At 38.6% G+C, this 72,089-nt stretch overlaps 1 protein-coding gene across 1 annotated transcript; it reads right to left on the reverse strand.

Moving 5' to 3' along the window:
- Positions 1-357: 357 nt before the first annotated feature.
- On the reverse strand, positions 358-21,822 carry DIPK2A (divergent protein kinase domain 2A). The gene is made up of 3 exons (XM_068974364.1): positions 21,166-21,822; positions 5,942-6,245; positions 358-3,177 (listed from the first exon to the last, which is right to left on the reverse strand). The coding sequence occupies exons 1-3, from the start codon at positions 21,820-21,822 to the stop codon at positions 2,846-2,848; spliced, it is 1,293 nt and encodes a 430-aa protein (XP_068830465.1). The 3' UTR covers positions 358-2,845.
- Positions 21,823-72,089: the final 50,267 nt, after the last annotated feature.

The following is a 72,089-nucleotide window of genomic DNA, read 5'->3' on the forward strand; positions in this document are numbered from 1 at the left end:
TTATTGTTCCTCGTATCATTCTCTTGTACACATTTGAAAAATCCCATAATGAAGCTTTTAATTTCATTTTACTAGTAAAACTGTAAAAAGTCACCAACTATTATAGAAAAACAGAAGACAAACATATCCTAAGTCTAGCTCACACCCAGCCAGACAGCTTCTCAAAATTGTATCAAAGTACATGAAAGAGAAAAAAAAAAAAAAACTTATCTATATTATCTCACTTTACATCCAAGAAAAAGTTGTATATCTGAAGTTAAGAGATAGTCTGAAAAGTGTGGTTCTTAAAGTATTCTTTATTAAGATTATTAAAAGTTGTAGAAACAACTTTATATTATAAAGGCACAGGGAGACAGTTCTGATAAAATATTCAAATTAAACAGCAACTTACAGTACAAAAGACAATTTTAATGCACATACAAACCCCAAATGTCTGATTCAAAAATATTTTACTGTGTCTATTAATGGGCAATGATTAAAAATATAAATTGCTACTGTATAATAAATATCTGATAGTGAACATCTCGATAGCAAAGTGAACAAAATATTTATTGCTTTTCACATATATATTTTTCCCTGTAATTTAAAATTCCTAATTCTTTTATTATCTTCTCAACTTTTCCAAAGATAAAAGAAATTCCACATAATCTCAAGGGGGAAATGGTAGTTATCAAAAGCTACCTCAAGAAGCAATCACTGCTGGCAGTGTTTTCTCACTTCCTGTTCTGCAATCACAGTCACCCTTCCAAAAAGTAAGATAGATGTTTGCTAAACAGTAAGACAACTGCTCTAATGACTGGCATTCTAAGGTTTATAATGAATACTTATACAAATATAAAAGGTGCTCCATTTTGAAATGTGTATTTTATTCGAAGTTTTGGGCAAGAAGCAAATGTCTGACAAGTAATTTTACCTACTCTCCTCAAAAGTTTTCCAAAGCTGTAAAAAGTCAGCTTAGTAAAATTTCCAACACTTCAATATCTCTTTGAGGGCTAGTTGGCATATAAAATTAACATAATGCAATGTATTTTATAAGGAAGAGATCTTACCCTTCTTCCAGTTTTTAAACTGGGATTAACTTTATTGATTTCCTCCTGCTCTTTCTTTAGCAACTGTTACAGATAGTACAGATAGAACATCCATCACAACAATAAAAGAACATGAAAGCAACATCCTAATGAATGCTACTTCAACTTAAGAAATATCCACATTAAAGTCTTTGATAATCATTGTAAAGTTACTTAACCATATGTCATGTTCAGACAGTGTGTAGCAGCTAGTAATGTACCTGGCACAGAGTTGATGCTCAATAAATAGTTGCTGAATGAATGAAAAAGAAAAACTTGGCTTTGGTTGTGCATACTTTAATCAGGTTCTGATTAGAATAAGATCAGTCTAGAACTAAATACTGCACGCTACATCAAACTTTGCTGTAAACAAAAGTTACGATTTCAAACAGAAAAATATCGCCTACCTTAGCTTTAGCCACTTTATATGTACATATATTTTAACTTTAAAAAACAGCTGAGAGAAATTTCACACATTTGTTAATTTTTATCCACATACTTAAATTTGATGTTGTTGATGGTTAACAGTTGGGTAATGGAGACCAAGTTGGACAGACTGGCTAAACCTGTCTGCTTTATTTATAGTTAGAATTACTAGTCCATCAATAAATTTAAAAAGTTATGATGCCAGATTAAACTCAAACAGTGACTACCACGCTGATTTTTGCGAAACTACCACACTGAAGTTACAGAAATGTAACTGAAGTTACATATATTGGAAGTTACATATATTTGGAAGTAGTAGCACAATTTTTCAACATATGAATTTAATAATGACAGACTCAAAGTACTGGAAGTAGGATAGTAAGAATAAGTAGGTGACCAATTTTAAAATCTAAGACTAGGTCTAATATTTCTTTGGCATATGCATTACTATCCTGGACAAGTTAGCATTTAAAAAATACTGTTTTATTAATTTTTTCCTCTCAAATTAACATCAAGGTATAGATTGCTAGTATACTCTTAAAGCATTTTAAGGGACAAAGATGACATTTTGCAACATATGCCAAAGTTCATATTTAGTGTACAGTTATAATTTATTGGCATAGAGGGATGTAGCTGTTAAATAACCTTAAGTGATCTCATGCAATGGTGAAACCACAGAAAGTGGGAAGAAATATAAGTATTTACACAACAAAATATTCAGTTTTCTGAAAACTGAATTCTGTTTTTTCGGAAAAACACAGTAAACCTGGGAATCCTAACAGTAAATATGTACCGCATAGCACTGAATGAAAACTAGCCCAACTGTAAATGAACACCTATAGTAACCTGAATGTGTAAAATTTAATAAAAAACATAAAAATGGAAGAGGAAAAAAAAAAAATCCCTACACATCAGAAGGAAAAAGTAGCCTATAAAACAGGCCAATCTAACTTGATATTCAAAGTAAATTAAAGAGATTCACAAAATCATGACAGTAATGCAAACTAAGTCAAGTACCAAGTACCCTTTGATACACAAGCCAATGTAACTATCAGACTCATTTCCAATAGCTTAACAATACTCATTAATCCAGTCAGGCATTCAGGGGCTGAAGCGGTCAACGAGAGCTCAAGCCTCCAAAGTTTAAGAACAAACTTATCTGCAGAAGCATCGTGTGATTTTTGAAATCATGTCTTATTTTGGCGGATGTTACCGTAAGCTCTGTCAGTGCAAGTCTATCAGGCATTTGGAAATAGGACTTCCAAATTTCATTTTTCCAGATAGTTTTTGGAAGTTTTCGTTTTAGCCAGTGCTATGTAAAGGAAGAAAAGCAAAGACAAGTTCACCGTAGACTACCTCACGTTGTTACTTAATTGTGCTAGATATTCACGCAGTTCTTTCGCAGCCTGGAATCTGCCGTAGCGCTTCTTTGGGTTGGCGCACTCATCCAGCAAGGCCTCGAGGCGGCCATCTTTGGCAATTTCGCTTGGTGGATCATGGAGGAGTCCTCCAGAAGTGCCACGCCACGTGGCGTGTCTGGATAAGAGGTTCTGACAAACAGCATAATAATTGTGGTCCACAGTGGCACGAGCACAAAGAATTTCTTTTGAAAATGATAAGCAAGCCTCCTTATCACAGTCATCAAATTTGCTTTCATACCATACATCCCAATTTTCAGGCTTATCTGTGAAAAGGGAAAGGAGAAAGAAAAATACATTTTAGAAGGCTTTTCATTGTTTCCCAAAATGTAACATTTGACTAATGCACACAGTAATAATGTTGGTTCTTAAAACTATATTACATTAAACATTTAACTATATTAATTTCTACACAGACATTTATAAGGAGCCCACCAAGGCAGGGGAGAAGGATCAGACAAAGTCCCTCCATACTAAAGGCCAAAGAGTTCAGCTTAGAGTGAAACTCTCCATGATACAGAGAAAGTGCCATGTGCAAGTCTGACACAGTGCTACATGACTACAGAGGCACCTGTGCCCGAGACTGCAGAAAGCTGCACAGGGAACAACTGATTTAGGTTTTGAAAGATAAACAAGTCTGAAAAGAGGGAAAACAGCACGCTAGGCCCAAGGTACAGTGTGTACAAAGGCATGGATCTAAGGGGTTGGCACAGCTGGCCCAGGAAATAAGCTCACTGTCGCCAGAGCACGGGACAGGTGACTGGGGAGGAGGCACAGACAATGCAGAGAAGTAGGCTGCGTCTCCTGTGGTCATGACCGTGATCTGCCTAATAGAAACTAACTCTGGGCTGAAGCCTGCAGGAGCTAGGACGATGACAACTAAAGAACGTCCAGGAAAAAGTCAGATTGTAGAAACACTTGACACAAAAATTAACAGTAAAGTCTAAGGTTCTAATTGGAAGACAAAGTAGACACTATTAAGATAATACTAATATTTTATACATACAGAATAATATACAGTAGCTGTGAAGTGTTCAGTAGAAGGATTCATTCAAGAAACTAAAAGGCCACTGTAGCTGAAGCATTAATGACACTGGAGTTATGTTAAAAATGAAGCAGAACAGGGCCAGTCACATAGATTATTCTCTGGGAAAGTGCACGAATTTTACTTGACAAACCACTGGAAGTCATTACGAGCATTAAGGAAGGGAGTGCTAAGATCAGATTTATGTTTTGAAAAAGGAACTACCTGAGTAGAAGGAAACCAAAGGAAGAAATAATTTCAGAAAGCTGTTACTAATCAGTCACTTCACAAATTTGCCAGTTGGGTGACTGCAAAGAGTAACGTGATCTTCTAAGTTGGGTTTAATGGGCTGAGAAATGAGTGGATGCTGAGGAAGTAGAGAAAGGCAGTAAACAACTTTTAAAAATAGAGGGAAAGCGGGAAAGAATCTTATGCATACTTGTTTATGGGAAAGTAAGAAAACCTAGATTTTAAGAAGGAGGGTGGGAAATTGAAGAAACTAACTGATGCAACAATTTCTCAATGAAGGATCTATTTTGTCTGAAAAAAAATGTGTATTGCTTTTACTAGTTTAGATGATAAAGGGAAGGACATTAAGGGAGTTGCTACAACAAAACCACAATTTCCCTGTAAAGGTCATTTACTAGAAAGAGTTAAGAAAAGAGGGTAAATAAAGAAATACAGCCTTTTGCAAAGTGTCTATTTAGCCAGCTCTACCATGAGACATTTGAAAAGAATTAGCCAGAGCTAAAAAAGCACTGGAGCAATGTTCATTGTATGAAATGCAAAAATACAGAAACTATATTGTATTCATTCAAGGTCAGGAATTAGTTGGTACAAAATTGTATTCCAGGAATGTCCATGTTAAAAAAAATTTTTCTTCTTTTTTAAGTTAAATTTTAAAAAAATTTACAAAAAAATTATTTTTACAATACTGGAATAATAATGTTGTAGAGTTTAGGCAAGTTGCACAACTCTGTGAACATACATATTAAAAAAAACTGAACACTTGAAAGAAACCACAATTTAAGCTGCTTTAACTTCCACAAATATATAAAGGGGTTAAGTGGGGAAAGATGTACTCCAGAGCAGGGCATCCACTCCCTGTGAAAGGATTGGCATGACAAATAAGAAAGAATCAGAAAGTAGTTTTGTGAGTATGGAATTGGAACAAGGCATTGAGAAAAATCAAGTATTTAACAAGATAAGCTGAGATAATGTAAAAAGTGTCAACCTAATACACTGCTGTTACAGTCACTGCATTCCACAGGTGCCACAAACTTTTGGTCTCTTCATCAACAGACCCACATGACAGGAGGGGATTAAACATACAAGGCTTTTACCATGGAACAACAACCCTTCAGTTTCTTTTACTAAGTACCTTAGTTATAGAACCACAGGCTTTGTCCTTGAAACTAAAATTCCTATGACACTTAATTTTCAAAACACTTTAGACATTCTGCCCACCTATTCAGTGAAGAGCTCATAAATAAATGCAAGCAAAGTTTAATGTCAAACCAAAGTTAGAGATCTGCAGTGCTAGGAATCATCTACATGGTTACAAAGGAAAAAAAGAATCACTGGAGGGACCTCACAGAAAAATGAAACACAGAATATCACTGTAAGAGAATCCACAGAAAAACAGACTACAAAAGCAGTATAGTCTCTCTGGTAGCCTTTAACTAAATAAAAACTTAATACTGCATTAGAATCCTAAACCACAGCACACAGCAGACAGTATGGAAAAGACGTGTACACACACACACACCCCACACACAGTATATCTGGGTCCATTTGAACCTGAAGTATATTTTACTATATATGGACAAACTGTGACTAAGAGTACAACTCTAATAAATCAGTATTTGTTTACCGGTCAAATAAAACAAAGAAAAGATGCAAGGTTGCTTTCTAAGGAGGAAGTTTTAAAAATCTGCATCATATAAATGTAAACATTGACACAGGGGAAAAAAAAAAAAAAACAACCCTACAAGTTATATACTTACTTTGTCTGATTAACCTTTTGTCAGCAACCAAAACATTTTCAGCGTCCACAATGATTACCTTCCCATCTCTAGGACCAACTGCAAAATTGTCAAAGCTGACATCCAGGAGGTAGAGTGCAAATTCAAAGTCATTGTTTGTGAGCTGCTCTGCTATTTCCATTAATTGCCAAGCGAGGTCAACTCGTTTCTCCCATGGTGCATTAAAGTAACTCCACAGTTCTTCTCCAACATAATTAACAGCCACCATTCTTCCACAAGCTCCAAGATATTTTGCAAATGGCCAACCTTCATCAGATGGAAAACTCTACGAAAGAATTATCTTTATTACAAGACATTCTGATGAGCATATCCTAGGTCTGTCCCCAGATCCTCGAAGTAGAGATTCCTGCTAGGCATGAGCTTGGATTTGGTTATATTCAATAGTTCAAAAGAGATAAACAGTTTTTTAATGTAGGTATAATTAATTTAAGATGTGATGTTAATTTCTGTTATACAGCAAAGCAATTCAGTTATATGTATATATACATTCTTTTAAAAGAATATTCTTTTCCATTATGGTTTATCTCAGGATATTGAATACAGTTCCCTGTGCTACACAGTCGGATCTTGTTATTTATCCAATTCTACACGTAACAGTTTGCATCTGCTAAGTCCAAGTTCACCCCTCCCTCACCCTTCCCCTTCCCTTTGGCAAACACAAGTCTGTTCTCTAGGTCTGTGAGTAACTTTACTTCTTTTTTTAACTCATACCATTACTATGGACTTGAAACTTTTTAATAGATTACCTCACATTATAAAGCTAAAATAAGTCTTGCTTATCGAAATCTCAGAATCAAATTGATCAACAAAACACAAGACACCTTCTTTATTACCAGATCTAAAAGCAGAGATGTTTTCCTTTATCTTTTTGACTCATGTATGTACAATCAACCAAAGCTTTCTTTTGAATGAACAGGACTGCACACCTATTAGCCAGCAAGTGTTACCAGGCATCAGGCACTCTGTTATGCTGGCAGTAAGAGTGAACTACACTGTCTCTAAAATAAAAATTTTAGAAGACAAATACCAAACAAATAACTATGAGTATAATTAAGTATTAGTTACTAAAAAATGGTTCTGGTTCTAAGAGTCTTTAATAGGGACCTCATCTAGTCCAGAAGCAGGCAGGAGAGGAATGCAGAGAAAGATTCTTGGGAAATGTCTTCCAATCTGTACCCACAGGTTGGTAAAGAGCAGTCTGATAACCTACAACGCAACCTCCACTCCAAGAACCTCTGATGCCAAGTTAGCTTTGCTTCCCTTTCCGATGTCACTACATTGTCTATTCACCTTAAATCCAACTTCAAAATTACTTATTCTCCTGATCTGGCCAAGATTTTCCAATGGAATTTTTAACTACTAGGAAGATTAACATCCTAAAACAAGTCTTCCAGGATTATGAACAAGTTATTTTCAACCTAAGTAAACTGGCAGGCTTATTCTAAAGTACTCTGCAGTACTGTAACACCCAGCTACAGGTTGAAAAAAGAGCAAAAGCGTGGGAAGTAATGCTTTAAACAACTGTTGGAAGATCACGTGACCAGAGGTGTTTCTAAAGAGCTATTTTTCAGAATAGTGAAGTGAAAGTCACTCAGTCATGTCCAATTCTTTGTCACTCCCATGGACTGTACAAGTCCATGGAATCCTCCTGGCCAGAACACTGGAGTGGGTAGCTGTTTCCTTCTCCATGGGATCTGCCCAATCCAGGGATGAAACCCAGGTCTCCTGCACTGCAGGCAGATTCTTTACCAGCTGAGCCACTAGGTAAGCCCTTTCAGTATAGTCCCTTTCCTTAAATTAGAGGCAGATGATATGTACACAGATTGCAGGGGAAACAAAGCAAAACACTACAGAATATAAACACAGCCTACTTCTATTGCTAAAAACTGAACAATCTGCATAAGAGCCAGAGATGAGGCTCTTCTGGGAACTCAAGAAAGTAGGTGGGTGATATTAATTTTACTCTGAGCTTTTATAAAATTGACAAAACTCAGTAACACTCTTACTTTAAAACTTTTATCAACTTTGAAACAAAAGATTTATAGTCATACTTCATCCATAATTGCCTATTTTCATATTTTCATTTGTGCTTCCTTTTAACTCTATCAAATGTACAATAACTGTATTTGTTCTTTGTATATACACCTTTTCTGTTTAAATTTCAATATCTGCAGTTTTGTGATATAATACTAATTATGTAAATTAAAAATTTAGATATGCTAGTATGAATCTTTAAATATAGTAAATGAATTAATTCAATTTTGTTCACAGACAGTATCTACTGATGTTTTAGTAATTAGAGGAAAGTACATTTTTAATCTTATCTGAGATTTTAAAACTTCTTGTGGGCACTGGGGAAAGTGACAGATTGCTCATTTCCAATGTGACATGCAAAAACTGCTAACCACACGTTATTTTCAGCTTTTCCTCCCAACTTAAAATACCTCCATAATCTTGAAAATTTATAGGCAAAATGATTACAAAAGATTTAACTATTTCTCAGAAGTATTCATGTATAAAATCTGATATATAAAACAAAAACACTGAAAATAACTAAGTATGTGAGATTATACAGTTTTGCAGTGCAAAAAATAAAGAACTCCTCCACATACACTATTGGCATATTATTCACATGCCATATTGTCAAACAGATACAAACATATCTTTGTGAAACTAAAATGGTCTTTGACAACAGGAGAAAGGGGAACCCTGCCAACATCTGCACATGTACAAATGCCTCCTTGTTTTTGGAGCCTTTCCAAGTGAACGACAGTCAAATATATACCTCATTACTCAAGTCCCTCATGGAAGAGAATAAAATATATGAACAAATGTCATATTGAGCAACTTTATATTCATATAGCAATTTCTGACAATGTTAGCTGAAATCATGTTATGCCTCATTTTAAGAAGAGCGCAATTCCTTCATATAATTTGCTACCAAATCTTTTAGAAGAACTTTAACAAATGAATTCACATCACTTGCTCATATGAAAATAATTTTTCATTGAATAATCAAAAGTCATACTTCATTAATAAGAACAGAATTCTACTCAGCGTTCTATTGAAAATGCTCCAAGGAAGCCAAAATATTTATAATTTGTATTTAAAACAATTCTGGCTTAGAACCAAATGTACCATGATCAAGCAGAGTTTGAGAAACAAAAATTTTAAGATGTTACCACTTGGATTTATTAAGTATACCAAGCAATAAGAAACAAAACATCTTACTTCCTGATTACCAAACTCCCACAGTGCATAAAACACAGTAGCTAGGATAAGAAGCATACTGTTGAGGTTCACATTTTTTTTTTTCTTTAAACAAAATCTTAAAAAATCTGCCCATTGTGCTGGGCAGATTTTCAAACTACCTAACAACAGGCACACAATTTCAAGTAACTTGAAATAAAATGTGTGTTTCATTTTTTACTTCTATTTTTACTTTACTTTTTATTGATGTATAGGTGATTTACAATATTATGTTAGTTTCTATTGTACAGCACAGTGATTGAGTTTTTATTCTTTTCCCTTATAGGTTATTCCAAACTATTGAGTATAGTTTCCTATGCTAGAGTAGATTCTTGTTAGTTATCTATTTTAGATATAGTAGTGAGTATATGTTAATCCCAACCTCCTAATTTATCCCTCACCCACTTCTCTTTTGGTAATCATAAATGTTTTCAAAAGTGTACAAGTCTCTGTTTTTGAACTAAGTTCATTTGTATCCTTGTTTTTTTTAAGATTCCACATATAAACAGCAATATCAATATGATATTTGGCTTTGTCTTGCTTAGTTCACTTAGTATGATAACCTCTGGGTCCACCCATGTCCCTGCAAATGCCATTACTTCACTCTTTTTATGGGTGAGTAATATCACATTGTTATATATTCCACATCTTCTTGATCCATTCATCTGTAGGTGGATATTTAGGTTGCTTCCATGTCTTGGTTATTCTAAATAGTGCTGCAAGGAACCACAGGATACACGCATATTTTGGAATTATGGTGTTCTCTGGATACATGCCTCGGAGCAGGACTGCAGAACCATGTGGTAACTCTTCCCTGGCAGCTTCCCGTATGGGCTTCCCTGGTGGCTCAGTCAGCAGAGAATCTGCCTGCAATGCAGGAGACCCGGGCTTGGTCTGTGGGTCAGGAAGATCCCTTGGAAAAAGGAATGGCAACCCATTCCAGTGTTCTTGCCTGGAGGATTCCACAGACAGAAGAGCCTGGTGGGCTAGAGTCCATGGGGTCTCAAAGAATCAGACATGACTGAGCGACTAACACTTTTACTTTCTTTCATGGCAACTCTATTTTAGGTTTTTAAGGAACCTCCATACTGCCCTCCATAAGGGCTGCACCAATTTATATTCCCACCAACAGGAGGGTTCCCTATTCTTCTCACACTCTCCAGCATTTATTATTTGTGGACTATTTGATGACAGGCATTCTGACCAGTCATCAGATTTTTGATTTTTCTAGTGATGGTGTTGAGCATCTTTTCATGTGCCTTTTGGCGATCTGTATGTCTTCTTAGGAGAAATGTCTGCTTAGATCTTCTATTTTTTGATGGGGTTGTTTGTTGAGCTGTCTGAGAAAATGTGTGTATTTTACAGGCTTATTTACTAGTGAAAAAATGCATTTAAATTCTTTTTATCTGAAAGAGAGTCTTTAAACTTGGAATGGTTTAACTTCTAACTGGATTGGAGGCACTCCAATTAATTGTTCAGGGTTTTTCATCAAGTTTGAATATGTCATACAGTATGCAAAGTTACAACTAAGTATTAGTTTAGGATTACACAAAGACACAAAATGGTTAAAAAACATATGTATTACTCTATTACTGCTTTTTTTTTTTACATTAAGTGGGTGACCACTCAAAGAAAAAGTCCGAGTATTACCACCAGTGTAATAATTTAAAATGGAAATTTAAGTTTCAAGTCAAAAATGCTTAACTCTAAGATTTAAAGCAACATTAAATGCTTTCACTGTTAACTGACATAGTATTTTGAATATGAAACCTATGATATATCATCATGTCTAGGTATCTTTTAGCTTAAAATCAAGGTTTCAGAAACTACTAGGATCATCTTCATTTTATGAGAAAATAAAATATATACAATCAGTAAGTAAAGAGACAATTCAGATATTTCATATTCTTTAAGATACATAATCTTTTATAAACTTTCTATATTTAAAGGGTAAAACAGTATGTAAGCAGAAAGTGGACTTGAAATCACTAGTGTAGCTTCTAAGTTTCACCTTTACCTCTGCATCTCACTAGCTGTGTGATGGTGGCAAAGTCAAAATTTTTTAGTGCTTTAGTCTCTTCTCTGTAAAACTGGAATAATACCTGCCCCAGATTCATCAGGGCCGTCAAAGGGAAAAAAATATGAAATGCTAAACTGTAAAAAGGCTTGGTGCTATGAGAGACGTCTAGTGCATCTACAAGCAGTAAATACACAGAAGATTTAAACCTTGGTAATATGTATACACATAAACACAGCACTGTAATTCGGTTTTCATTTGTAATAGCTAAGTACCACAAAGTAAATTCTAAACGCTGACATATCTATCACATCTATTGATCAAAACCAAAAGTCACAATGCTTTGTGGACCCTTCATGTGACCAAATGGGATGTGCAATCTAAAAATTCTAGAGTTGGAGGGTACTCAAGTTTTAAATACAGCTCAACTTTATCAGCATATACCTTAAGTGAGTTGCCTCAAGTCACAAAGGTAGTGGGGCTTCCCTAGTGGCTCAGTGCTAAAGAATCATCCTGCCAATGCAGGAGCCACAGAACACATGGGGAGCCACGAGTTTGATCCCTGGGTCGGGAAGAACCCCCGGAGGAGGAAATGGTAACCCACTCCAGGATTCTTGCTGGGATAATCCCATGGACAGAGAAGCCTGGCAGACTACAGTCTGTGAGGTCACAAAGAGTTGGACATGACTGAGCATGCGTACATACACACACGCAAGTATTAAGAGGTGAAGTCAGGCTAATATAATCCCTCAATCCCAACAGCCCTGTTTCAGAAGCTTTCAAATTTTGGAAAGGTGACAGTACGTATGTTTCACACTCATATTACGCAATGCTTCAAGGACTTTGGGATAGCACCTCACAAGAAAACATTTCACTGCAAAAATACCATAAGCTTATTCATCCCAAATTGGATAAAGCAAATGAATTACCTCATGTGTTTTCACATTTGTTTTTTAACTTGACAAGGCCTATTTTTCTTCACTTTTTAAATTTGGAATTGCAGATAAGGTCAACTCACATTTCACTGACTACTACAAGAAGCTGGAGTAAAAGGCAATGAGAGTTACTGTGGAATGAAAATCTTGAATTTAAAAAATTCTATATCAAGCCTAACTCCATCAGAAATGTTAAGAGTTGCAAACAAAACATAATCCTGTTCTTAGCAAGGCTTTTTAGCCTGAGTTGGGAAGATGATTATAAACACATATAAATGATAAATTCTAGAATTTGTTACAAATCACAGAAAAGTACAGAAAATGTTGAGAAAGAAAAACAGGGACCTATTTTAAATTGTGTAGTAAAAGACAGCCTCTCTAAGGAAGTGCTACTTAGGGAGAGCTCTAAATGCTGAGCATAATATTACACAGATTGGGGATGAGGCAGGAAGAATGTTGCAGGAATATGTTAGAGCCAGAAACTGTCTTTTCAGAACTGAAAGGAAAAAAAAAAAAAAGGGCCAAAGAAGCTGCAGTGAAATGAGGAGGGAATGGCTTGAAGTAATGGGGTCTGCAGAGGGAGGTAGAGATCAGATCACGATCATGTTGGGAATTACAGAATAAAACACAAACTCCCCAACACAGTCTACATGCCATGAAAATACCAAACGTGTCAAATCTTGAACATTCAGAAACATATTACTTACTGGAGTTAATCAATATGCTGTGCTATATAACTTTTAATCAACAGCCACGGTCCTACCATATTAATTAGATCATTTTATTCTATTATATAAGAATACAGTCCTGAAAAAAGGAGGCATGGGATGTGTAAGTAAAACTGACAGAAAAACCTAAAGTCAACTCTAAAATGTTCATGTTCTATTATCTTTTACTCTCTTTACATGACCAAAAGTGGGGTTTGCATACTAAGTTTAAAAGACCATAATTCCTTTAATACAAAAAATATAAAATATTTTATAGCCATTTATTATCTCATAACATGCCATTAAAAAGAACATAACTTTGCAGTTTGCCTAAAAAGGAAATGTGTTACACGACTGCAAGACTGATTTTTTTTTAAAGGAGAAAATTCCTAGTAAAAAGATAATGACTTAAAAAAAAACTCATAAATAATCAAACATATAGTCTAAAAATCTAGTTACAGGTTTTCTAAAGAACTGGCATGTCTACTCATACACACAATTTAAACTTGAGATCATTTCTAGAGAGAAAATTACCAAAAGCATACAAAATGCTTAGAGGTTCAATCTGAGCTTCAAAATTATTTTTAAAAGCCAAAATTTGAACAAAATCCCATTGTAGTAACGCATGTTATAACAGCTGTTCATAGAGATTAGTCAAATGTTCTGGTGACAGACTAATGTGTTCACAGTTTTGTGAACTGTCTAGAGGGGGAATACAGTAAAATTACTGAAATGATTTAATGGTTAGCTAATTTTTGCTAAAATTTCTTTAAGACCTCAGCTTCTTAATTTATACTGCCAAATAGTAACCAAAATCCATTGCAAAGACTGTAGAATCTTAATAATCTCAAGATTTTCAAGTCACAGGATATGTTCCATTTGTGCACTAAGTAGTTTTCTGAATGCCAGTTCCACCCACCTAGAATTCCAACAATATTAAGCAATGTCTTGAAAATAGCAAGGTTGTGTTATTTCACTGAATATCGTGTCCAACAGCTAGCTGTATCTAAAATAGGAAACTAATGTCAAAACACATCAATAACAAAAAAACCTACCAAGTTTAATAGAAACAACTCATCTTTTAGAATAAATATCTTAAGAAATATTCTTCCATGCCACCAAAAAAAAGAAAGAAACCAAAACTGCTTGGCCACAAATTTTAAATATGTATTTACTAGTCTCAACTGAACTCATGAGAACTAGCAACTGTGATCCATGTTTTTAAATTGAAAGATATACCTGGAAACGCTATACTCAAATATTTATTTCTAATAAACTATCAAATAATGGGGGGGGGGGGGAGGTATAAGCAGCTTCTTTTAGACCCAATAACCTAAGAATGCTACTTTCTTTAGTCAAGATCTGACTTCTTTAAATAATCTGTCAATAGAATAGTACTAACTTCCTCTCTTCCCTTTAAAAAACAAACTGAATTAACACAGCCCTTCAGAAGTATAACACAGTTATCTGCTAGGAGCATAGTATCTCTCCACATTAAATACCTGGTGCCTGGTTTTGAATGTGTATTCCTTTGTCTTAAATTTAATATGACCAAAACAAAACTCTTGGTTCTCCCTCCCCCAAAGCCATTCCTTCTCTGGGCTTCCTCAGCAGTAGTTGCTTAGAGCAAAAACCCTGGTGATATCCTTTATGTTTCTTTCTCTCATACAGTAACCCATTCCCATCATCAAGTCCTATTGGGTATTTCTCCAAACATACCATGTCTAACTGCTTTTCATAACCTCCACTGCAACCACCTTAATACATACCAAGCTTTCGCCCACAAACCAGGGCAAAAGCCTTTGATTCCTTAAACCATTCTCCACAAAGCACGCACTGCTAAAAACACATTTATTGTTTCCCACTGCTCTGAAAACGAAATTCTAAACTCAAGAAGCCTGTTTACAAGGTCACCCACAACATGGACCTTGCCTACTTCTGTGATCCTGAGTTCTACCAGGCTTTTCTACCCCCATGCTTGATCTTGCTTTGGAACCTCCGAATTTGCCCTCAGAATTGTGTACCACTGGCTTTTTCTCATCATTCACATCTCAGCTAAAATGTCACTCTTAACTTCTGACCACTGAATTTAAAATTGTATCTCTAATCCAATTCTCCATTATAGGAATCTGCTTTGTTCTTTTCATAGTATGTAAAATCTAAGATAACCTTGCTCTTTGTTCTTTTCATAGTATGTAAAATCTAAGATTACCTTGCTCTTTATTTGTTTGCTGCCTATATCTAATGCCCCAGAAAGCAAAGAATCCACAATTGTGCCCTGGCCTGTCATCTTTACTACACCCCAAGGGTACAGAGGTCAGTTCCCAGTACTACTTAGTGCCACACAACTCCTGTCAGATCTCCCTCCAATGATACATCTTTTAAGATTCCATCTCAGAGTCTAAGAACGCCAAGAAAAACCTTGACTTAACCTCTATTTTTAAAACTATTATTTACTAATTACTAAATAGAATTATTAACTTTATGACTTACTGAGAAAAATTAAACTATTTGGTTTATATTACTGAATCCTTATGAAAACTATGTTTATACAACAGTCATCATCATATGGGTCAAATCCTTAATGCCCTTTTAATTACTATTCCAAAAAAACCACAGCCTGAAGCAGCATCTACATAGGTATTTATAATGTATGTATGTATATATATGTAAAGACAATGACATTTAAACATTTGCCATAGGAAGAGTAAAATTTATATATTTCTAAGACAGATGTCATGGTGTACTAAGGAACTTCACTCTAAAAGTGAAATAAGCTGATTTGCAAAGTAATAATATACTGTAAAAACTTTACAATTAACGATATTTTACATATATTATCTGAATAATTCTCTCCTTTAAAACAATTCATTGATAAGTATTAACATTCCCATTTTACCCATTTAAAAACTCAGGGTCTGAACCATCAAGTGACTTGCTCATTGCCACCCTACAACTTTGTGGTGGTCTAGAACGCTATTTCAATACTGCCATCACCACACCTCCTGGTCCCCGTGGGCATAACTCCATTTATCCTCAGAACTCAATTCCTCTGTGAAATCCTCCCTGGTATCTACACCTATGAAGGTACACTTAGATGTCCCTCCCTAAGTGAGTCATCTGACAGGGTGCATAGTATCTTTACTGGTAGGGCTAATTATGCTATACTGATTTTAATTAGTCATTTATATACCTGGCAGCTACACACAGCTAAGCTACTTGCTGCCTAGAAAGGCCTATTCAATCCAAATGCCTTCTAATAGACTATTTACCAAACAAGCAAACAAACAAAATTCAGTTCTTCTACTGATTACATAATTTAAAATCTTTCAAAGTCTATGATCAGGATGAATAACTATCCTAATTTTATGCCAAGAATTTACTGTTTTAAGACAGTTTACAATCATTTACTAAAGTTCAGTATGTATAGGGCTTATATTCTAAGGACATATTAGTTTTAGTGTGAAAAGTAAAGAAAGAAAACATGCCAGCATTCTGTGAAGAATAAGCAGCAATAACAGCAATATAGGAAGGAGCCAGAGACCAGAGGCCAGAAAATCAGAATAAAAACATGTCTGATGATTCCCTGAAAAATTGACTCCCTATTAACGTATAAGAGGAATATGTGCTGACCCATGCAATGGAAATACGAGGGAAAATAGTTCAAATATTAGATGAAAAAAATATTTCTGTACTTTCAGAATGATGGCCAAAAGATATGAATATAAACAGAAAATAGGCCAGGGTATCAAATGATTTTGCTCCATTAATCTGGAAGTAGATTAATGGAGGAATTTCCTATGGATGATCATCTGTTTCTACAACCTTTCTAAAATAAAAGTCTCCTTTTTGAGACCTGGGTTACACACAGATGTTATTTTTTTGTTTGCTCTGTCATTAAGCTCAATCAACTGTCAATAAAACCTCTTAAAAAGAAGAAAAACAGAACGGAAAAAAAATCTCTAGATATAAGCTTATTCATTTATTAGATTAAAAAGTAACCTATTCAGTACTACCTAGTCAGGAACATCTCTGAAGCCTAAATCTGAGAGTGTGGCTACCACAGCAGCAATCATCGGTAGAGAAGTAGGTGGCCCCTTAAACTCCGGTTTGAAAAGAAACTCCTGAGACAAAGTCTGGAACATCCTTTCTAGGTGCCACTGCCCCACAAGAACCTTAGCTACCCTTAGCTCCAGACTATCACCCTTTAAAGGTAGTCTCGAATTTTGATTTGTTTTAACCTGATTTCATCTGTGTAAAAATTGGGGCTAGGAAGACAAGCTTAAAACAGGACTAGCTAATCTGGCCTCTGACCCACATAGGCTAGCAGGAATCAAGTAACAAACCTCTGACTCCCTTCTAGAAGAGCTTAAACCCACCAGTTAAACTCAAGTTCAGAAGCAGAGTGACAACTTCAGGTTGAAGGGTAAGAGTCACAGGGTGTTGAGGCTGAAAAGGAAAGGACCTAATCCAATAGTCTCATTTTATAGATAAGTAAAGGGAGTCCCACACAAAGTTTACCAACAGTCCAAAGTAAAAAAATCAGCTAAATGGTCATAATCTGTTTATGTCAAAAAGGGCATCTTAGTACATCCTAAAGATATATTCTTCACCTACAAAAATTATTTTTAAAGGCAGACACAACATTCACTCGAAGTTTAATTGTAAAAATTCACCCTGTAATGTAGGAATGGACTAAATTAGTGAAGTAAAGGTATGGTTGATATTCAAAAACATAACTATTTTTAAGGTGATCCAGATTTCAGACAAGCTTCAAAACTTAACCAAATGCATTAGATAATAAAGTTACTTTTACTTATTTAATATCTAAACACTTTCTAATTATTGAGTGCTTACTATGCATCAAGCACTATATAAAATGCTTTCCATGTACTATGTCATTTACAAGAACTGAAGGTTTAAAATCTATAGCTTAAACAATGATAGTTACATACTTTAAAAATTAAAGAAATCCTATTAAAAACATGATTTAGAAAACTTAAGACAAAATTAGGCAAATAAGACAAATTCCCACATCCTTGCCCTTAAACAAAAAAGAGCTTTCTTATTTCTATAAATAAGACCATCTTCACTATCTCTGAGTTATAAAGTCAGAGAGAACATTTTGAGCTTCAGGAAATCCAGACAGCATTTTTCTCCCTCACATACTCACAATGTTTATAAATTCAAGAATAGGTTAAGCACAAATACTGGTAAAAATTTTATCAGTAACAGAAAACATTTTGCTATCTTGCGAAATACTTCAACCTCTCATTTTTAACTATTCCAAGAATGCTGCTATACATTGTATTACAAAGTCCCTCTCTGCATTTTTCCCCGTAAGATTATGGCAAACTTGTTATGAAATACACCTCTAGGTAAAGTAAAACTGTGAAGAGGAAAAGAAGGTATCAGAGTAGAAGATAAAGGTTTTAGCATTATCCTGTTGATGCTTATAATTTTTCCTTAGAGCTAGATAAGCTGCTGTAAGCTAGTAAAACTATCCAACAATGGGAAAGGAGTCATACTTCTGTATCAGTCCACACTGGGAAATTTATACTACAAATCTGTACAGCCTTACACAGATAAATTAGGTCCATATCATACCTTGCAGACATTTAATACCATTCATGTCTCCTTTCAAGGCATAATAGAAACTTAGGTTTTTTACTGTTTCTTAAAATCTGAAGAGGCGAATTGAATGGGCTAAATTCACACATACTTTTCAGTTCTTTAATACCTTATCAAGAGATTTTTAAATGTTTATTTTTGAAAGCATGTTTACTACATGGAAACTATTGTTAAGAACAGCTTGATGAATTCAGTTTAAAATACTTTTTCTCCCAAGTAGTTAATTTTGGGGCAATATAAAAAAAAATCTAGTTTTTCACCAACTGTCCAGAAACTCAATTAGTAGCTCCCTCTCCTGGAAACAGAGAAAGGAAAAAAAAAGGAGTTCCCCGTTAAGGTGTAAAGCACAAACTTGTACTTTTAAAAATATTTTTTAAAAACACATGAACCCAAAAATATATATAAATAAGAGTTAAAAAAATAAACATTCCTATGATTGACTGGTACTAAAGGCCTCAAATCTGTATTTCACACAGCATATAACTAGCTATAAAACTAAATTAACATTTCAATTTACAAGCAGCCGTCAATAATCCCGATATATGCATTTCCTCATATGCTAAAAACAAACTCTTATCCTATAATCCACCTAGCCACATGGTCAAGTGATTGTGTCAGTAAGCTTAAATTACAAAAATATAACTGATCTTTTTTTTTTTTCAAGTTGTCTATCACTAAAGGTGAAAAGAGAAGAAAAAGTTTAAGGGAAGAGTAATCAGAAAACATATTTGACAATCTCAACTGTAAAGTAAATAGAAAATGGCAAGACAACTTCAAGCTTCAAAAACATGTGTTTCCTAAATAAAGCATTTATCTCAGTACAAACCAAATGTCAATATTTCTCATATTAAAATGACATACATTTATAGAACTGCATATACAACATTCTTAAAGTGTTCTAACATTAGCAGAAGCATCTGATAAAAACCTTTGAATATGAAGCTATTATTATAGGTGCAGAAAATGTGTATTATTAAGGTAGATCTTTACTAAATTTTTGGATCCCAGAGAATTTGACAGACTACTCAGCCAACTATATTGCTAGAGCTGTCTCCAGAGACCAAACTTGCTAACATAAACATCTATTTCTCAGAGAGAAAAGGCAGCTTAAATGGAATAAGTTTTAAATCAAAATGTACGCATTAAATATGGGCTTAGACTTTAGAGGCTGACTAATTTTGTAACTACCAAATAATTTCTTCAAGAGAAGTTTAACCAGTTTTATATCCTATTCACTGATAAGAGAGCACCATTTAATATACAATCTGTACTTTAAATGACCCATTACATACATCCTATGACTCCTTAAAATTTACTACAGTTTTGTTTGAGGCAAATACTTATTTTGTGTTAAAATTATTTGGCTACACTAATCAAACGATGCTGGCTTCTTTTGGCTAAGTTGGGCAGCTAAAAACTTGAGAAAAATAAGCCATATAAATGAATACTGGACATTTCTATACATGCACTTTAGATTAAAAAAAAAAATGCAACCCTGTACAAACCTCCTAGCCATTGGTGACATTCTTAGCAGCGCAGAGAGGGCGTGAAATATATTAAAATTACTTGGGATTAGTTTTGTCATGTTCCCCCTGCCCCCACCCTTTGTATCTGAAATACAGCACAACTGGTATGGGGAAGGAGCAAGGTTAACTTTCCCTGCGGTTATCAGGAGAGATCACACCCCCACAGTTGTAACCACTGTCCAAGGACACCGCACTAAAGGCGAATGGGAATGTGTATAAACTCAATAACTTTCCCCAAGGTAAACACAGTTTTGAGGGATTCTGTTTTCTTTTTTGGCTGTCACCGCCAGTAAAAAGATCACAGCCTATCTCTAAGTCACGAGAGAGCCAATACGTCAACTAGGAGAGAGGTGACTCTTCTTTCCCCGTTTCTTGCCCTGGCCTAACACTTCATCTCCTCCCTGCGGCCAAATTACCAAACGAGCAGAGAAGGTCACCGACCGGATCAGCATGAAAATGTCCGTCCTGACACCCTCGCTGTCTCAACTCCAACGTGCCTTATTTTTTTTCTTTCTAATCCCAACCAAAGCACAAGACTCAAGGATGAACCCCACCCCGACCACGGTCCCCATTTTCCAACCTCATCCTCCCAGTCTGGCTGCCCTGATGATGTGCCAGGTGAATGAGCTAAGGAATAAAACAAAGACAGACTTCGGGGCCGAAGTTAGGGCAGCCGGCGCGGGGTACTAAAGAGGAGAGCAAGAAACACTTGAGAACTAAGAAAAAGGTCCAATGGCTCGTGAGCAGACTGCGCCGCGGAAGCGCAAGCCCGGGCGGATCAAAGCAGAAAGGCAGGGAGGGAGAAGAGCCCCAGGAAACTGGCCAAATAGACATTTTGGGAGCGAACGAGACTCGCTCCCTCTGGCGTTGAGGGATCCGCAGTCGGATAGGAGATGCGCCCGAGTCCAGTTGACCGGAGCCGACTCACCCTTAGGCGGGTCGCCCTTCGCGACCCCGCACTGCGCCCGGGGTCCCCCTGCGCCGCCGTCTTCCCACGCCCGCCGCCGCGCCGCGCCGGGTCCAGACAGGGCGACCGGCGCGGGCGGGGCCGCTTCTCCCGATTCCCGTTCCCCGTGCGGCCCTCCCGGCAGGACACTCCCAACCGGAACCCCGCGCCTACCTGTAGCACCAGCGGTTCGGGGTTGAAGGCCAGGGTCAGCAGCAGCTGCATGCGCTCCGAGTCCTTGAGGTTGCGGAGCAGGAAGCTGCCCGAGTCCTTGGTCTCGGCATAGCGGCGCACCAGGCGGTCGAGCAGGCGCTGCGAGGGGCAGTGCACCAGGTCGGACCAGCCCTCCACCGCCTCCGGCGTGAGCAGCCGCACGTCGCCGTTGAGGCGCGCGAACTCGGTGCGGGGCATGGCCTGGAGCAGGTCGCAGCGGGGCCGGCCGGTGGCCCGCTTGCAGATGCTCTGGTCGAGCTGCGCCAGCTCGCGCTGCGAGCCGAGGCGCTTGAGCACCACTCGGCGGCGGCCGCCCTCGCGGGGCTCGCCGTACTGCGCGAAGTAGACGTTCTTCACGTTGAGGAAGTCCAGCAGGCGCAGGCGGCCCCACGCCTCGAACACCACCTGCCCGTTGAGGAAGCGCCGGCACCAGCTAGTTCCGAAACACGCCGGGCACTTATTGAGCTGCAGGAAGCGCCGGTCGGCCAGCTCGTTCCGCTGCCAGGAGGCGAGCAGCGACGGCGAGTGCAGCACCATCAGCACCAACAGGCTGCCCAGCGCCGCCAGCTTCAGCGAGCGGGACAGGCGGCCCAGCTTCGGGGGCACCAGGCGCCACATCCCGCCCGCCGCCCGTCCGCCAGCACCCGGAGGGCGAGGGCACCCCCGGGGCGCCCCCGCCGCGCCGAAACCCGGAGAGCGACCGGCAGGGGCCCCCGAGCGAAAGAAGGAGCAAGGCGCGCGGGCTGGGGCGGGAAGCGGAGTAGGTGTGTAAGAGAGACGGAGAGCGGGAAGCAGCCGGCCCGAGCAGGCTGCGACTTCTTCCAGTCAGTAGTCTCCACAACTCTCGAGCTCCCTCCTCCGAGCTCCCCGCCCTCCGACTCCGGCGGCGCCTCCTCCAAGCCAGTCAAGTTATACAGCAACGGGAGGAGGGAGGGAGCGCGAGGACTCGACGGCCGCGCGCCCGCTTCCGCCGTGCGCGCACGCGCACTACTCGCTGGGGGCGCGAGAGCTGCTGCGGAGGTGGCCGCCTGCGGGACGAGCGGCGTCTCTGAGAAAAGGAGGGACTCACGGAAGGGGAAGAGAAGCTGGAATGACTCACACCGAAAAGTAGCAACAGTGTAGGAAGGTGGGAAGGATGAGGTGCCCGCGCGTCCCTGACGCCTCACGCCCCGGTTCGTGCGCGCTGACTCCAGAGGGAGAGCGAGGGGGCAGGGGGCCGGGGCTGGCGGGGCGGAGCTAGCGCGCCGCCGAGAGAGCGTCGGCGTGGACTCCCGGGGGCAGCTGTGTGGTGGGGGGAGGGTTGCTCCACGGGGCGGAGCTCGAGCTTTTGGAGGCGGGGTAAACTCGCGAGCTCCTGTAGTAAAATTATTTAATACTTTTAGTAACAGTTACTCTTTTAAGATTGTTGCCTTTTTCCTGGGACCTGTTTTTCGCCGTTGTGGAAACAGTCACCTAAGGGGGAAAAAATAAAGGAGGCGCAGAAGCCTATTGCAAGCCCCTGCCCTCCGCACGGCGCGCCCGGGGTGGAGGCCGAGTAGGCGGGGCGGCGGGCTCTCCGGGCCTTATATGGGTGGGGGCGCGCGCCCGGGGGCGGGGCGAGGCGAGGCCGCGGCGGGAGCTCGTCTTCCCCCGGTCCCGCGCGCCGCTCACTCCGGGGGCGGGCCTGCGAGGAAAACGTGGGAGAAGGCGTGAGTTGTGGCGGGACTGTTTAGGGGCTTCACCTTCGGCATCTGTCGCGTCTGTGAAAGCATCTTAAATTAAAGCTGAGTGGTAACCAGAAAAGAGAAGTCTGCGAGGCAGCGTCATAAAAAATGGCAAAGTAGGATGAAGAGAGAACAGACGCGGCCTGGCGTCTCCGGGAAATCTGCCCTAGCCACTGCGTAGGAGCTGGGACTAGCAGCTAATTTGCTCCCGCCAGCTTCCCCAGCCGGTTTCCTTCCACTAAAGGCGTTTTCTTCAACTCCGGGGAGTCTGTCCCAGGGCCTCCCTTGAGGGGCGGGCGGGCCCTTACTTCCCCCCTCGGACTCAGGCCTGCCCCAAGAGCCGCGACGCGTTGCTGTGACAGTAGCCATGGGGACCCGAGCCGCCTGGTGCTCCACACCTGCGCCTTGGCTCAGCTTCACGCCACGACTGCAAAAATAACTCGGAAATCTGTAGCTCCAGCGCCTTATTTTGGTAGAAGTTTAAGGGAACCCAGACTCTACAGTAGCTGAAATATGCAGTTATACTGCCTTTCAATTATAGCGCTAAAGTAATTAAAATGAGAAGTTTTTCTGATGGACAAGTGATTCCTTTTGCGGTGTTAGAACACCTGGGTTTTAACCGAGTTAATGATAGGGTTTGAACAATGTTTAGGAGACCCATTCATTGGCATATAGAAATCAACTCTGCTGCTGCTGCTGCTGCTGCTGCTGCTAAGTCCCTTCAGTCGTGTCCGACTCTGTGCGACCCCATAGACGGCAGCCCACCAGGCTCCCCTGTCCCTGGGATTCTCCAGGCTTAAAGAGAAAAGTCTACTGCTTTCTTTGTGTTCTCAACACTGTTTACTTATAAAAGGAAGAGCTATATTCCAGAAGTACTGTTGTAGTCAGTGTTTTGACCTTTCTGATATAAGAATTCAAACTTTGGGGGAAAAAACCATACTTGTACAATTAATAAATATATTCAGCGTAGAAGTGACTATTAAATGATGTTACACTGATTCCAAACAAATTGGGCGGTTTTAGTTCTTCCAGTTTGTGCAAAGTGACTGCTGAGGAAGTTTGATAACGCTAAGGATTTTTTGAAGCCTTTGGCAGTAACTTAACTTACTTTCAGAGCATCCTATAACTTCATGAAATGTAGAATTATGAACAATATATCCAATGAGGATATCATTGAGAGTTTGATGTGATTGGTCTGGAGATGTCAGCTTTGCTGCTGTCTTTGCTGATTTGTAAACTGGGCAAGTTATTACTAAACTGCTAAATTCTTATCCCTAACATACTTTCTTCCTGTCATTAGATAATGTTCAATTAATACTAGAGGATATATGTGGAATTGCTTTAAAACAATAAAAGCACTACATACATTTTATATTTTTATTTAGAGTGAATGATTCCATTGGAATTATTGCCAATGATTAAACTGAGAGAACTGAGGTATAATGCAAGACTATTCCTGGAGGAGGGAGTGGAAACCCACATGACTATTCTTGCCAGGAGAATCCCATGGACAGAGGAGCCTGGTGCAGTACAGTCCACAGGGTCACAAAAGTCAGACATGACTGAAGCAACTGAGCAGGCACCCAAGAGGATTCAGCTCAGCTCACTCGCTCAGTCGTGTCCGACTCTTTGCGACCCCATGAATTGCAGCACGCCAGGCCTCCCTGTCCATCACCAACTCCCGGAGTTCACTCAAACTCATGTCCATCGAGTCAGTGATGCCATCCAGCCATCTCATCCTCTGTCGTCCCCTTCTCCTCCTGCCCCCAATCCCTCCCAGCATCAGAGTCTTTTCCAGTGAGTCAATTCTTCTCATGAGGTGGCCAAAATATAGGAGTTTCAGATTCAGCATCACTCCTTCCAATGAACACCCAGGACTGATTTTCTGTAGAATGGACTGATTGGATCTCCTTGCAGTCCAAGGGACGCTCAAGAGTCTTCTCCAACACCACAGTTCAAAAGCATCAATTCATCGGCGCTCAGCTTTCTTCACAGTCCAACTCTCAACATCCATATATGACCACAGGAAAAACCATAGCCTTGACTAGACGGACCTTTGTTGGCAAAGTAATGTCTCTGCTTTTCAATATGCTATCTAGGTTGGTCATAACTTTCCTTCCAAGGAGTAAGCGTCTTTTAATTTCATGGCTGCAATCACCATCTGCAGTGATTTTGGAGCCCAAAAAAATAAAGTCTGACAGTTTCCACTGTTTCCCCATCTATTTGCCATGAAGTGATGGGACCAGATGCCATGATCTTCGTTTTCTGAATGTTGACCTTTAAGCCAACTTTTTCACTCTCCTCTTTCACTTGCATCAAGAGGCTTTTTAGTTCCTCTTCACTTTCTGCCATAAGGGTGGTGTCATCTGCATATTTGAGGTTATTGATATTTCTCCCGGCAATCTTGATTCCAGCTTGTGCTTCTTCCAGTCCAACGTTTCTCATGATGTACTCTGCATATAAGTTAAATAAGCAGGGTGACAATATACAGCCTTGACACACTCCTTTTCCTATTTGGAACCAGTCTGTTGTTCCATGTCCAGTTCTAACTGTTGCTTCCTGACCTGCATATAGGTTTCTCAAGAGGCAGGTCAGGTGGTCTGGTATTCCCATCTCTTTCAGAATTTTCCATAGTTTATTGTGATCTACACAGTCAAAGGCTTTGGCATAGTCAATAAAGCAGAAATAGATGTTTTTCTGGAACTCTCTTGCTTTTTCGATGATGCAGTGGATGTTGGCAATTTGATCTCTGTTTCCTCTGCCTTTTCTAAAACCAGTTTGAACATCTGGAAGTTCATGGTTCACGTACTGCTGAAGCCTGGCTTGGTGAATTTTGAGCATTACTTTACTAGCATGTGAGATGGTTACAATTGTGTGGTAATTTGAGCATTCTTTGGCATTGCGTTTCTTTCGGATTGGAATTGACTTTTTCCATTTCTTTGGCCACTGCTGAGTTTTCCAAATTTGCTGGTATATTGAGTGCAGCACTTTCACAGCCTCATCTTTCAGGATTGGAAGTAGCTCAACTGGAATTCCATCACCTCCACTAGCTTTGTTCTTAGCGATGCTTTCTAAGGCCCACTTGACTTCACATTCCAGGATGTCTGGCTCTAGGTGAGTGATCACACCATCGTGATTATCTGGGTTGTACAGTTGTACAGTTCTTCTGTGTATTCTTGTAGAAGGCAATGGCACCCCACTCCAGTGTTCTTGCCTGAAGAATCCCAGGGATGAGGGAGCCTGGTGAGCTGCCGTCTGTGGGCTTGCACAGAGTCAGATACAACTGAAGCAACTTAGCAGCAGCAGTGTATTCTTGCCACCTCTTCTTAATATCTTCTGCTTCTGTTAGGTCCATACTATTTCTGTCCTTTATTAAGCCCATCTTTGCATGAAATGTTCCCTTGGTATCTCTGATTTTCTTAAAGAGCTCTCTAGTCTTTCCCATTCTGTTGTTTTTCTGTTTCTTTGCATTGATCGCTGAAGAAGGCTTTCTTATCTCTCCTTGCTATTCTTTGAACTCTGCATTCAGATGCTTATATCTTTCCTTTTCTCTTTTGCTTTTCGCTTCTCTTCTTTTCACAGCTATTTGTAAGGCCTCCCCAGTCAGCTATTTTGCTTTTTTGCATTTCTTTTCCATGCAGTTGGTCTTGCTCCCTGTCTCCTGTACAATGTAAGGAACCTCCATCCATAGTTCATAAAGGGATAAAGGAAGTACTGTTTTTATGTATAGAAAAGATCTTTGGAGTTCTTAGACCATTCTCAGCTTCCATGTCTTTGGAAATTGTATAGGCATCATTTGTAAAGTGGAAGTAAAAAATTGTTACTAGGCTGTATATGTTGAATTTTGAAAAACACTTGCTTTGTATTAAATATTTTACATTTATTTAAAAACCCTGATACTCTTTTCAGTTACATTTTCTAGCCTTTACAAAGAAAGGAAGTCTTCTAGAACTTAATACATTTCTCAAGGGGGAAGAAAAAAGGCTCTTTTAATAGAGCTATATGAGATACACTCAGAGTGTTTTGAAGTGCCATGTTAGGGTTTGGGAAAAAAATCAGTAAATGAATGTTAATTTGATGGCCAGGGAAGCCTGGCATGCTGCAGCCTATGGGTTCACAAAGACTTAGACACAACTGAGCGACTGAACTGAATGTACATTACCTACTTATCCTGTAAACTACTGAATGTTTTAGGCTAATGGATTGTGAGCTAACATCCAAAGTTCTTCCCCATAAGTTTAAGTAATTAAAAAGTAATGTAATTTCCAATACATTATAAATGTAATTTTACAGTAATTCACTCTTTTAAATGTATGCAATGGGTGTAAACATCATAGTATTTTGATAGCCATGTTCAGTTCAGTCGCTCAGTCTTGTCCAATTCTTTAAGATCCCATGGACAGCAGCACACCAGGCTTCCCTGTCCATCGCCAACTCCCAGAGCTTACTCAAACTTATGTCCATGGAGTTGGTAATGCCATCCAAACATCTCATCCTCTGTCATCCACTTCTCCTGCCTTCAGTCTTTCCGAGCATCAGGGTGCTTTCAAATGAGTCAGTTCTTTGCATCAGGTGGCCAAATTGTGGAGTTTCAGCTTCAGCATCATTCCTTCCAATGAATATTCAGGACTGATTTTCTTTAGAATGAACTGATTGGATCTCCTTGCAGTCCAAGGGACTCTCAAGAGTCTTCTCCAACACCACAGTTCAAAAGCATCATTTCTTCAGCACTCAGCTTTCTGTATAGTCCAACTCTCACAACCATACACAACTACTGGAAAAATCGTAGCTTTGACTAGACGGACCTTTGTTGGCAAAGTAATGTCTCTCCTTTTTAATATACTGTCTAGGTGGGTCATGGCTTTTTTTTCAAGGAGAAAGCATCTTTTAATTTCATGGCTGCAGTCACCATCTGCAGTAATTTTGGAGCCCAAAAAAATAAAAGCTCTCACTGTTTCTAGTGTTTCCCCATCTATTTGGCATGAGGCAATGAGACCAGATACCATGATCTTTGTTTCTTGAATGTTGAGTTTTAAGCAAACTTTTTCACTCTCCTCTTTCATTTTCATCAAGAGCCTCTTTAGTTATTGATATTTTTCCCAGAAATCTTGATTCTAGCTTGTGCTTCATCCAGCCTGGAATCTCGTAATATGTAATTTGCATAAAATTAAATAAGCATAGTAACAATATACAGCTTGGACGTACTCTTTTCCCAATTTGGAACCAGTCTGTTGTCCCATGTCCAGTTCTAACTGTTGCTTCTTGACCTGAATACAGATTTCTCAGGAGGCAGGTAAGGTGGTCTGGTATTCCCAACTCTTAAAGAATTTCCCACAATTTGTTGTAATCTACACACTCAATATGCCAGCAAATTTGGAAAACTCAGCAGTGGCCACAGGACTAGAAAAGGTCAGTTTTCATTCCAATCCCAAAGAAAGGCAATGCCAAAGAATGCTCAACCTACCGCACAATTGCGCTCATCTCACATGCTAGTAAAGTAATGCTCAAAATTCACCAAGCCAGGCTTCAACAATATGTGAACCGTGAACTTCCAGATGTTCAAGCTGGTTTTAGAAAAGACAGAGGAAACAGAGATAAAATTGCCAACATCCACTGCATCATCGAAAAAGCAAGAGAGTTCCAGAAAAACATCTATTTCTGCTTTATTGACTATGCCAAAGCCTTTGACTGTGTAGATCACAATAAACTATGGAAAATTCTGAAAGAGATGGGAATACCAGACCACCTGACCTGCCTCTTTAGAAACCTATATGCAGGTCAGGAAGCAACAGTTAGAACTGGACATGGAACAACAGACTGGTTCCAAATAGGAAAAGGAGTGTGTCAAGGCTGTATATTGTCACCCTGCTTATTTAACTTATATGCAGAGTACATCATGAGAGACGTTGGACTGGAAGAAGCACAGGCTGGAATCAAGATTGCCGGGAGAAATATCAGTAACCTCAAATATGCAGATGATACCACCCTTATGGCAGAAAGTGAAGAGGAACTAAAAAGCCTCTTGATGAAAGTGAAAGAGGAGAGTGAAAAAGTTGGCTTAAAGCTCAACATTCAGAAAACGAAGATCATGGCATCTGGTCCCATCACTTCATGGGAAATAGATGAGGAAACAGTGTCAGACTTTATTTTTTGGGGCTCCAAAATCACTGCAGATGGTGACTGCAGCCATGAAATTAAAAGACGCTTACTCCTTGGAAGGAAAGTTATGACCAACCTAGATAGCATATTGAAAAGCAGAGACATTACTTTGCCAACAAAGGTCCATCTAGTCAAGGCTATGGTTTTTCCTGTGGTCATATATGGATGTGAGAGTTGGACTGTGAAGAAGGCTGAGCACCGAAGAATTGATGCTTTTGAACTGTGGTGTTGGAGAAGACTCTTGAGAGTCCCTTGGACTGCAAGGAGATCCAACCAGTCCATTCTAAAAGAGATCAGCCCTGGGTGTTCTTTGCAAGCAATGATGCTAAAGCTGAAACTCCAGTACTTTGGCCACTTCATGAGAAGAGTTGACTCATTGGCAAAGACTCTGATGCTGGGAGGGATTGGGGGCAGGAGGAAAAGGGGACAACATAGGATGAGATGGCTGGGTGGCATCACCGACTCGATGGACGTGAGTTGAGTGAACTCCGGGAATTGGTGATGGACAGGGAGGCCTGTCATGCGGCAATTCATGGGGTCGCAAAGAGTCAGACATGACTGAGCGACTGAACTGAACTGAACGGAACACAAAGACTTTGGCATAATCAATAAAACAGAAGTAGATTTTTTTTTTTCTGGAACTCTCTTGCTTTTTTGATTATGTGGATGTTGGCAATTTGACCTCTGGTTCCTCTGCCTTTTCTAAAACCAGCTTGAACATCTGGAAGTTCACAGTTCATGTACTATTGAAGCCTGACTTGGAGAATTTTGAGCGTTACGTTGCTAGCGTGTGAGATGAGTGCAATTGTGCAGTAGTTTGAACCTTCTTTGGCATTGCCCTTTTTTGGGATTATAATGAAAACTCACCTTTTCCTTTCCTGTGGCCACTGCTGCGTTGTACAAATTTGCTGACATATTGAGTGCAGCACTTTCACAGCATCATCTTTTAGGATTGAAATAGCTCAACTGGATTTCCATCACCTCCACTAGCTTCATTCGTAGTGATGCTTCCTAAGGCCCACTTGACTTTGTGTTCCAGGACATCTGGGTCTAAGTGAGTGATCATACCATTGCAGCTATCTGGGTCATGAAGCTCTTTTTTGTACAGTTCTTCTGTGTATTCTTGCCCCCTCTTAATATCTTCTGCTTCTGTTAGGTCCATTCTATTTCTGTCCTTTATGGTGCCCATCTTTGCGTGAAATGTTCCCTTGGTATCTCTCATTTTCTTGAAGAGATCTCTAGTGTTTTGATTCTATTGTTTTCTGTTGTTTAAAAGAAGCTTAAGGCAAAGGAGAAAAGGAAAGATACACCCATTTGAATGTGGAGTTCTACAGAATAGCAGGGAGAGATAAGAAAGCCTTCCTCAGTGATCAATGTAAAGAAATAGAGGAAAACAATAGACTGGAATACCCATCATATATATTTTTTTAAAGTGAACTTGCTCTTAGAAAATTTTGTTTTACATTATGTCATTATTATATCCCCTATAGCCGTTGTTGTAATTGTTTAGTCACTAAGTTGTGGCTGCCTCTACGACCTCATGGACTGCAGTACGCTGGGTTTCCTCTGTCTTCCACTATCTCCTGGAAGTGAAAGTTTCTCTGTCATGTCTGACTCTTAGCAACCCCAGAGTTCTCCAAGCCAGAATACTGGAGTGGATAGCCTTCCTTTCTCCAGGGGATCGTCCCAACCCAAGGATCGAATCCAGGTCTCCCACATTGCAGGCAGATTCTTTACCAGCTGAGCCACAAGGGAAGCTCACTGTCTCGCAGTTTGCTCAAATTTATGTCCATTGAGTACCTAACAATCCAGGTTCATATGCAATATTGTTCTTTACAGCATCGGACTTTGATTTCAGCATCAGACACATCCCCAACTGAGCATCGTTTCTGCTTTGGCCCAACCTCTTCATTCTTTCTGAAACTGTTAGTAATTGCCCTCTACTGTTCCCCAATAGCATATTGTACACCTTCTGACCTGGGGACTCATCTTTCAGTTTCAATTTTTGTGTCATAACCAAGGAGTAGGGACTGGTATCTAGTGGGAAGAGGCCAGGAATATTGCAAAACATCCTACACTGTACAAGGCAGTTCCCAGCAACAAAGAATTAACCAGCCCAAAATGTCAATAGTGATGTGTTATTGAGAAATTCTGACCTACAAAATTCCACTATTAGGTAGTAAGGTTTTATGTATGAAAATTTTATTGTTTAGCATTCTTTTCTGCAGCATGAAAAGTGTGTGTATTTACACTTACTGCATATCTTGTGATTATAATGTTATGAACATTGTCAATTCAAAGAAAGTTTGTATCATTACAGCTGTTACTAGTATACATCTGCTCAAAGTATAAATGTCACAATTTTGAGTATTATAAAAATAATACTTTATTGAAATACATTTCTTAAGAGTGAATTTTTTATTATTTAGGTAAAGTTTTCATGGATGAGTATTATTTATTGCTGTAATCTGACAGAGTTCAACATAATTCTTTTTCTCTTTTTCAGCTTAAGAGATGTAAAGGCCAAAATGTCTTGTTTATTTGAGAGGAGTTAAAAAATGTTACACAGTAATGTCCTTTAATAATTTTTATTCCTTCAATGTTATATGCCAAAAATCATTACTTACAGTGGTTTATCAGAACATTTTTTTTATTTTTATTTTTACTTTATTTTACTTTACAATACTGTATTGGTTTTGCCATACATTGACATGAATCCACCACGGGTGTACATGCGTTCCCAAACATGAACCCCCCTCCCACCTCCCTCCCCATAACATCTCTCTGGGTCATCCCCGTGCACCAGCCCCAAGCATGTTGTTGGACATATCAATTAGGTTTTCCAGTTTAGAAGCAATTATAACCTTGATTTAGAAAATGATTCTTTACTGAGTTACTAATTTTCTCATTATTGACTGTTTAGTTCCCTGATTGTTATGGCCTGAAACAATGTATCATAATAAATTCAGGATGAGTAAGAGGCATTCCTTTTGGAAAGGCCAAAGAGACAATTAATAGTGTCTGATAAGTGATTGTTTATTAGTAGTTGTTGTATAGGTGGATGGATGAACAATTGAAGTAATTAACACTTTAGGATTAAATACTGTTGTAATAGTCCAAAGCTGGAAATGACAGCTGATAGCAAAGAAGCTATCAGCTTGTGGCTGATAGCTGTTCCCTTGTGGCTCAGACAAGTCTGCCTGCAATGAGGGAGACCCAGGTTAAAGTTGATGAGAATATTCTGAATATATTCCAAAGACAGATCTAAAAGAATTTACTCAAGGTTTGGATGAAAGTAGGAGCAGCATCAGCTATCAATGCGTAGTTTTTGTCCTAAACTACTAGAAGAGTTAGCATTTTACTGAGGTGAAGAAGGTTGAGAGGAAAAGAATGAGAAAGATACTGCATTGGCCAAAAAGTTTGTTTGGGTTTTTCTCTAACATCTTGTGGAAAAACCTGAATGTCTTCCAGTTAAATACAAAAAGAAAAACCTGAGCAAGCTTTTTGGCCAACTCAATACAAGTAAAATTTTCCATGTCCATTTACTTCAGTGCCACGTTTGTGTTTCTAAGCTTAATTTAGCTATTGAAACATGCAGTTATCTATCAATGTATGAATAATTATTACTTTTAGTCTAATTGAAAGACCTGTGTCATCATAAAATGATGGGGTCTTTCCCCTGTTTTCAATTCTGACACCTAAAATTGAAATGGACATTATAAATGTCCATTATAACTTGACAATGTTAACTATAACTCTTCCACTAACTAATGTTAATTATCTGATTTGTGTATATTGTTAAAAGCTGTTCAGTGTTTCAGTAACGTTTTAATCTCATTTTGCTGCTGCTGCTAAGTCACTTCAGTCGTGTCTGACTCTGTGTGACCCCATAGACGGCAGCCCACCAGGCTCTCCTGTCCCTGGGATTCTCTAGGCAAGAACACAGGAGTGGGTTGCCATTTCCTTCTCCAGTGCATAAAAGTGAAAAGTGAAAGTCGCTCAGTCGTGTCCGACTCTTAGCGACCCCATGGACTGCAGCCTACCAGGCTCCTCCATCCATGGGATTTTCCAGGCAAGAGTACTGGAGTGGAGTGCCATTGCCTTCTCCTTAATCTCATTTTACTATATTTTAAATCAATGACATTATACACAGGTATTTTTTAGGATGGGTTTAATATCAAACAGTTGGCTCTGTTGGATAAAAATAGACTTCTCAAACTCATAAACATCAAAACCATGATTTTGCTTGAGAACATTGAATCATAGTTTTTCTGACATGGTCAGAATAGTTCAAATTAGCTCAAGTGCAACTGTAATGTATAATTCTTGATTTATATTAATTCTGATTAACATGCAATATTACATAAGTGTTTTCTGCCTTGACTAGACTAATCCAGAGAGGCACATTTTCTCTTAGTAAATTTTTATTACTTCTGGTTTTTACTCCCCCAGTTTGTTTCAGCAGAGAAAATAAGATACGCAAAGACAAAAAAATTAACAGCATTTCAATGAGAGATCACTTACTACCCTGTATTAAGATTTGTTGAAAAATTAAACCAAAACCTATGTAAATTAATATTATTTTCTATTTTTAGGAGTTGGCATACATACTGGAAGTACTCCTTATCTAATTTCACCAAGTACAAGATTCTGAGGTTTTGGATTCTTAGAGTCCTGTGGAGAGACAGGTATTGAGAAATGTGATGTAAGCAAATATTAAAGGATCATAAACAAGAAATTCCTATAGCTATAGCTAGACATTATCTTTCCATTGATAGCACTCCTTTTAGGAGAGTTCACTAATATAATTTTGCTTCATTTTTCCTTCATAATCTGTTTTCCTCATAAGCCTCACATTCTGTGTCTCCTACCTCCCTGAACCTACTGATGATGTTCCTGCCATCTCTGCTGGATGATAACAACTGCAGCCCAATGCTCGCTCTTAAGCAAGCCAAAAAGCTGGGAGGACCACAGCTGCCCTTTTCAGAACAACAGCATCTTCTGGGTAGCTAATGCTTGCACTTCTAAGTAAAGATCTCTTCATGGAAACCACACATATAGGTAAAATATCTGAGTAGTCTCCAGCCTAATTGCTGTGCCCATTATATAAAGATCAGCCACAGCTGAGGAAGCCTATTTATGTCTTGTGTTTGAGTATCATAGTGTGTATTTAGTATTCAAAATTATGTGGTTGATATATGTTTCTGTTATTTTTTCCTTATAAAAGGGTTTATAAACCCTTTAGGCAAATAATTAAGAAGTCCCATTTTGGGGACCTAAAGATTCTGTCACTAATTCCTGTGTGTGGAGTGTATGTATGTGGGAGGGCATTCCCCACATCAGCAATTCTCTGACATCAGCTGGGTATCCTATAATTTGACTCAATTCTATAATGTATCTGGAGACAGAATTAAATTCCACAGGTTAAGGACTCAGTCCCACAGGACTGCCCTATTACCTGTGCTTCTGATGACCAGCTACAAATCAGAGGTTCCTAGGACCCACTCCTTGGGTTATAGGTTAAGGAGTCAGTCCTACAAGACTCCCACTACCACTTCAGAAGCCAATTATAAGTCTAGGTTATCACCTGTGCTTCTCATCATGTGCCATCCTTGGATTTGGTTAATTTGCTAAAGTGGCTCAAAAAACTCAGAGAAGCATTTTATGTACTAGATTACTGTTTTATTATAAATGGATATTACTCAGGAACTGCAAAATAGAAGAGATGCATAGGGCAAGGTATCAGAAAAGGACTCAAAGTTTTCATGCCCTCTCCGAGTGTGCCACTGTCTTAACTCTCTATCTGTTCACCAACCTAGGAGTTCTCTGAACCATCCTGTTAAAATTCTGTGGAGACTTCATTACATAGGCACAGTTGATTAAACTTTTGGTTGGCCATAGGTGATTGATTCAACATCCAGTCCCTTTTTTCTTTCCTCTCATCTAGGACAGAGTGGGACTGAAAGTTCTAATTCTCTGTTTGAATTGGTTCTGCTGGCAACCAGCAGCATCGTTAGGTGCTCTGCAAAAGTCATCTCATTAACATACAACCAGCTATAGGAGAAGGGGGCTTGTTATGAGTAGGATATCCTCACCTTGATGGCTCTGGAGTGATTTAAGGAATTGAGGACAAGAGATCAAGTATTATAACAAAAGGTGCACACGTTGCTGTCTGCTCAGGAAATTGGGCCAGGAACCAAAGGCCAAATATGTATTTCTTATTATGTCCTATGATGTCTCTTATATGCGGAATCTAAAAAGAAATGACACAAATGAACTTATTTATTTAACAGAAACAGGCTCACAAACTTACAGTTGCCCAGGGGAAGGATAGGGGACAGGGATAGTTACAGAGTTTGGGATGGAGATGTACACACTGCTATATTTAAAATGGATAACCAACAGGACCTGCTGTCCTACAGGGAACTCTGCTCAATGTTATGTGGCAGCCTGGATGGGAGGGGAGTTTGGGGGAGAATGAATGCATGTATATATATGGCTGAGTCCCTTTGCTGTCCACCTGAAACTATCACAACATTCTTAATTGGCTGTACTTCCATATAAAATAAAAATAAAAATAAAAACTCTATATCACAGAAACTAACTGAAGAGATGTCTTATCATCCAGTATAATCTAATCGTATAGTATGGCCAGTAGAACTATGAGTTCAGAATAGAAATATAACTGATTGACCTGTCTGTCCAATTTGACAGATTGAGGGCTTTTTTCTTTCTCTTGTCTTCTAGGAAATAGTAAAGCTCTAGTTATTTTTTGAGAAGTTGTTACTAAACCGAATTTGGGTCCACTTGCCTGCCTTGTAGCAAAGCCAACCTTACTGGCACTAGGTTGTGGTAAAGGAAAATACAGTATTTATTTGCAGGGCCCCAACCCCCATGGCTCACACAGTAAAGAATCTGCCTGCAACGTGGGAGACCTGGGTTCGATCCCTGGGTTGGGAAGATCCCCTGGAGAAGGGAATGGCAACCCACTCCAGTATTCTTGCCTAGAGAAATCCATGGACAGACGAGCCTGGCAGGGCTACAGTCCATGGGGTTGCAAAGAGTCAGACACGACTGAGCAACTAACAAGCAAGGAGAAGGGCTTCCCTGATGGCTCAGCAGGTAAAGAATCCTCCTGCAATGCAGGAGACACAAGAGACATGGGTTTAATCCCTATGTTGGGAAGATCCCCAAAGGAGGAAAATGGCAACCCACTCCAGTATTCTTGCCTGAAAAATCCTGTGGACAGAGGAGCCTGCCAGGCTAGTCCATGGGGTCGCAAAGAGTGAAACATGACTGAGCAAGCAACTGACACAAGTAAGGAAAAAGGGCTGTTTGTGTTCAAAAGACCCAACCCCTCAGTGGCTTTCATGGAAGGGTTTTTAAAGGCAACATTTGGGATGAGGGTTTCAACTCATGGACTTTCTTCCAGTTGGTTAGTGGTGAGGTAACAGCATGACCTTTCAGGAATCTCAACCGTCAGCTTTCTGGTTCCAACCAGTCAGGGGTCTATGTGCTTGTGGTCAGTATGTAGTCACCTTCTTCCATTTGGGTAGGGGGATCTTAATTTCTGTAGATAAACAGGGAGATATTCATCAGATTGTTAGGTGTATCTCGAGGAAAAACTGGGTCTCTTTTTTTTCCACTATCATTACTTTTCTTGCTTTACTGCTTTTCCTTTGTTTCTGTATTCTCCCACTTCCCTAATTAGTAACTATTTGACCTTACTCTTTAGAACTCAGGGAAGGCCTAGGAGATTAAACCTTTTTCTGCAAACAAGAAACAGGAGACATGGAGGGGCTTTTGTATCCAGGAGGACCCAGTAGGATCCTGCTCAATTTCAAAGTCAAGAATTAACATTTTTAATCACATCAAAGGGGTTAGAAATATTACATATTCCTTTATTATAAATAAGCTTCCTTGAAGATTTGCCTGCATCTTAGAAAATACAAGTTTAATAATTGTAGATAAGTAAAATATATTGTAAAAAAAAATGTGATCTAATTAATGATAACAGGATTGCTAGAACTTATTGACCAACTGTATAATCATAAGGGATTTGATTTAGGTCATACCTAAATGGTCTAGCAGTTTTCTCTACTTTCTTCAATTTAAGTCTGAATTTGGCAATAAGGAGTTCATGATCTGAGCCACAGTCAGCTCCCAGTCTTGTTTTTGCTGACTGTATAGAGCTTCTCCAACTTTGGCTGCAAAGAATATAATCAATCTGATTTCGGTGTTGACCATCTGGTGATGTCCATGTGTAGAGTCTTCTCTTGTGTTGTTGGAAGAGGGTGTTTGCTATGACCAGTGCATTTTCTTGGCAAAACTCTTAGTCTTTGCCCTACATCATTCCGCATTCCAAGGCCAAATTTGCCTGTTACTGCAGATGTTTCTTGACTTCCTACTTTTGCATTCCAGTCCCCTAGAATGAAAAGGACATCTTTCTGGGGTGTTAGTTCTATAAGGCCTTGTAGGTATTCATAGAACCATTCAACTTCAGCTTCTTCAGCATTACTGGTTGGGGCATAGACTTGGATTACGGTGATATTGAATGGTTTGCCTTGGAAACGAACAAAGATCATTCTGTCGTTTTTGAGATTGCATCCAAGTACTGCATTTCGGACTCTTTTGCTGACCATGATGGCTCCTCCATTTCTTTTGAGGGATTTCTGCCCACAGTAGTAGACATAATGGTCATCTGAGTAAAATTCAGCGATTCCAGTCTATTTTAGTTTGCTGATTCCTAGAATGTCGACGTTCACTCTTGCCATCTCTTGTTTGACCACTTCCAATTTGCCTTGATTCATGGACCTGACATTCCAGGTTCCTATGCAATATTGCTCTTTACAGCATCAGACTTTGTTTCTATCACCAGTCACATCCACAGGTGGGTATTGTTTTTGCTTTGGCTCCATCCCTTCTTTCTTTCTGAAGTTATTTCTCCAATGATCTCCAGTAGCATATCGGACACCTACTGACCTGGGGAGTTCCTCTTTCAGTATCCTATCATTTTGCCTTTTCATACTGTTCATGGGGTTCTCAAGGCAAGAATACTGAAGTGGTTTGCCATTCCCTTCTCCAGTGGACCATATTAAAGAAATGCAAAAAAGCAAAATGGCTGTCTGGGGAGGCCTTACATATAGCTGTGAAAAGAAGAGAAGCGAAAAGCAAAGGAGAAAAGGAAAGATATAAGCGTCTGAATGCAGACCTCAAAAGAATAGCAAGAAGAGATAAGAAAGCCTTCTTCAGTGATCAGTGCAAAGAAATAGAGGAAAACAACAGAATGGGAAAGACTAGACATCTCTTCAAGAAAATTAGAGATACCAAGGGAACGAAATTTCATGCAAAGATGGGCTTGATAAAGGACAGAAATGGTCGACCTAACAGAAGCAGAAGATATTAAGAAGAGGTGGCAAGAATACACAGAAGAACGGTACAAAAAAGATCTTCACGACCCAGATAATCACGATGGTGTGATCACTCATCTAGAGCCAGACATCCTGGAATGTGAAGTCAAGTGGGCCTTAGAAAGCATCACTACGAACAAAGCTAGTGGAGGTGATGGAATTCCAGTGGAGCTACTTCAAATCCTGAAAGATGATGCTGTGAAAGTGCTGCACTCAATATACCAGCAAATTTGGAAAACTCAGCAGTGGCCACAGGACTGGAAAAGGTCAGTTTTCATTCCAGTCCCAAAGAAAGGCAATGCCAAAGAATGCTAAAACTACCGCACAATTGCACTCATCTCACATTAGTAAAGTAATGCTCAAAATTCTCCAAGCCAGGCTTCAACAGTATGTGAACCATGAACTTCCAGATGTTCAGGCTGGTTTTAGAAAAGACAGAGGAACCAGAGATCAAATTGCCAACATCCGCTGGATCATGGAAAAAGCAAGAGAGTTCCGGAAAAACATCTATTTCTGCCTTATTGACTATGCCAAAGCCTTTGAATGTGTGGATCACAATAAACTGTGGAAAATTCTGAGAGAGATGGGAATACCAGACCACCTGACCTGCCTCTTGAGAAACCTGTATGCAGGTCAGGAAGCAACAGTAGGAACTGGACATGGAACAACAAACTGGTTCCAAATAGGAAAAGGAGTGTGTCAAGGCTGTATATTGTCACCCTGCTTATTTAACTTCCATGCAGAGTACATCATGAGAAATGCTGGACTGGAAGAAGCACAAGCTGGAATCAAAATTGCTGGGAGAAATATCAATAACCTCAGATATGCAGATGACACCACCCTTATGGCAGAAAGTGAAGATGAACTAAAAAGCCTCTTGATGAAAGTGAAAGAGGAGAGTGAAAAAGTTGGCTTAAAGGTCAACATTCAGAAAACGAAGATCATGGCATCTGGTCCCATCACTTCATGGGAAATAGATGGGGAAACAGTGGAAACTGTCAGACTTTATTTTTTGGGGCTCCAAAATCACTGCAGATGGTGATTGCAGCCATGAAATTAAAAGACGCTTACTCCTTGGAAGGAAAGTTATGACCAACCTAGATAGCATATTCAAAAGCAGAGACATTACTTTAACAACAAAGGTCCGTCTAGTCAAGGCTATGGTTTTTCCAGTAGTCATGTATGGATGTGAGAGTTGGACTGTGAAGAAGGCTGAACGCCGAAGAATTGATGCTTTTGAACTGTGGTGTTGGAGAAGACTCTTGAGAGTCCCTTGCACTTCAAGGAGATCATCCCTGGGATTTCTTTGGAAGGAATGATGCTGAAGCTAAAACTCCAGTACTTAGGCCACCTCATGTGAAGAGTTGACTCATTGGAGAAGAGTTTGATGCTGGGAGGGATTGGGGGCAGGAGAAAAAGGGGACGATAGAGGATGAGATGGCTGGATGGCATCACTGACTCGATGGGCGCGAGTCTGAGTGAACTCCGGGAGTTGGTTATGGACAGGGAGGCCTGGCGTGCTGTGATTCATGGGGTCACAAAGAGTCGGACACGACTGAGCGACTGAACTGAACTGAACATAAGTGAAAGTGAAAGTCAGTCATGTCTGACTCTTTGCAACCCCATGGACTATAGCCTGCCAGGCTCCTCTTCCATGGAATTTTCCAGGCAAGAATACTGGAGTGGGTAGCCATTCCCTTCTTCAGGGGTTCTTCCCAACCCAGGAATCGAACCCAGGACTTCCACATTGCAGACGGATTCTTTACCATCTGAGCCACCATGGAAGCCCATTCTACCATAAGGTAGCACTTAATTACAGCTATCATTTTGGAGACCTAGTGGTAAATACAGTAATTGAAGTTCCAGAATTTATTTTAAAAGAAGCTTTAAACTCTACGTAAGGGCAGATTTTATTTTATTTTATTTTTGGCTGTGATGCATGGCTTGCAGGATCTTAGTTCCCACATCAGAGATCAAACCCAGACCTTAGGAGTGAAAGCCTCCAGTCTAACCATTAGACAGTCAGGAAATTGCCAAGGGCAGATTTTAACTCTTTGGGTAAGGTTTTGATTCCCAAATGTTTAAGACACTAGCACTTAGTATGGAACTGTAAATAATGAAAACTAATTTAGAAAACAGTAATCTCCAATATTAGGAGAGAAAAACTAGCTTACTGTCAGTCTTACAGCAATGACCAATGGTAAATAGTAAACATTTTCCCTTAAAAATCATTAAATCATAACATGAAGAATCATTTATTAATTATTGGGAATGTTTGTTTCTTCCAAAATTACTACCAATGAATTGCAATTGTTTTTACATTATTTTCTCTTAAAACTTGAACTAATTGCAAAGAAAATTTCAGAGAAAATGCTAAGAAAAAAATTATCTTAAAAATTGCTCTCAAATTCTACAGATGTTTTTAAAAGTCACAGCCTAATATGCAGGTTAATCCTCAGGAAGACTATAGGTCAGCTTTCTAGCGATCTCTGAAGTGCTTTCTATTCATCATTATTTCTCCTCAGCATCATTATATCTTGCAAATTATAGAATACTTGACATCCTTAAACACCAAACTCTGTTTCCTCACTTTGAGTGACTGCTAGTTTCTGTTTCGGTACCCTTTCATATGATGCAGCCTGGAAACTCCAGAAGTAAGCTTGGGCAAGATAGGGATTATTGTCCATATTTTCTTTTTAACAGGGACATTGATCATCGTCCTGTGCTGACATTGTACATAATCTGAAACAGTTGGTTCATATATTTTGTCCAGTTTTCTATTCGTTATGCATGCATGTGCTCAGTTGCTCAGTCATGTCTGACTCTTTGTGACTCCATAGAGTGTAGCCCGCCAGGCTTCTCTGCCCATGGGATTATCTTGGCAAGAATACTGGAGTGGGTTGCCATTTTCTCCTCCAGAGGATCTTCCCAATCGGGGATCAAACCTGCATTTCCTGCATTAGCAGATGGATTCTTTATCACTGAGCCACCTGGGAAGCCCTATTTTTTATGGCAGGAGGTTAAAATCCGGTTCCTCTTATTCCACCATAGCTGGAAACTAAACTTCAGAGTATTTAAAACAATTTTTTTTGAAATTACATTCCTGGAGAAGGCACAAACTTTCCAGCTTTACTACTAAATTATTTACCACTAAATACAGTTTTAGAATGAACAGTTTCACACACATTTATGTTTCACACACTTGCTTGGTCCCTAAAGTTGTCTGAGTTTGCACTGATTTCTAGTGTCACCTTTCCAGTCAGCTTCCTATATTTAGACTTTTTCCTTTTACAACACAAGAGTTCCTACAACTGTTCAAGAAAAAAGGACAAAATTAATACACAGGGCAATCCAAATCCAAACAGCAAAGGACGTTTTTCCCCAAAGAAGCCAAAAAACCTGTAGAAACCTGATACCTAGGTACATTTGCTTCACAAAACAAAACTGAGCTGCTCTAAGATACTTACATTCAAGATTCTTGAGGTTTTCCCAGGAACAATAGATGGATGACTTGATTTACATTTACTTTACAGGCCACTTTGTGTCTTTCTTAGAGCAAAGAAATAATCTAAAGGTATATTTAACCTCTTAAAAGGTAGACATAATATAATATTTAGATGGCATTTTCCCCAGTTTGTATTCATCAGTGATTCAAAAGCATCTTGTAGTCCAATTTGTCACCTTTTTGCATAAATGTAGTGAAATAGACAAATATTTGGTCTTTGTCTCTAGTTCCTCACACAGAACTAAAATTTCTTGAACTTCTTCAGTGATAAGCAGGCCTTTAGATCACTTCAGAATGGGGTCTGGTCACCAGAAAGGCCAATCCGTCGTCAGGGGGATTTGTAATTTCCTTGGTTCTGTCTCACATCAGCAAAGATTTGAAATGGCAGACCAGTATTACAGCTTGGTTACAGCTCAGTTTTATTTGGCAAGCAAAGGATAGTACACCCTTGAGGCACGAAAGTGGGCTGACCCAAAAGGAGAGGCTTCAATCCATCTTGGCTTCCTCTTTTTATAAGTTTTGTCTCCTCCCGCCTGAGCCAGCCCTATGTAAATTGGGCTAGCCAAGGAGGGGTGTGTTTGTTTGATCTGAGGTTCTCACTCAGGTCCCTGGATTTTCTTTTGTTCCATTTTCATGGACTTTTCCCTGTCTTTGTCTTTAGCCCCTGCTATTTTGGATTCCTTTTTCCTATTCTAACTATCTAACACCATGATTAGAAGCTTGGAAGTTTTGTTGCCTCTTGGTGAGTGCAAAAGACATAACCAAGCCAAAGAGCAGAGGAAGGATTTATTCCTTGCAGCAGAACAACAGGGATTTCACCCAAAGCATTCTCTCCCGATACAGCAAAATTGAGGAACTTTTAAGCTAAGAGTATATTCATATTCATGAAATGGCTTGACTAGTGTATGCATATTCCTGAAGGGGCTTAAGCAGAGGAGAATTTCACACTGTATTGCAGCAGAGGTTGACCAGGTCCAGGCTTTAGTTGAGTAAAAGTCACAAAGATCAGGAAAGGTCAGCATCATCTTTCCTTAGGTTCCACTACTCTGACATCTCAGCATGTAGGTAGTTCACTGTCCTTCACCTGAATGGATAGTTCCTGGGAAAAAGATACGTATCAGAGTGTTATGTATATCCCTTGAGGAGGAACTGTGAATCTGTTTTATCACTGAACTGTTGCTCCTTGACTGCTTTTGCTTTGTTCCTACATTTCCTCACTTCTTTTAAGATTATTAATTATTGAGACCTGTTAGTAGAAACACACTGACTAAAACTGTCCACCCTGGCCAGACACGGTAGTAACTATTTGCAAGGGTTGTTTTATAACTGGAGGTCCTGGTAAGGAACAGGAACTAATAAGCTACCACCAACTGGTACAGTTCAGGAAAAATCCAAAGGAGACACCACGTGTCTGACCGCCTCCCAGAATCCTCCTCGCTGCCATCCATCTTCGCTGAGCAATGCGTGTACCACCAGGAAGGACTCTTGAGTGAAAATGATTGGTTAGAGACAACCTGGAAGCTAATCCTATTACCATAGAACCCGAGACTGGGAGCCAGGTGACAAAGCAGTTCTCCTGGGTTCCCTTACCCTACTGTTCTTTGCCTGGGGTCCCCTTCCCAAAAACCTCTCTTGCTTTGTCAGCACTTGTATCTCCTCAGATGATGCATTTCCAAGTGTTAGACAAGAGTCCCGTTTGGGGCCTGGAAAGGGTCTCCCTTGCTGTAACAGACCTTGTCAAGAGCAAGTATTGTGGCCAGGCTTAGATCACAAAATGACTTAGGACAAAAATGGCTTCTCACATGTCTACAAAGCCATGCCTGGTTCTCTTTTGCTGGGACCCCTTACCCTATCTGCTTACACTTTCAGTCCTACCCTCCAACCTTCAGGAAGGGGGGAGGGGCTGGTGACTGGGTATTTACAAGTTTTCAGTAACTTAATCATCATGCCCAAATAATGATACCTCCTTAAAAAAACCCTAATGGATGGAATCTGGAGAGTTTTTCATTTGATAAACTTATTGAGGTGCTGGGATTAATGCATCCAAAAAGGCACTGAAGTTTCACATCACTGCCACCATACGTTGCCCTGCATACCTCTTCCATTTGACTGTTGCTGAATTATATCTTCTATAATAGACCAGTTCAGTTCAGTTCACTTCAGTTGCTCAGTCATGTCCAACTCTTTGCGACCCCATGACTTGCAGCACGCCAGGCCTCCCTGTCCATCACCAACTCCTGGAGTTCACTCAAGCTTACATCCATCGAGTCGGTGATGCCATCCAGCCATCTCCTCTGTTGTCCCCTTTTCCTCCTGCCCCCAATCCATCCCAGCATGAGAGTCTTTCCAGTGAGTCAACTCTTCGCATGAGGTGTCCAAAGTACTGGAGTTTCAGTTTTAGCATCATTCCCTCCAAAGAACACCCAGGGCTGATCTCCTTCAGAATGGACTGATTGATTGGATCTCCTTGCAGTCCAAGGGACTCTCAGGAGTCTTCTCCAACACCATAGTTCAAAAGCATCAATTCTTCGGCACTCAGCTTTCTTCACAGTCTAACTCTCACATCCATACATGACCACTGGAAAAACCATAGCCTTGACGAGACGGACCTTTGTTGGCAAAGTAATGTCTCTGCTTTTCAATAGACCAGTAGTCATAAGCAAATGCTTTTTTTTTTTTTTTTTTTGATTGTGTGAGTTGTTCTGGTGAGCTACCAAACCTATGGAGAGTGTTGAGGGAACCCTTGATATTTAGTCTGCTGAGCAGAGATATGAGTAGCTTTTGCACAACACTTTTGGCCAAAATTTCAAGAGGGGGTGTCTCTTGTGGAAATGAGACCCTTGTAGATTCTGATGCTAACTCTGGGAGTTGGTATCAGAATTGAATTATTGGAAATATAGGTGATACAAGAGTTAGTTGATGTGAATAAACAACAAATATCTACTTTTACAATGATAGTTGTTATGGGCTGAATTGTGTTTCCCAGAAGTTTATATGTTGAAATCCTAATCCCCAGTACCTCAAAGGATAATCATAGTTAGAAATAAGGTCTTTAAAGCAATAATTAACTTAAAATGAGGCATTAGCATGGTCCTAAGCTAATCTGACTGGTGTTCTGGGAGTGGTCTGACAAAGTGAAGCAGTTAGGGTAGGGGTTCCCTGGAGAAAGAGAACATGATTTTCCAGGCATGATTTTCTGGACATAAGAGATGCCATTTGGGGCCTAAGTCATTTACTCTTTATCAGTTCAGTTTCAGTTCAGTTCAGTCGCTCAGTCGTGTCCGACTCTGCGACCCCGTGAATCGCAGCACGCCAGGCCTCCCTGTTCATCACCAACTCCTGGAGTTCACCAAGACTCGCATCCAGTTTACTCTTATAGAAGAAGAAATTTGGACACAAAAACTGACACCGGGAGTGGGCACACAGAGACAAGACCATGTGGAGAGGCAGTGAGAGTTCTGCCATCTTCAGACCAAGGAGATAGGCCTCCAAGGAAATCAACACTGCTGGCACCTTGATCTTAAACATCCAGCCTCCAGAACTTTGAGAAAATAAATGTCTATTGTTTAAGCCACCCAGTCTGTGGTGGTTTGTTATGACAGTCCCAGAAAACTAACACAGTTTATGATTCCTTCTTCATTTCAATTGACATATGCTCATTTCAGGCCTGTGTCTTCAGCCAGAAAATTGTAAGAGCACATTAACTAGTATCCCTGTCTCACTGTATCCCAGCATAAAGATCTGGATTGTGATTTTCAAACTTTAAAGCTCAGTACATAAAAAAGACAAACAAACAAACAAAACCTCAGCACGTAAAGCATATATCAGAATTAGTAGTATAAAATGTCAAATGGAGGAAAATTGAGCACAGAACAAAAATACAAGTGGATAGAAAGTGTAAAAGACAAGATCAGAAAACTGAAAGACACAGACAACCCAACAGTGAGTAACAGGAGTTCCAAAGGGAGGAAGCAAAAAGATGGAGTAGTACTTCATATAAAAAATTTTTGTATAGAAAAAATAAAAAATTCCTGAACTAGAGAAAGATCTGCAGAATAAAAGGTCCCACTCAGCCATGACTGATGAAGGAAGACATTGTTGTAGAAAATTAGACTATAGACTTAAAATTTTAAATAAGACTTTGTTATTTACTAAGAATGACATTGCAGAAAAGGAGAGGCGTTCCCATCAACTATAGCAAAGCAATCATAACTAATTTCTTAATACATAAAATTATCATGGTTTACTTTAAACAGTAGCACAATGAAAGCCCAATTCCAGGAAGTGCATTACAGGCAAAAGGGAAGAAAGGACTTCACTGACCCTGAGAAAGGAAATATTGCCAGTGAGAAGTTAGCAAACAAAATGTCTCCCTGAAAAATGTGCCAATACTGTACAATTAGGAAGGATCATAGAATCTGCTCATTAATATCTTAAGGATCTATCATTTTGTTGAAATTTCAACTTTCTTTACATTCTGACTTTTAATAGTATCTTGTTATGGACATATTAGAAATAATCTAGTTAAATTTCTAAGCTCCAAGGATAAAGAAAGAAGTCTGCCTTCTTTCGAGAAAGAATAAATCTTGAAGGCTAAAGAATCAGATCACCTTTTTCTTACACCATTAGAAGCAAGAGAAAAATTAAGTATCATTTATATGGAGAAAAAGGACTATGATCAAATAAATAATTAAGATATAATTTAATTGTCTATTTCAAAAAAAGTTGTTTGGAAATACATGAAGACTGATAGAATATATCAATAGTACAATTAAAGAAATAGTAAAGGAAAGGACTGTAAATAAGCAACAAACAAATAAAAAAATATAGATCTCAGGACAGGAAGATGAACTAAATGAAAGAGTGATGAGCTCTAATATGTCTGTAACCTGAAGAGAACTCTAAACAGAAATGCAGGCTGGTATGTATAATATGAGTCCTAATGGTCAGTTCTTGAAATAGATGTGGCATACTGCAAGACTACACTGATAATAGACTCTGAAAGTGAAAAGTGAAAGTGTTAATCACTAAGTTCAGTTCAGTTAGTCATGTCCAACTCTTTGCGACCCCATGAATCGCAAACCAGGCCTCCCTGTCCACCACCAACTCCTGGAGTTCACTCAGACTCACATCCGTCGAGTCAGTGATGCCATCCAACCATCTCATCCTCTGTTGTCCCCTTCTCCTCCTGCCCCCAATCCCTCCCGGCATCAGAGTCTTTTCCAGTGAATCAACTCTTTGCATGAGGTGGCCAAAGTACTGGAGTTTCAGCTTCAGCATCATTCCCTCCAAAGAAATTCCAGGGCTAATCTCCTTCAGAATGGACTGGTTGGATCTCCTTGCAGTCTAAGGGACCCTCAAGAGTCTTCTCCAACACCACAGTTCAAAAGCATCAATTCTTCAGCGCTCAGTCTTCTTCACAGTCCAACTCTCACATCCATACATGACCACTGGAAAAACCATAGCCTTGACTAGACTGACCTTTGTTGGCAAAGTAATGTCTCTTCTTTTCAATATGCTCTCTAGGTTGGTCATAACTTTCCTTCCAAGGAGTAAGCGTCTTTTAATTTCATGGCTTCAATCACCATCTGCAGTGATTTTGGAGCCCAAAAAATAAAATCTGACACTGTTTCCACTGTTTCCCCATCTATTTCCCATGAAGTGATGAGACCAGATGCCATGATCTTCATTTTCTGAATGTTGAGTTTTAAGCCAACTTTTTCACTCTCCTCTTTCACTTTCATCAAGAGGCTTTTTAGCTCCTCTTCACTTTCTGCCATGAGGGTGATGTCATCTGCATATCTGAGGTTATCGATATTTCTCCCGGCAATCTTGATTCCAGCTTGTGCTTCTTCCAGCCCAGGGTTTGTCTCAGTCATGTCTAACTCTTTGCAACCCCATGCACTGGAGCCCACCAGTCTCTTCTGTCTGAGGAATTCTCCAGGCAAGAATATTGGAATCGGTAGCCATTCCCTTCTCCAGAGGATCTTCCTGACCCAAGGATTGAACCCAGGTCTCCTGCATTGCAGGCAGATTCTTTATTGTCTGAGCCAGGGAAGATAAGACTCTAGCTAAAGGTAATTAAAATAGGGCAATAAATCCTAGGAGTTTGGAGGTGAGGAGAGGAAAAATAAAAGTGTTTTAAATGGTTCACCCAGTGAAGGAACTGAGCACCTAAAAAGAGAATTAATTGTTGTTTGTTTGTTTGTTTGTTTTTCATAAAGCCCTTACTTTCATATGGATTTCATTTTGACTAAATGAAAATGATAATCACCAGTTGAATGGAAGAGTATAGTAAAATTTCCCAATTAAAAAGAGGGAAAAGATAAGTAATGGTAATGATCAGACAGGAAAACTAATAAGGGAAATAAGTGTCTGCCCACAATGCAGGAGACCCGGGTTTGATCCCTGGGTTGGGAAGATCCCCTGGAGAAGGAAATGGCAACCCACTCCAGTACTCTTGCCTAGAAAATTCCATGGTTGGAGGAGCCTTGTGGGCTACAGTCCATGGAGTCACAAAGAGTCAGACACGACTGTGTAACTTCACTTTCACTTTCAAGCAAAATGTTTACAAATGCAAACAAGGTAAGGTGAAAGCAATAAATGACACAAATTATTAAATTCTGCAACATATAAAACAGAATCTCAAAAAAAAAAAAAAAACAATCTCAGATTGAGTTGATAAAAACAAATCTACCCATGTATCCCTAAACACATACACACACATTTAAGCAAAGCAATGAAGAAATGTTTGAAATAAGAAATAGGATAAGAGAAAAGAAACTGCATACAAATGGAGGAAAGGCAACATTAATAGCAGATAGAATAAAAAAGTATCAAGATAAAGATTATTCAATGATAAAAGGCTCAGTTTACAAAGAAAATATAACAATTATAAGCCAGTTTTTAAGATACTATCTCTCAGCTTCATATTTACATATATATTTTGTTTTGTGATGTTAGAACTAGAGCTCTGGAAATTGCATTTCTGATTTGTCAACTTGCCCCCTGTTAAGCTCTGGCAATAGGGGAAATAAAGGGTGATCACAAGACAGAGGAGGAGAAAAGACACTCTTTTTTCTCATACCATTTGCTTCTTGTTCCTATTAGCATCACTTTAATAAAGCTGCAGATGACACCACCCTTATGGCAGAAAGTGAAGAGGAACTAAAAACCCTCTTGTGAAAGAGAAAAGTGAAAAAGTTGGCTTAAAGCTCAACATTCAGAAAATAAAGATCATGGCATCTGGTCCCATCACATCATGGAAAATAGATGGGGAAACAGTGGAAACAGTGTCGGACTTTATTTTGGGGGGCTCCAAAATCACTGCAGATGGTGATTGCAGCCATGAAATTAAAAGACACTTACTCCTTCAGAGTAGAAAAGTTATGACCAACCTAGATAGCATATTGAAAAGAAGAGACAAAAAAAAAAAAAAAAAAAAAATGAAAAGAAGAGACATTACTTTGCCAACAAAGGTCCTTTTAGTCAGGGCTGTGGTTTTTCCAGTAGTCATGTATGGATGTGAGAGTTGGACTGTGAGGAAAGCTGAGCACCGAAGAATTGATGCTTTTGAACTGTGGTGTTGGAGAAGACTCTTGAGAGTCCCTTGGACTTCAAGGAGATCAGTCCTGGGTGTTCACTGGAAGGACTGATGCTGAAGCTGAAACTCCAATACTTTGGCCACCTCATGCAAAGAGCTGACTCATTGGAAAAGACTCTGATGGTGGGAGGGATTGGGGGCAGGAGGAGAAGGGGAGGAGAGAGGATGAGATGTCTGGATGGCATCACCAACTCTATGGACATGAATTTGAGTGAACTCCAAGAGTTGGGGATGGACAGGGAGGCCTGGCATGCTGCAGTTCATGGGGTCGCAAAGAGTTGGACACGACTGAGCGACTGAACTGAACTGAATAAAGCTTCGGGGCTTCTCTGGAAGCTCAGCTGGTAAAGAATCTACCTGCAATGCAGGAAACCCTAGTTCAGTTCCTGGGTCAGGAAGATCCACTGGAAAAGGGATAGGCTAGTCACTCCAGTATTCATAGGCTTCCTTGATGGCTCCGATGGTAAAGAATCCACCTGCAATATGGGAAACCTGGATTTGATGCCTGGGTTGGGAAGATCCCCTGGAGGAGGACATGGCAACCCACTCCAGTATTCTTGCCTGGAGAATCCCCATGGACAGAGGAGCATGATGGGCTACATCCATGGGGTGGTAAAAAGTCGGACATGACTGAGTAAGCAGAAGCATAATAAATCTTCACTTGGTAGTAACATTTCCTCATCACAGCAGCCCTTGACTGTAGTTTTGCAGTCTTTCAACTACCATGCTGAATATGCCCACTCCGGGGATCCAACACCACTGTAGCTCTGGCTTCTCTTAGGGCTGGATCCCAATTCCATGAGTCCCTTCATTTGAACTCAGAAATGCCAGCACCAGCCAAGTACTAAACACTTCTTTAGTTTTCCAGATCTAGATATGGTAGTTACTTCCTACACGATTGAAGCAACTTAGCAGCAGCAGCAGCAGTTACTTTCTACAGTTTCTAGCCCTGTAATAGTCAAGACTTTTTTTTATGCCTTTTGGTACTTTAATGAGCTTTTTATATTAAGGAATCTCACTTAAATAACTGTGTAGGATTCTGAGAAAATGGTAGTGGAGACGTAACATGTTTGAGATCTTTTGAATTCCCACATTAAAAGACACTGCAGCTAGATTAACAAAGCTAAAAACAATATTTGCAAAAAAGATAACAGACTATCCTCACAAACCTGAGAATACAAGCAGGTGAGAAAAGCCATCAGTAGCCGCAAGACCTGTGTCTGATCAGTGTCTATGTAGGGGGAGGCAGTGTGAAGCCATGGGGCATCTGATGGACCTGAGGAGAAAAACTCCACTTAAACTAAAACTTATTCACTGGGAATCATGGCAGTTCAATTTGAGAACAGCAACTAAAACTGGGAGAGGTCTAGCATGTTCCAGTAATCAGAGCTAAGTCTTAGAGCTGGCCCATTTTCATAAATTCTCATAACTGACACTAGGGTTCCCTTCAAGTACATGTCTCATACTGAAGAGAAACTGCTGAACTGAAAAAAAGATTGTTCAGCATGGGAACAACTAGGACAAAGGAAAAAAAAAAGATCCAGATAAAATAGAGAAGGAAATAGAGCTGCCAACTACACCAAGAAAGCAATTATAGTTTTACTGCTATAGAAAAGCATAGAAAAGGGAGCTTGTGAGAAGTTAGAAAAGCTATCTGGACCAAATCCAAGAAGTCATGCAAATTAAATCCATGTAAAAATGAGCACTGGAAAGCTATTTATGTCAAATAACATACAAGTAACTATAAGATGACAGTAAGAAGCAGAATAACCCTGCAGTCAAAGAAAACACTAGAAAGACATGCTCACCTTTTATGCAAATTGAAACGTAACATTTCAAAATGAGTTGAGACAATGTTGCATAGTGAAAAGAACAAGATATGAAAAAACAGTAAAAATTAGAAAAACTCAGAAACTAGCAAATAGAACTCATAAAAAATATTTCAGAACTGAAGAATAAATTAGAAGAAAAAACACATAACACACGCACACACACAAAACCAAATACAAGTAATGCCTTACAGGAAATAGATCCAAGGGAGGAAATCTTTAAAAATAAATGAAGAAATAAAAAGGATTTGAAGGATAATGACAAATATTAAAGTTATAAAAAGAAGATATATCATACAGTTACAGGAATACCTAAAAAGGGAAAGCAAAAAGATCTAGGGAATAGAACAAATATTAAAAGCTTGCTAAAAAATATTACTGTGAAATATACATTAAAAGAACACCCTGTTACCTGAGAATATCAACTCAAAGCAACTAGACCAAAAGTATTCTTGTAAAGGTATTGGACTTAAACAAACAAACAAAAAGAAATCACTGGGACTCTAACCAAAAGAACATGTATTTCATAAGGGCATCAAAATTATCATCAGATTTTTTAACAAAAATGCTTTATACAGGAAGACATGGGACAACATATATAAGATGTGGGATTAAATAAGTAGGATAAAACAAATGAACAATTATGATATAATCTAAATCTATCATTACTTGTGACCTTGAGAATGAAGATTCTCAGTGTGGAAAGATGTAAAATAAAAAAGGTTAAGTAAAAACCCTGTAGTCCTGAATTTGAAAAATCCCAGGAGAAAAGAAATCACCAGTGCAAATAGCAACCCTAGCTTCCAGACTATTCTTTAGAAATACTATTTTCTTTTAAAGGAAACCATAAAAAATTTGTTAAGATATGACTGATCCCAGGTATACAGTAGAAAATATGCTAGAATATCTTGAAGTATTTATAACAGAGAAACAATAAAAACACTACAAGGGTCATGTCACAAGAATTCAGAAATCTAGTTGAGGCTCTAATTGGCCACAGTTTGTAGAAAAATTACAATGAATTGAAGCCAATCAAGTATGTTTAAACTTACAAGTTCATAATAATATTAAATAACATTTTTAAAAGATATTACTGTCACTGTGGTAAACCTCCAAAGATATACAGTTTTTAACTGTATGTGGAAAAAGGATCTTTGTAGATGTAACAAAGAATAGTGGGATGGGGAGATTATCCTCAGTTATCCAGGTGGGTCTTAAACTTATCATAAGTATTAGCTTATGGAAAGCAGAGGAAGATTTGACTACAGAGAGAAATAAGAAAGCCATGTGATGGAAACATTGTCAATGAGAGAAGATGGAGGTAGGACCTGGACAGGGGATTTTCACCGAGAGCCTTTGAAGTGAATGTGAAACCCTGCTGAAACCTTGATTTTAGTCCCAGAAGACTCATTTCAGCCTTCTGGCCTCCAGCATTGTAAGGGGATAAATACATGTTTTAAAGCATCAGGTTTGTGGTGATTTGTTACAGCAGCCATAGGAAACTATTATAGTCCCAAATCACTGTCTTAAAAGCAGATGAAAGGAAAGCAGCATTCATGTCACCCTGTCTAAATGAACCATGAAAGTGAAAAGTGAAAGTGAAGTCGCTCAGTCATGTCTGACTCTTTGTGACGCCATGGACTGTAACCTACCAGGCTTCTCTGTCCTTGGAATTCTCCAGGCAAGAATACTGGAGTGGGATACCATTTCCTTCTCCAGGGGATTTTCCCGACCCAGGGATCGAACCTGGGTCTCCCATATTGGAGGCAGATGCTTTAACCTCTGAGCCATCAGGGAAATGAACCATACCACTTGGTAAACAGTAATGAGATTGTGTCTTCTTATAAACTTATTTCAGTTAATAAAAACATTAGGATATCACTATTTTGCAAATGAATGAATTAGTGAATTCAGACGTTGAACACAAATGGCTGCCAATATCAAAATTGAATGAAAACAGCTATAAGGGCCTTCAGATTAAAATTATAGTCTTACCAAAGGGATAAAAAGATAGTTTTATCAACTTCTGTATCCTGAAGAGAATTTGCAAGAAATAGAAAAAATAGAACATTTGAATTACACCATGAATACATAATCAGCAAAATTCAGTCAGTGAGAAATTGGACAGGACAAACAGCTCGGCTCTCCAGCAGGTAAGTAGTAAAGAAAAGAAAGCAATGAATGAAATACCTGTGTATAAAAAGAGACAATTCAAGTTAACAAAAATGGGTGAGTATTTACAGGTGCCCACTTTGGTGAGTGAAAAACCATAATAATTCCAAGGATACAAATATTATAAAAGTTGGGATACTAGATATGGGTGGGAGGGGGCTGTGAGAAGGAAAGAGCACACAGAGAGACTTTGAGAATGGCTAGCCGATTTCTGTTTCTTGGCCAGGATGGTGGTTACAAAAGTATTGTCTTGGACTGTTAGGTCTGCTGTAACATAATACCACAACTGGGTAACTTATAAACAATAGAACCTTATGGGAGGCTCAAGTCCATGATCACAGTGCTGACATAGCTGGGTGAGGGCCTTCTTCCAGGTCACAAACTTTTCCTTGTATTCTCAGTAGGCCGAAAGGGCTAGGGAGCTCTCTGTTGCCTCCTGTATAAGGCACTAATCAAATCCCATTTGTGAAGATTCCACCCTCCTGACCAAAGTACCTCTCAAAGACACTCTTACTAATACCATCACCTTTAGGGGTTAGAATTTCAACATATAAATTTTGGTGGGTACACAAAACTTGAAACCATAGCAGTTGTTTAACGTTATAGTAGTATAATTCATAAGCTTCATTTTTTTCTGTAACTTTATTTTATTTTACAACAAAAAGACAAAAAAGAAATAAAGCAAGTTTTATTTCAGACTGGCACACCATAAACAATTAAAAAATTGGAGAATATATAGGAACAATTATTTTCAGACTTTGGCAGCACGAAGCTGTGATCCTAAAGAGCAGGGAAAGCACTTAAGTGAGTCTTGCAATCATTCTACGTTTCTAACTAGAGGCATTTTTCAGAATGAAAAGCAAGAAGGGAGAGCATGGGTAGGCCTGGGATATATTTGAGATCAGACCAGCCAAAGGTAGAAACATTAGTAAACAGTCAAGGCATTCAGCAGAGACCCCAAAAGGATGCTCCCTTAGTAACAGGCTAAATTATGTCCGTATTAAGGCTACTCTGTGCTGTGCTGTGCTCAGTCACGTCTGACTGCAATCTATAGACTGTAGCCCACCAGACTCCCTCTGTCCATGGGATTCTCCAGGTGAGAATATTAGAGTGGGTTGCCATGCCCTCCTCCAGGGGCTCTTCCAGACCCAGGAGTTGAACCCATATCTCTGGTGTCTCCTGCATTGTAAGCAGGTTCTTTACCACTGAGCCACCTGGCAAGCCCTCAGGCTAGACTAGTATCTCATAAACAAAACTACTTAAACTCAAATGGATGAATAATTTGCCACACAAAAAAAGCCGACATTCTTTAGAGGAAAACTAGAACTCCCAATAACGTGAAAATAAAATATTACTAGAAGTGCAATTAATTAATATAAATAAACCCATGAAATAATAATATTAGCAGACACATTCTTTAAAATAGTAATTAGACATACTTTAAGGAATTTTAAAGAGAGGAAAGAAAGATACAAAAGAAGAACCAAAAGGAACATCTAGACCTGAAAAATATGTCCAAAATGCAAAAAAATAAAAATGAACTTAATGGCAGATTGTACATTTTAAAATAAAGGATCGGTGAACTTAAAGATATGGCAATTAACAATTGTTTAAGCTAAAATATAGAAAGCAAAAGGTTTGAATATAAATGAAAACATTCACCCTGTGAGCTACGAGACAATATCAAGTGATCCAACTTAAGTACAAATGGTGTTTCAAAGGAGGGGAGCAGAAATATTTTTGATAAAATAATGGTCAAATATTTTTCAAACTTCAAGGAAATTATAAACTCACAACCCCACAAAGCTCAGTAAGTCCCAAGTAGAGCAAGCTCAAGAAAACTATACCAAGGGACATAAAATCAAACTGTTGAAAATCAGTGATAAAGAGAAAAATTTTAATTAACCAAAGGGGAAAAAAGGCATGTTGTATACTTTGGAATTAATGAGATGAGTTAGAATTGGTTTCTCTTTAAAAACACTGTCAGCTTGTGGGTGATGGAAACACATCTTCAAAGGACTGAAAGAAAAAAAAAAGGAAACTATTAATCAAATTCCATATCTAGTTAAAATATCCTTCAAATATAAAGGCAAAATAAAGACATTTTCAGACAAAACTAAGAAAATTTGTCATTAACAGTGAAGCACTACAATGATAAAGGAAATTATTTTGGCTATTGGCCAAATTATTGGCTATATAGTAATAATGCTTCTGTTCTGCTGTTCAGTTGCTAAGTTGTGTCTGACTCTTTGCAACCCTATGGACTATATAGCCCATCAGGCTCCTCTGTTCATTCGACTTTCCAGGCAAGAATACTAGAGTGGGTTGCCATTTCCTTCCCTGGGGGATCTTCCTGACCAGGAATTGAAGCCAAGTCTCCTGTGTATTCTGCATTAGTAGTTGGATTCTTTCTCACTGAGCCACCCAGGAAGCTCCCCCCACCAAAAATAATACCAGGTGGAAATCTGGATCTACACAAATATTCTAACAATCCATCAAAATGCAGAAATTTTCAGACTAGATGAAAAAGCAAGGCCACACTTTATAGTTTCCTCAATAACCATTTTAAGACGATGATAGATCTTTAGTCATAAAAAAGATAAAATGGCTGTATTAATAAAGGACAAAATAAACTTCAGGTCAAACAATATTGAAGTAAATGATGCCATCTCAAAATAATTAAAGAATCATTTAATTAAGAGAACATAGTTTTAAATATATATGTGTCTAATAACAGAACTTCAAAAGGTAGAAAGCAAAAGCTAAGAGAACTGAAAGGAAAAATAAATTAATCCATAAATGTTGCTGAAGATTTGAACACAATTTACTAATTGATCAAATAATTTGACAGAAAGTTTATCTAAGATTATAGAAGATGTGAATAACAATATCACCCTGATTGTCCTAACTAAAATTATAGAAAATTATGCCCAACATAAGATGCATCTTATTTTTGAATGCGCAAGAAATGTTCCTCAAGATAGGTCATATGTTGAGTCACAAAAGAAGTTCCAATAAATGTAAAATAATCAAAGTCATATGGCATGTAATTTATGGCCACAACTAAATTAGTTTGGAAAGCAGACAAAATGTATCCGGAAATAAATTCCTAAATATTTGAGAATTAAATTACATCGTTCTACGTAAACCATGATCTGATGAATAAATAACATGGTAAATTAGAAAAAATGTTGAGCTGAATGAAATGAAATTATCTTTGAACTAAAAAAAAAATCACATCAAAATTTGTAGGGTGCACCTAAAATAACTTACAGGGAAATCTGTACCATTAAGTGCTAATGTTAGAAAAGAGGAAACATTTAAAAACCAATGATCAAAGCTTCTATGTTAAAAAGTTAAAGAAATTAAACCCAACAGAAGTAGGAGGAATGAAATAAGGACTGGAATAATAAATAGAAAATAAACAATAGAGAAAATCCATTGAACAAAGAACTGGTTCTTTGAAAAGATCAATAAAATTGATAAACTTCTTTCCAGACTTATCAGAAAAAATGAAGGTAAACAAAAATTGCCAAAGACACGAATGAAAAACGCTATGGGGCTTACATACATTAAAAGAGTAATAAAGACATGTTTTGTTGAAATCTATGACTATTTATATAAAATATCAATAGAAAATTTCCTCCTGAAAGGCTAAATTAACAAGATTAGCACGGGGGGAAAAAATGTCAGTCTCCCATTTTAAAGACATGAAATTGATTATTTTAAACTTTACACAAAGAAAATACCAGTCCCATGCTGTTGGGTTGGTATATCCAAACAAATATTAAAAGGAGAACATCACTAATCATATACAGACTTCTGCAGAAAATAGTGGTAATAAACACTTCCAATTCATTTTATGATGCCAATGCTATCCTAATACCCAAAACCCAGATAGAAACATTAGAAGTAAATAGAACTACAGACCAATATCCCTTAGAACAAAGATGCAAAAATTTTTATCAAATCCAGCAATATACAAAAATAATACATCATTACTAAGTAGAACTTATTCTAGAAGTACAAAATTAATTTAATTTTCAAAAACTATAGATATTTAATTTTATATGGGTCATTGATCCACCATAACAGTTAAAGCATCACAGAACTTCTGGAAAAAAATGTAGGAGAAAATCTCCTTAGAGTTGAAGTAGAAAAAAGTTTTTGAGCTAAAACAACAGAAGTTCTCACCATGGTATCAAATTTTAAAAATTGATAAATTGGGGGAATTCCCTGGTAGTCCAGTTATTAGGATTGGACGCTTGCACTGCTGTGGCCCTGGGTTCAATCCCTAGTCAGGGAACTAAGCTCTCTCATGCTGTGTGGCCAAAAAGGAAAAAAAAAAAGATTATTTTTTCAAAATTAACTTTTTTCTTTTTAAAATGCTTTTATTATAAATTTTATAGTTTAATAAATTATCTAATAAAATATAAAAATATTTTATGAGGTAAACAATTCAAGAAACTGGGGAACTGGATACAAAGGTTATTGAAAGTGGGCATGTGGGTTCTGAAGTATAGTTTTTTGAAGATAAATTGCAGGCATGAATGAGGAGAACATCCTGACTCCATTAACAGCTTGAAGTAATGCTCAATGCCAGGAAATTACTGCAGCTTTTAAAACTCTATTTGGCAGGGTATCATCCCAAGGTAGAATATGAGAGCAAGCTATATGTCTTAAACTACTTTGAAATCTACTAATTTTTTTTACATTTATTTTCTGATTCTGACTTTCCTACTCATTTTCTCTTTTCCAGTTTCTTCTAAATTACTAGCTGTTGGTTTACAATGCTCACCCAGTTTATCCTTACTTAATTGTTTCCTTGCTTGATGTTTTTTTCTTGCTTGAAGCAGCTGTAGAAGTACTCAAAAATCTTATGGTGATAACTGCCCCTTTTCTTTTCTTCTGAGCTTCCCACTCAGAATTGTTTTATTATCCATTTTCTAGGTATAAACTTGTATTACAATGTTTTTTTTTATGACACAGTCATAGTCTTGATTTCTTTTGGAGTGGTTTTAATAAATGAGTTATTATTGTTTTTAGGTTTTGCAAGCATATCTTTTTTCCAGTTTATTGATATATAATTGACATACAGCACTGTATAAGTTTAAGGTGTACAGTGTAATGTTTGACTTGATATTTGTGAAATGATTATAATGAATTTAGTTAACATTCATCAACTTGTATAGAAATAAAAAAGGAAAAAAACTGTGTGCATTTGTGTGACAAAAATTCTTAGGATTTACTCTCTCAACAACCTTCAAATATGCCATATAGCAATGTTAACTATAGTCATCATATTGCATATTACGTCCCTTGTTGTTCGGTTGCCCAGTCGTGTCCAGCTCTTTTGCCACCCCATGGACTGAAGCACACCAGGCCTCTCTGTCCCTCACCATCTCCTGAAGTTTGTGCAGATTCATGTCGTGTCCATTGCATCAATGATGCCATCCAGTCATCTCATCCTCTGACACCTTCTCCTTCTGCCCTCAATCTTTCCCAGCATCAGAGACTTTTCACATCAGATGACCAAAATACTGGAGCTTCAGCATCAGTGCTTCCAATGAGTATTCAGGGTTGATTTCCCTTAAGATTGACTGGTTTGATCTCCTTGCTGTACAGGGGACTTTCAGGAGTCTGTTCGAAGGCATTGATTCTTTGGCATTCTACCTTCTTTACAGTCCAGCTCTCACACTCATACGTGACCACTGGGAAGACCATAGCCTTGACTATACAAACCTTTGTTGGCAATGTCTCTTTGTCAACACGCTGTCTACGTTTGTCACAGCTTTCCTACCAAAAAGTAATCGTCTCTTGATTTCATGGCCGCAGTCACCATCTGCAGTGATCTTAGAGCCCAAGAGAGTAAATCTGTCACTATTTCCACCTTATCCCCCTCTATTTGCCATGAAGTAATGGGGCTGGATGCCATGATTTTTTTTTTTTTTTTTGAGTTTGAAGCCAGCTCTTTCACTCTCCTCCTTTACCCTCACATTCATCAAGAGGCTCTTTAGTTCCTCTTAGCTTTCTGCCATTAGAATAGTATCATCCATGTATCTGAGGTTGTTGATATTTCTCCTGCTTATCTTGATTCCAGCTTGTAACTCATCCAGCCTGGCATTTCTCATGATATGTTCCACACATAGGTTAAACAAACAGGGTGAGAGCAGACAGCCCTGTTGTACTCCTCTCTCAGTCTTGAGCCAATCAGTTGTTCCATGCAGGGTTCTAACTGTTGCTTATTGACGCACAAGTTTCTCAGGAGACAGGTAAGATGATCTGGTATGCCCATTTCTTTAAGAGCTTTCCACAGTTTATTATGATCCACACAGTCAAAGACTTTAGAGAAGTCAATAAAATAGAGGTAGATATTTTTCTGAAATATCCTTTCTCTATGATCCAGTGAATGCTGGCAGTTTGATCTCTGGTTCCTCTTCCTTTTCTAAACCTAGCTTGCTTGGACATCTGGATTCTTGGTTCATATAATGCTGAACCCAAGCATGCAAGATTTTAACCATGACCTTACTAGCATGGGAGATGAGTGCAATTGTCCTAAGTATTATGTCCCTAGTACTTACCTATCTTATAACTGAAAGTTTGTATCTTGACCGTTAACATCCAATTACCCCCCACCACACACTCCTTTGGTAACCACAGATTTGATCTCTCTTACTATGAATTTGGTTTTTGTTTTTGGTTCTACATATAAATGAGATCGTACAGTATTTGTCTTTCTCTGTCTGAATTATTTTACTTAGCATAAATGCTCTCAAGGTCCAATCATATTGCTGCAAATGGCAGGGTTTCCTTTTTTTAATGGGTGAATAAATATTCCATCATGAACATACATACATAAGATATATATATATTTATATATATAACTTCATAACTTCTTTATCCATTCATCTGCCAGTGGACTCTTTGGTTGTTATCATGCTGACTCTTTGTGACCGTATGGACTGTAGATCGCCAGGATCCTCTGTCCATGGAATTCTCCAGGTAAGACTATTGGAGTAGGTAGCCATTCCCCTCTCCAGGGGTATCTTTTTGACTCAGGGATCAAAACTGTGTTTCGCATTGCAGGCAGATATTTTAACATCTGAGCCACCAGAGAAACCCCTATCATGTCTTAGCTATTGTAAATAATGTTTCTCTGAACATCAGGGTGCATATATCTTTTAGAATTAACATTTTCATTTCCTTTGGATGTATTTCCAGAAGTGGAACCACTAGATCATATGATCAGTTCAGTTTAGTGCAGTCGCTCAGTCGTGTCTGACTCTTTGTGACCCCATGAATTGCAGCACGCCAGGCCTCCCTGTCCATCACCAACTCCCGGAGTTCACTCAAACTCACATCCATCGAGTCGGTGAGGCCATCCAGCCATCTCATCCTCTGTCGTCCCCTTCTCCTCCTGCCCCCAATCCCTCCCAGCATCAGAGTCTTTTCCAATGAGTCAACTCTTTGCATGAGGTGGCCAAAGTATTGGAGTTTCAGCTTTAGCATCATTCCTTCCAAGAAACACCCAGGACTGATCTCCTTTAGAATGGACTGGTTGGATCTCCTTGCAGTCCAAGGGACTCTCGGGAGTCTTCTCTAACACCATAGTTCAAAATCATTAATTCTTCAGCACTCAGCTTTCTTCACAGTCCAATTCTCGCATCCATACATGACCCCTGGAAAAACCATAGCCTTGACTAGACGGACCTTAGTTGGCAAAGTAATGTCTCTGCTTTTGAATATGCTATCTAGCTTGGCATAACTTTCCTTCCAAGGAATAAGCATCTTTTAATTTCATGGCTGCAATCACCATCTGTGGTGATTTTGGAGCCCCCCAAAAAACAGTATGAACAGTATGTAAAGGCAAAATGATAGGATACTGAAAGAGGAACTCCCAGGTCGGTAGGTGCCCAACATGCTACTAGAGATCAGTGGAGAAATAACTCCAGAAAGAATGAAGGGATGGAGCCAAAGCAAAAACAATACCCAGTTGTGGATGTGACTGGTGATAGAAGCAAGGTCTGATGCTGTAAAGAGCAATATTGCATAGGAACCTGGAATGTCAGGTCCATGAATCAAGGCTAATTGGAAGTGGTCAAACAGGAGATGGCAAGACTGAACGTCGACATTCTAGGAATCAGCGAACTAAAATGGACTAGAATGGGTGAATTTAACTCAGATGACCATTATATCTACTACTGTGGGCAAGAATCCCTTAGAGGAAATGGAGTAGCCATCATGGTCAACAAAAGAGTCCAAAATGCACTACTTGGATGCAATCTCAAAAACGACAGAATGATCTCTGTTCATTTCCAAGGCAAACCATTCAATATCACAGTAATCCAAGCCTATGCCCCAACCAGTAGTGCTGAAGAAGCTGAAGTTGAATGGTTCTACGAAGACCTACAAGACCTTGTAGAACTAACACCCCAGAAAGATGTCCTTTTCATTCTAGGGGACTGGAATGCAAAAGTAGGAAGTCAAGAAACACCTGAGGTAACAGGTAAATTTGGCCTTGGAATGCAGAATGAAGCAGGGCAAAGGCTAATAGAGTTTTACCAAGAGAACGCACTGGTCATAGCAAACACCCTCTTCCAACAACACAAGAGAAGACTCTACACATGGACATCACCAGATGGTCAACACTGAAATCAGACTGATTATATTCTTTGCAGCCAAAGATGGAGAAGCTCTATACAGTCAGCAAAAACAAGACTGGGAGCTGACTGTGGCTCAGATCATGAACTCCTTATTGCCAAATTCAGACTTAAAATGGAAGAAAGTAGGGAAAACCACTAGACCATTTAGATATGACTTAAATCAAATCCTTTATGATTATACAGTGGAAGTGAGAAATAGATTTAAGGGACTAGAACTGATAGATAGAGTGCCTGATGAACTATGGACTGAGGTTCGTGACACTGTACAGGAGACAGGGATCAAGACCATCCCCTTGGAAAGATCATATGATAGTGCTATACTGTTTTTAATTTTTGAAGGAACCGCTATACTGTTTTCCATAGTGGCTGTGCCAGTTTAAAATCCCTCCAGTAGTGCACATGGGTTTTTTTCTCTGCATCCTTACCAGCATTTGTTATCTTTTTTGATGATAGTCGTTCTAACAGGCCTGAGGTATTATCTCATTTTTGGTTTTGATTTGCATTTCCTTAATAATCAGTGATGGCGAGCACCTTTACATATACCTGTTGGTCATTTGTAAATCTTCTTTGGAAAAATGTGTAGTCTGATCTGTTGACCACTTTTTATTGTATTATTTGCTTTTTTAAATTAAATTGTATGAGTTCTTTAAATATTTTGGATATTAGCCCCTTATCAAATATCCAGTTTGCAAATATTTTTCCCCATTCTATAGGTTGTCCTTGCACTTTTGTGATAATTTCTATTACCACACAGAAGCTTTTTAGTGATGTACCCTGTTATTTATCCTTGACTTTGTTGCTTGTGCTTTAGATACTTCTCAGGTAGTGCAGTGGTAAAAATCTACCTGCTAATGCAGAAGACACAGGAGACAGTTTCAATCCCTGGGGCGGGAAGATCCCCTAGAGTAGGAAATGGCAACCCACTCTAATATTATCACCTGGAAAATTCCTTGGACAGAGGAGCCTCGTGGGCTGCAATCCATGGGATCGCCAAGGGTCAGACATGACAGCACACATGAGCAGGCTTGACGTGTCACGTCCAAAAAATTATTGCCAAGGATCTATGTAAGAATTCTTTTATGGTTTTTTTTTCTATAAATTATATGGATTCTGGTCTTATATTGAAGTCTTTGGTCCATTTTGAGATAATTTTTGTGAGCTGTAAGAGAGGGGTCTAATTTAATTCTTTTTACTTGTGAATATCCAATTTTCCCAGCACCTTTTATTGAAAAGACTGTCCTCTCCATTGCGTATTCTTGACTCTCTTGTCAAATATTTTTTGACCATATATGCACAGATTTATTTCTGGTCTCTCAATTCTGTTCCTCTGTTCAGTGTGTCATTTTTATGCCAGTATCATACTATTTTACTTGCTTTAGCTTTATAACATAGCTTGAAACCAGGAAGTGATACTTCCCACTTTATTATTCTTTCTCAGAATAACTTCTGCTATTTAATACACACCATTAGGACAATGAAAAGGCAAGCCATACATTGGGAGAAAATGTTATTAAATTTCATATGTATATATATATATGTGTGTGTCCATATAATTACACACATATAATATACATATTTGTATTATAAATATATTTTATATAAAACTATATGTATATACATAATATGTAAAATATGAGTAGTCATTAAACACATGAAAGAATGTTTAGTATCAAAAGTTGTCAGAAAAATACAAACAAATCCAAATGAGTTACTACTACACATGTTTTCATACGGCTAAAAGATTAAAATAACTAGAAATAACAAGAAATGGTATGCATGTGAAGCAACAGAAACGCATACATTGCTAGAGACTGTGACACAGGACAAACTTTGGAAAAGCATTTAGCAATTTAAACAACATCTTGTTGTAGAACACATTTTTGCAAAAAAATACAATGTCAATAAACAGCCTAAAAATTTATCTTATTCCAAAAATAAAGAAACATTATATAGAAATTCATTCCAGTTACAATCAGTGCTAGAAGGTGATGCAATATTATTTACATTTTTCTCAGGAAAAGAAAGAACATCAGAAGAAGTGAACACAAAATCAAATTATTATGTATATTTAAAGCCAACAGATAGTTTTCAAGCCTATAAAAATCAGAGGATAAATTATATTAACATTAGAAAGAAAGCCACTGAAATCATTAGGAAGAAAATAAGCTTAAAACTAAACCAAAGACAAAACAAAACCTTAGAATAAACAGTAAAAAGTTAAAATAAGAAAACAAAACAGTTTGACAAAACAACAAACATATCTATCAGATCAATAAATTTAGATAAAATAAACTCATTTATTGAAAGAGGAATCTCTTACATCAAATCTTAGAGCTAAATCCACATATAAACTGTAGATTCCAGAAATTCATCTAAAATCAGTCTAATCCAGAAAGGCTGAAAATTAATAGCTGGGCACAGACATACCTGTAGATGCCAACACAACAAAAACAGGGGATATTTGTGCATGTTTGTATGTGTTAGTTTTATTTTTTGTAGAAATTGTTAGGTGCTAATCAATCCCACTTCTCTCTTTCCACATAGGAAGACTAAATTTCCTGGCCCAAACTGCAATATGAATACGGTCTTGTGACTGGATTCTAGACAATGTAGTGTGATAGATGAGATACGTCCTCTTCCAGGGTTGACAGTAAAACGTTTCATGTGGTCTTCTCACTTTTTCTCTTGGCTAGCTGAAAGCAAAAGATCCAGCAGAAACTTCTGAGAGGTTCATGGGAGATGCCCTGAATTAATTTACTATTTTCTAAATATAAGTATTTCTAGAAGATAGTTTATACTTATTCCTCTAGGAAACATGGTCTTCCACACCAGAAGATAGCATCTTTGGAGGTGATTTCCTAGTTTTGGGGCCTTGATCTGCTCAAATCCCAACTATCAGATATCCTTAAGCTTCAGGGGAAAGTAACATTGAAATATTGCTCAGTAGTGTAATACAAAAACCGTTGTTTTTGTTTTAATGGAAGTATGGTTGATTTACAATGTTTCAGGCATATAATGAAGTGAGTCAGTTATACATATATATGTATACATATTACATATACATATATAATTGGAGAAAAGAAATAGCAACCCACTCCAATATTCTTGCCTGGAGAATCCTATGGACAGAGGAGCCTGGTGAGCTACAGTCCATAGGGTCACAAAGAGTCAGACATGACGGGACAACTAACACACACACACATATGTATATTATATATATACTTTTTTCAGATTCTTTTCCATTATATGTTACTACCAAATACTGAATATAGATCCCTGTGACACAGTAGACCATTGTTTATCTATTTTATATGTAGTAGTGTGCATCTCTTAATCCCAAATTCCCAATGCATCCCTTCCCCCTGCTGTTTCCCCATATGTATAAAAGGCATTTTACTCACCTATTTTCCACCATGTAAAGTTCTGAATCATCAAAGCCTTCTCCGACTATTAATGTTTTCAAGGCAGCCCAAAACTTTCATGAGAATGATCTAATCCTCAGCATATCCCTTTGTCTAATTTCTTTTTTTATGTTGTGTACTTACTCTTGACATTTGATTATGATTTTTGGTTCTTCCTGCAGCTTATTTCTACCTAATTATGATCTTTTTCACTAAAAATTAGTTGCTAACTTCTGATTACCACTTTTGTTACTGAATTTATCTTTCTTGTTACTATCTCCTGGAACCACTTTTCAGATCTTTTAATCAGATACGTTTTCCTTCTCACAAAATGGAATTTCCTGTTTTTTCTTCTTAAAGTTCTAAAGAATCTCTGACTGTGACATTTATAGATTTTTTTGGTAGATTTTTCTGGTGGTTGTAACTAGTGATAAAGTGTTGAATTATATCAATGTATTAAGTGTGTTTTGAGCAATAAAGTAACACCACATTTTAGATTTCAAAGTCCTATTGAACTGTTCTACATTCTCAGTCTTAACCAAATCACTGTTGACAAAATGATGGATGTCATACTCCTTTAAAAGTTTCCTTATGGTGTTATTTAAAGTTTTCTTGTCCTCCTCCCCCCATCTCTCTGAAGTGTCTGTATTCTTCAGCCCAAATCAAATATTGCTCTAGGAGTTTAGGCAGCATAAATGACCTCTCCTGTCTTTTGACCCTCGGCTTACCTAAAGTTTAAAAGTACATCATTGGATGTTAAATCATCCTCTGTTACTTATAAAGCTGGCTCATATTCTCCAAGTCTACTTGGCAGTATCTAGAATCTCCTAATGTTGTCTTAAAGTGAAAAACACAAAGCGTGCTTTATTGTGGAGAGCATAAACTTTTTTTTTTTTTTCACTTAAGTGTTGTACTACCGGATTCAATTTACCTTCTTGTTCCTTCTTAACTGCTTCTGAAAGATAGGAGACACAACCCCTTAGCCAATAGTTCCTAGAAAATAGTAAATCTTTCTAAACAAGTGCTGTGCCTTGTTAAATCTACAAGATTTATAAAAAGTGGCTGTCTTACTTTTCCAAGGTTGCCATAATAAAGTACCACAAACTAGGTGGCTTAAAAAAATTACCCCCAAAATCTATTGGATCACAGCTCGAGAGGCTAGAAGCCCAAAATCAAGGTGTCTTCAGGGCTGTACTCTCTCTGAAACATACAGGGGGGTCCCTACCTGGCCTCCGCCTAGCTCCTGGTAGTTTGCAGCAGTGTTTGGCATTCTTTGGCTTGTGGATGTGTTACTCCTGTTCTCTGTCTTCATGTAGTGTTCTAACTGTGTCTCCTGGTGGAAGCATTCCTCCATTTAAAACTCAGACCTGTAGATTAGAAGATAAGGTTGTAGGTACAGGGAACAAAAATTTTGCTAGTGGATCAATAGGAGTAATAATAAATGGTGCCACTTCCATATTGTTCAGGAGACTGTTTATGTCTAAATCAGCATCCAATATATGGTATTGTTTCTTCCATAGCCAGTATTCATAGATCCAGGTATCTGGGGTATAAATGGGAATGAATCCTATTGCTATTTAATATGACTATTTCCATACCCTAAAAGCTAAATAATAATAGTTTTTTGATGATGAATTAAAATTAACTTCCTTTAAAAAGCTTTTAGTAATATATTTCAGAAAAAAACATCTACTTCTGCTTCATTGGCTACACTCCAGCCTTTGACTATTGTGAATCACAACAAATTGTGGAAAACTCTTAAAGTGACGGGAGTACCAGACCACCTGGCCTGCCTCCTGAGAAATCTATACGCGAGTCAAGAAGCAACAGCTAGAACCGAACAGGGAACAACGGAATGGGTAAAACTGGGAAAGGAGTACGTCAAGGCTGTATATTGTCACCCTGCTTATTTAACTTCTATGCAGAGTACATCATGAGAAATGCCAGGCTGGATAAATCACAAGCTGGAATCAAGACTGGTGGGAGAAACAGCAACAACTGCAGATATGCAGGTGATACCACTCCTGTGGCAAAAAGTGAAGAGGAACTAAAGAGACTCTTGATGAGGCTGAAAGGGGAGAGTGAAAACCTCACTTGAAACTCAACATTCAAAAAACAAAGACCATGGCACCTAGTCCCATCACTTCATGGCAAATAGAGAAAGTGGAAAGAAACAGTGACAGATTTTATTTTCCTTTGCTCTGAAACCACTGCAGATGGTGACTGCAGCCATGATATTAAAAGACACTTGCTCCTTGGAAGGAAAGCTATGACAAACCTAGACAGCATATTAAAAAGCAGAGATATCACTTTGCCAATAAAGGTCTGTAGAGTCAAAGCTATGATTTTTCCAGTAGTCATGGATGGATGTGAGATGAAGAAGGCTGAGCACGGGGAGAGTTGATGCTTTTGAATTGCAGGGCCAGAGAAGACTCTTGAGAGTCCCTTGAACTGCAAGATCAAACCAGTCAATCCTAAAGGAAATCAACCCTGAATATTCATTGGTAAGGACTGTTGCTGGAGCTGAACCTTCAGTACTTTGGCCACCTGATGCGAACAGCTGATTCATTGGAAAAGATCCTGATGACAGGAAAGATTGAAGGCAAAAGGAGAAAAGGGTGGTAGAGGATAAGATGACTGACTCAATGGACATGAATATGATCAAGTCTAGGAGATAGTGGAGGACAGAGGAACCTGGCATACTACAGTCCATGGGGTCTCAAAGAGTCAGACACTACTTAGCAACTTAACAACAACAATAATCACTAATGTAAACACATACTTGTATAATACTTATACTGTAAATTTTGAAGGAAAGCTGAGTTGCAGTTTATTATGTGCCTTATCTGAATTCTTTCTGGTTCTTTTCTTTTCCCATCTATCAGTGATTACTCCTTAATCTCATCATCTGAAATACCTCATTTATCCTTATCAAGAATAGAGGGGAAAAAAAGATAAACTCAATCACCTTAACAACCCAAGGGAAAGAAAGAAACTAATACCATCAGAGAAGCAAGTTTAAAAAAAGTAAAAATTTTAGACTTTTAATTTTTAAGTTTAAAATACTTTGTGACTGATTTATCATAACAAGGTTATCATCATTGCCATCTGCCTTTAGTTTTTAAGTACTAGATATAAATGATGTCTGCTAATAGACAAGAAAGTGGACAGTAGTCCATGATTTATTTATAATTTCTTTCATGTACAATTTTATATATATAAAATATTTTTACATACACTATTTCATTTAATCAAACGACTTTAGAAATAGATTTAGAAGTAGGCTTCTTCAAATGTGGAAACAAAGTTCCCAGGCAGGTAAACAACTTGTATTCAGTCATATAACTAGTTTACTGGCAAATATGAAGCTCATAATCCTTTCTTTTCTAATATAACTCAGCTTTCTAATAACTTAACTAACTGAATATCCCCTAGTAAATATTATAATAAAGATTAGTTGATATATTACAATTCTCCTTTTAACCTATCAAAAAATAATGTTACTTATATGAAATTCTTCCTAAAATATATAATTATATAAAACATCTAATTTTTTTTTATAATTTACTTACTATTTAAAGATACTTCTGGATTGTTTGAATATTAAAATATATGAAAAACAATTTTAAGAAAAAGGCATTTACAGCTGAAAATTTTCACTGCTTAGTCATCAGAAAATTTTTTTAGTCATACTCTAAAATGGCCTCATGCATCATCCAATATAATTTGCACAATTACCTCTTGTGTTCATCCCAGGGAAATTTTAAAAGTTGTGGGGGCAACATTTCCTTTTATACACATTTTCTGTAGTAAAAGATTACAAGTCATCAGGTGCCAGTGTAGTTGAGAAGGTCAAGGTATAACTCCTAAAGAAAGTAGGAAAGGAAAAAACCAGACCACTTTGTTTAAAAACAGTTAAACTTGAGGGGAAAAAACGTACATTCCATGTACTAGTGATGATCTCACTTATATCTGCAGCCTTGATTGTTCTTCCAAGCTCCAAATACACATATATGCCATTATTACCTATCCATTGGGATGACCTTTAGGAACCTTAAACTTAACCTGGTCCTAACAGAACTCTTGTGTCAGTCTTTTAGCCCCATCTTAGTAGATGGCTAAAATCTCAGACATTCTTATCTCCTCTTTCCTTTACTCCTTACATCTAACCTATCTGCAAGAGCTGTTTGATTACTTTCAAAATACATACTGAATCCAACTATGTCTTGAAATCTCTACAACTACCACCCTGGTCTAAGTCACCATCATAGTCTCCTAAATGTCTGCCTGCTTCTACCAAACCATTATCCTACCATCCAGTCTCTACATGGAAGCCATGGTGATATTGTTTCAATGTAAATTAGACTGTGTATGTTGCCCCACAGCCCAGAATATGGCCCAGTATCTTTACCTTGGCCCAAGGACCTACATACCCTTATCTAGTCTCATCTTATATCACTCAACCCGCTACCTTTTCTCCAGCCACACTGTCCTTCCAACTCTTCCTAAAAATACACCAAGTTTGCTCTGGCTTCAGGGCCTTCCTATTGGAGAAGGAAATGGCAACCCACTCCAGTGTTCTTGCCTGGAGAATCCCAGGGAGGGGGGAGGCTGGTGGGCTGCCGTCTATGGGGTTGCACAGAGTTGGATACGACTGAAGTGACTTGGCAACAGCAGGGCCTTCCTACATGCTATTTCTTTCACCAATCACTGGATATCTTTGCAGATTCAGCCCTTCATCTCATCAAATGTCCCCAAGGAAGGTTTTCATGACTGCTCTATCTATAATGTTATCCTTTTCCACTACTTAATATTTTTTTTGATTCTTTGTCTCTTTTTCTTCATAGAAAGTATTTATTTTTTGTTTTCATATTGTCTGTCCTCCTGCAAGAAAAGCTTTATTTTTTTCATGACTCCATTCCCCATGCCTTGTACAATGCCCAATGCTTAGACAGAAATAATTATTTTTGAATGAATGCATAGATGTATTTATTTAAATATTCATAGTTTTATAATCGAGGCAAATAGTTTAATAGAAAAACACATAATGCTTTCTTTAAAAGTTATCTTGCTTTAGAAAAATCTCAATTAGTTAAAATTCAATGCAGTTTGCATCTGTGAAGAGAGTTGATATGCTGAGTGAATCAAGCATTAATGGGCACACCTGGTGGCAGATGTAGGCATTGCAAAAATGAAGACTAAGAAAACAATTTGTCTCCATCTGTAACAGTGATTCGTCTAGTCAAGGCTATGGTTTTTCTAGTAGTCATGTACGGTTGTGAGAGTTGGACTGTGAAGAAAGCTGAGTGCTGAAGAATTGATGCTTTTGAACTGTGTTGTTGGAGAAGACTCTGAGAGTCCCTTGGACTGCAAGGGGATCCAACCAGTCTCTTCTAAAGGAGATCAGTCCTGGGTTTTCTTTGGAAGGAATAATGCTAAAGCTGAAACTCCAGTACTTTGGCCACCTCATGCGAAGAGTTGACTCATTGGAAAAGACTCTGATGCTGGGAGGGATTGGGGGCAGGAGGAGAAGGGGACAACAGAGGATGAGATGGCTGGATGGTATCACCAACTCAATGAACATGAGTCTGAGTGAACTCCGGGAGTTGGTGATGGACAGGGAGGCCTGGCGTGCTGCAATTCATGGGGTCGCAAAGAGTCGGACACGACTGAGCAACTGAACTGAACTGATAGCAGTGATTCTCAACCTTGGCCATACATTAGAATCACCTGAGGAGGTGACAAAAGTTTAATATCCAGGTCATACCCCAGAACAAGTAATTCAAAATCTTAGAGGTTTGTATCCAGGTCTCTTTTAACATATTTGAAAAAGCTCCCCAGCTAGTTACAATGACAACTACGAATGAGAACCACTGATGTATAAGTTAGGGGATGTTTGCAAAACTATTCCTCATGTTGACAATAGTATAGGAAGTACTCAAATATTTATTAAATGAATTGATGAGTGAGTGAATGAATGAATGCTGCTGCTGCTAAGTTGCATCAGTCATGTCCAACTCTGTGCGACCCTATAGATGACAGCCCACTCTGTCCCTGGGATTCTCCAGGTAAGAATACCGGAGTGGGTCACCATTTCCTTCTCCACTGCAAGAAAGTGAAAAGTGAAAGTGAAATTGCTCAGTCGTGTCCAATTCTTTGCAACCCCACAGACTGTAGCCCACCAGGCACCTCTGTCCATGTCCATGGGATTTTCCAGGCAAGAGTACTGGAGTGGGTTGGCATTGCCTTCTCCAGAATGAATGAATGGATGAATGTAAAGGGTGTTGATAGTCAACTGAATTCTTGAAAATCATTCAAAGCTAGATTTAGCAAATTAAATACAGGATTCCCATTTAATTATAAGATTTAAATAAACAGGAGCTTTTTTCATTAATCCATGTCCCAAATATTATAGGGGACATACTTATACTAAAAAATGT

This window comes from Capricornis sumatraensis, chromosome 1 (genome assembly GCF_032405125.1).
Source record: "Capricornis sumatraensis isolate serow.1 chromosome 1, serow.2, whole genome shotgun sequence".
NCBI lineage: Eukaryota > Metazoa > Chordata > Mammalia > Artiodactyla > Bovidae > Capricornis > Capricornis sumatraensis.

What these genes read in the sequence shown, in the direction of transcription:
- DIPK2A (XM_068974364.1), bottom strand. Translation starts at nt 21,822, where the DNA reads ATGTGGCGCCTGGTGCCCCCGAAGCTGGGCCGCCTGTCCCGCTCGCTG. An exon ending in CCGAACCGCTGGTGCTACAG is followed by an intron (nt 6,246 to 21,165) that starts GTAGGCGCGGGG and finishes ATTCTTTCGTAG; the next exon opens with AGTTTTCCATCTGATGAAGG. An exon ending in CAAAAGGTTAATCAGACAAA is followed by an intron (nt 3,178 to 5,941) that starts GTAAGTATATAA and finishes CCCTTTTCACAG; the next exon opens with ATAAGCCTGAAAATTGGGAT.